The following is a 72089-nucleotide window of genomic DNA, read 5'->3' on the forward strand; positions in this document are numbered from 1 at the left end:
GGTCTGTCCCTGGTGCTGGGCTTCCTCCATGGTGAGATACTGGCAGATGGAAGGGGCCGGTGCTGGTGGGCAGACATACTGTCAAAGGGTGTTGGGTTTGGGAGGTCAGGAATAAGATATAAAACCTGACTACTTTTATTTGTGGACCCCACAGCCTTCATCTCCATATCCTCACCTCTCCTTTCTTCTCTTCCCTCTGTTGTATACAGTACAGGCATCTCCAAATCCTCTTTGTCATGCCTCTGCTTCGAGTGTCCTTACTTCTGGTCCTTCAGTTCACCTCCTCATTTTTAACAAGAAAGCATTCTCAATTCCTCCAGCTTACCTGTGCATAGACATAAATTTGTATTGGAAATGATGCAAGGAAAGTCCTTGGCAGGATGAAGGTAATGAAGTGATGGGAGCACTTGTCTGCTCACAGGCGGCAGGCTCAAGCTCCCCACATCAGAGCTCTGAGCTTCCTCCTCACAGCCCAGTTCATTCACGGTATTTGAACTGCAGAAACTTGGCTCTTCTCAAATCCTTTCCTAGTGTCCAAGGTCATGGGCTACCCTTTAGAGGTCAGCTCAGCATACACCCAGCTCTTTCCATGGTCGTTGTTCCTTACTTATTGATTATAGCCACAGGCTCAGATCCTGTCTGATCCCTGAGGTGGTGCTCCGGTTGACCTCTTATCCTTGATTTTGCCTTTTCAGCTCTGACATGTTTGCAGTGTGACTGGTTAAATGCCGATGGAGTGTGTGTGAAAGGAGAAAGCACCTGTGAGGCTAAAGATGACCAGGAATGTGGCATACTGGTAGTGTCTAAAGGTGCGTCAAGCCTGGGAGATATCGGGGTCACTCTGTTTGCTGCTCAGGAAGAAACCATCCCTCTTTACACTCCTGGGGACAAAGCAGAGACTAGGGAGGTGTGTTTCTGTGTAAATTCAGGAGAAGTCTCTTTTCCATTTGGTACTGGTTGCCTACCACTCTTTGCCAGAAGAAGACATTTTTTTTTTTTAAGCGGGGGTTGGGGGTGTCTCTGCATGCTCTTTATAGCTTTCTGGAAAACATATTCAGGAATGAGAAGATTTGAACTTTAAAACTCCAGTCAGTTGGGGAATGGGAGGCATGCCTGCAGGCCAGATTACAGGTTGATAGATGATAACTACAGTCACCTGAGTATGGCTGGCATACATTTCACCAGGGAGTCTAAGTCACCTTTTTCTGAGACTCTGATTTTACAAATACTTAGGTTTGACCCTTGTTATTTTTCTTGTACAGGTTATAACATCTGGTTTGGGCAGCAGGATTGTTCTTCCGGATGTTTCAATAAGACTTTCACCCATTATAATATAACACTGGATTTTACATGTTGCCATGACCAATCGCTGTGTAATGAGTTTTAGGGGCTGGGACCTTCCTTGCTCAGTCCTGCTGCAGGTGAGTCCTTATTCCTCCCCTGTGCTCTCAAGGCTCACGACACTGAACCTTCTATTCCCTGCACTGCCAAGCCCTGACACCTGCCTGGAATCAGCATCCGCTGCTGATGTTTCAACAGTTAGTTGGGAGTAGAGCAATGCTCTCTGCTTCCCCATATCCTGAGAGCTTCTGCCCCTCAGATTCCTGCTTCCTTCTTCCTCTTCCTCCACCCTTCCACCACTAGCTGACATTTGCCACACTTTCCTTGTTCCTCTCACTTTTACTTTCATCAACACTGGTTTTACACTAGTGAATATGGCAGACCTCACAGCCCCTTTAAGAACCTTCAGATTCATGGCACCTCTTCTGCCAAGGTTCTAGCAAACATTAGTTCAGTATCTCACTTCATTCTTATTGATTGAATGGGAGACAAATGCTATCTGATTTCTCACTGCTGTGACCTGGGTAAAACAGTACAATGGAGCAATGATATAGTTTAGTTTATGATTTTAGAGGTTTTCATTGTGGTGGGAAGGACATAGTGGACCAGAGCTGTTCACATCATGGCATGTAGGACACATAGCTGAGCATGTAGGAAGGGACCAGGACAGGATACACCCTCCAAGACCACGGTCCTTGCTTTCTGCAATTCAGCCTGTAACTCTCTTAATCATCTATCCAAAATTTGAATGTATTAATGAGTTAAGCAGTTTAATTAGGTCCAAGACTTCATATCTGTGTCTAGAAATGTGACAGACACACCCAGAGCAGTGTTTGAGGAATCTCTTAGACATCCTTGACACAATCAAGTTATAGTTAAGATTAGCCATCACATGGGCTGAAGTCATTTCAGCACCACAGCATCCAATTTTATTTTGTGTACACATGGAAAGAAGACTCAGTTTAGCTTTATTTCTAGTAAATTACATACATTTGAAGTTGATGTTGAGTCTTTATTTTTATATTTTTTCTAGCACATTGCATACTCACCTTAGAAAATACAGACAATTCTGTCCAAGAAAACATGGCTAGTAATCCCATCCCACCCTGCAAAGACATGGCTTGTTTATATATTCAGGCATAATTCCAAAGTTTTAAAATCATTAATAAGTTATGATGCATATTTACATGTGTTTACATATGAACATTTATAAACTTACAAATATTAAAAATCATTATAACCTTGTTTTTCAGTACTGTTCATTGAATCCCGGCTCTGGAGCATGAGAGGAAGCATTCTACTACTGACCTTGTCTTGAACCCTATATCTTGGTCTTTCCATCATATGCCTTAGATGTCTTTTGTAGTCTACATGTATCTTACTATATTATATCGGATACTCTGTCATTCTTGTATGTCATTAAAAGTTTAATTCATTAGTTCTGTATAGTTGTCTAAATTACTTTGAATTATAAGATACTTATTTTTATTTGTTTTGTCCGTGTTTCTGTGTTGACATGCCATGACACGTATGTGGAGGTTCAAGGTTGAACTGCAGGAGTCAGTACTCTCCTTCCACCATGTTGGTTATGAAGGTTGAACTCAGTGGTGAGACTTAGTAGTCAACGCACTCACACTCTGTATCTTATTATCTCTCCTCAAGTTTAAAATCATAGAATTAGGGGGCCAGTGAGTAAAGTTATTTGTCTCTAAGCCTGAAGACCAGATTTCAGATCCTGGGACTCTCATGGTAGAAGGAAAAACTGGATCTATACGAGTTCTTCTCTGACCTCCACATGCTGACCATTTCAGGACACACACACACACACACACACACACACACACACACACACACACAGGGCAAAACAGACGAATACACATAAATGCACTGAAAAATAAAACAATCATAGCATTATTTTTTTATCCCTTTCCACATTCCCTCTTCTACCCTACCCTTCCATCCTCCTCCCCATTTAACCCTTTCTGTACCATTATTCCCCTTTAACTCTTGACACCTCATTCCAATTTTCCTTCCTTGAATTCCCTCTCCTATGGCCCTTTACTAATTTCCTGATTTCTGGGTATTCCAAGTGATGCGCACATATCTTAAAAATTAAAGCTAAGACCCAAAATTGAGAGAAATTAAATCAAGGGAATAAAACTGCCAGTCAGCAAATGGGTAACTGAAATGAATAGATAGTTTCCAAAAAGAAGGTAGAGAAAGAAGATGAAAGAAAGAAAGAAACACAAAGGCCAATAACCTTTTAAAAAGTGTACAAGACTAGGGAGCAGGGAGGAATCTCCCTAGGAATGGAAAATAGAATAGTTATGGAATGTGAGGATCAAACAAGGAGTGGGAGGGAAGAGTTGGCATGGGAGGAAATACTGGGAGGGACAGATAAAACTAAGGTTCATTTGAGGGGTCATATGGAATCATAATACAAAAGATACTTCACATATATGAAAGTGAGCTAAATGAAATTGCCAAATAATGGGGGAGACAGAGCCCCAACTTTATATCTCTCATCACCAAATAAAGCTTCCTGTACTGGGAATGGGTTACATCTAATTGAGTTGTTACACAAAGGGGTCCCATGGTGTGGCAATTTGAATGAAAATGGCTCTCATAGGCTCATAGAGTGTGACACTGTTAGGAGGAGTGGCCTTGTTGGAGTAGGTGTGGTCTTGGAGGAAGTGAGTCACTGGCAATGGGCTTTGAGGTTTCAATTGCTCAAGCTAGGCCCAGTGTCACTCTCTCTTCCTGCTGCCTGCCAATCCAAATGCAGAACTCTCAGCTCCTCCAGCACCATGTCTGCCTGCACATGCCATGCTTCCCACCATGATGTTAATGGACTAAACCTTGAAATTGTAAGCCAGTCCCTATGAAATGTTTTCCTTATTAAGAGTTGTCATGGCCATGGTTTCTATCACAGTAATAGAAATCCTAATGAAGACACATAGGAACCCTCAAACAACCCAGCCTATTGCCAAGGCTATTGGTGGTTCTCCACAAACTGAACATAAGGCCCTATTGCTGAAAACAACACCTACATAACTCATTGAACATGGAGAAATAGAGCTAGTGCCTACCGAGAGGCATCACCCCTACGGAGTAGTACGTATGTTACTAGAAGGTAATCTGCATGCTACCAAAGGAGAAAGGTAAACACTCACCCAGCTACAAACCCTTTGATCTACAGAGTGTCCTGTGCTGTGGGATGGTCTGTATGTCAAATGTGTTGCTGATTGGTCAATAAATAAATCACTGATTGGCCAGTGGCCAGGCAGGAAGTATAGGCGGGACTAACAGAGAGGAGAATGGAGAGAACAGAAAGCTGGGTGAGGGAGACACTGCCAGCCGCCATCAGGACAAGGAAGATGTAAAGTACCGGTAAGCCACAAGCCACGTGGCAAGGTATAGATTTATAGAAATGGATTAATTTAAGCTGTAAGAACAGTTAGCAAGAAGCCTGCCCTGGTCATACAGTTTATAACCAATATAAGTCTCTGTGTTTATTTGGTTGGGTCTGAATGGCTGTGGGACTGGCGGGTGTCAGAGATTTGTCCTGACTGTGGGCCAGTCAGGAAAACTCTAGCTACAGTCCTGCCTAGAAGACACACTGCTGCAATAGTGACAGAAAGCTTGTGGGAGTAACCAACCAATATTTGATTAGATTTAAGGCCCACTCCATGAGATGGAACCGTATTCAGTGCTGCTTGGGTGGATCAGATAGACCATGGACCTAGGGGAAAACCAAATACTACCATTCTGCTAAAGCACTGGTTCTTGACCTTCCTAATTCTGCAACCCTTTAATACAGTTCCTCATTTTGTGGTGACCTCCCCAACCATAAAATTATTCTCATTGTTACTTCATAGCTGTTATTTTGCTAACGTTATGAACTGTAATGTAAACATCTGATATGCAACTGCTCTGAAAGGGTCGTCCAACTCCCAAAGGTGTTACAACACCACAGGTTGAGAACCTCTGTGCTAAAGGAACTTAGCAATAAAACTACTCTAATGACATTCTGCTAAATTCATAGGTCTGTGCCTTTCTCCACCATCATCCGAGGTGCTTCCTCCTGTAGCAGAAGAAAACAAATACAGAGACCCACAACCAGACAATACAGAAAGAGTGAAATATCTTGGAATACTCTGCCCTAAATGGGATGTCTCCATCAAATCCACCCTCAGGGCTCAGGGTACTCTGTGGAAGAGGACACAGAAAGAGTGTAAGAGCCAGAAGGGAGGGAAGACACCAAAGAAACAAGGCCTCTTAAACAACAGATTCTACACACATATGAACACACAGAGACTGAGGCAACATGCACAGGGCTTGCATAGGTCTGCCCCTGACTGGGTCCAAGAGAAGAGAGAAGTGGACACATGTCCCCATCCATAACCTAGAAGCTATCTCCAATTGAGAGCCACTAGCAAATGAAAAAAAAGTTTTCTTTAATAGAGAAGCAAAACCTAAGGAAACAAACCACTCTTAAGAGTAGACCCCATGCCCAACTTTAGATAGCCAACAGAAAATAAGCTCTATGGTATCTTTGGAGGTTCCTTTTGTCTCATAATAATGTTATCAGAGCTTTATCTTTGTTGTTGTTGTTTTTAAACAACAGATCTTTTATGTATATAAAACCCAGTTTTGGGTTTCTATCGGATTTCTGTGTGTACCAATATGTGTTTTCCTGTGTTTATATGCATTTCCTTTGTTTTTACTTTTGCTTTCTTTCTCATTTGTTTTGTTATACTCTGATTTTGGGGGCGGGGTTCAAGTGCAAAATCTCTGTGAGGCCCCACTGATTCTGTTCTTAATGCTTAATCTAACTGTATAGAGAAGTTCACTGAGTTGTATAGACTATGGATTTGGTTAATTTTTGATGTGTTTGTTATGTGTTATTTGCAACTTTTTAAATAATAAAAATTTTAAATTAAAAAAACTGCTGAAGACACAGACCCATGTGGCCAAAGCAAAGATAGGAAGACAGAGATTCTGTAGAGGGTAAGGCAGATCTCTGGTAGAGTTTATCAGGGCCAAGAGTAAGGAGCCAGGAAGCATAGATGGAGGATGAAGGAACAGAGGACGAAGATTAGACCCAAAGCATAAGTGCTTAGTTATTACCAGGGCTATGAGGGGACAGAAATAGTAGATACAAAGAGGAACTGAGACTCAGGACGGAACTGAAGCTGTATAGACAGAGTTTTGTCATAAAAGAATAAAGTAAATGGACAAAAGAATGTGGTGTACGTAGCATCTTCCCTAGGACTCTAGGAGGGATTTTCTTAGGGCAGGTACTTGGGAAAATTCCATTACAGGCAGGGAGCAGAGGGTGGCTGGGGGTGAGACCCAGATGGTGTTGCCATTGGATCTTCTGATTGAACTATGGAGATGATTGTGATGAGAATATTGGATCATATAACAATCTGGATTTGCAGGTGAAATGGAATTTGAGGCAGAGGAACAAATTAATAATCGAGGAGAGTGGTGTTGAAACCTTTCTTGATGATCCCAGAGAGAAACACAAGAAAAGCCAGTCCTGTCAACTGAGGCACACAGACCTTCAGAAGCCCTTTCATCTGTTTTGTGTGAGCTTGAGGAAAGTAATGGACTGCTCAGGAAAAAGTGTCCACCCTGCCGTGGCCATGTCATGCAGATTCTTAAGTGAAGAACGGAACGGGGCTGAACAAGAGGCGTGTCTGAGAATACAGATCTTCTCAAAGTCCTGTGCTCATGAGATGAGGCAGGGGCTTGACACAGGGTCTCCACTTCTAGAGGTTTTCCAGCGGGCCACCACACCAGCTTAACGCTTCATGACTCCTCAGAGGGATGCCGGTAGAGGTGCTTTCGGTATCCTTTGCCTTTTTCTCTGCCATGTGCCTATCATAACTCACACACACTTTCCAATGAAGCCAAGGATTCCCAAATGGAAAACCAATTAGAAACACTTGTATTTTTCTAACGCCTTTTGATGTTTCAATAGCTCCTGTGAGTGAGTGTGCAGCGGTGCTATCTACACCACTGTTCACAGGAAAATTAAAGTACTTTGACGTGAAAAAAAAAACCAGCTGAATAATAGTCCATTTTGTATATATACCATAATTTCATTATCCATTCATTAATTGATGGACATCTAGACTGTTTCCATTTCTTGACTATGGTGAATAGAACAGCAATGGACTTGGATGAGCAAGTGTCTCTACAGCAGGGTGTATATGACCAAGAGTGGTTGGCTGGATAATGTGGTAGATCTATTTCTAGCTTTCTGAGGAACTTGCACTCTGATTTCCATAGTGGCCATCCCAGGTTGCATTCCCACAAACAGGAAGTAAGTCTTTCCCTTTCCTACATGCAAGCCAGCTTTTGCTGCCGTTTGTTTATTTGGATCTCGGCCATTCTGATTGGGGTAAGATTAAATCGTAAAGTAGTTTTATCTTGCATTTCCCTGAGGGCTAGGGATGATGAACATGAAAAAGATGTTTCTCAGCATTTGTATTTCATCTTTTGAGAATTCTCTATTTAGTTCCATGCCTTTGTTCTTTTTTTTATTAAGAATTTTTTTTATTCATTTTCCATACCAATCACAGGTCCCCTTCTTCCCTCCTCCCACCCCTGCAGCGTCTGCCCTCTATTCCCTCCTACAAGAAGGTAAGACCTCCCATGGGGAGTCAGCAGAGCCTGCCTCCTTGTTTCATTGGGCTATTTTCCTTAATGTTTATCTTTTTTTGCCTCTTTATATATTCTAGATACTAATCCATTTTCAGATGTATAGCTGGTACATACTTTTCCCAATTCTGTAGACTGCCTCCTCACTTGAATGACAATGTCTTCTGCTGGACATAGGCAGAAAGCAGCCACAAGTTTTGACAAAATATCACAAGAACAATCTCTAGCTTATGACTAGAAACCTCCATGAAAACTCTTGAGCTGGGCCTCAGCAGTCCTTATAGTTTGCAACACTACTGTCTTCCAAGCTCCTCCTAGAATGGCCCATTAAACACTGGTCAGATTATTCAATGGCTTTTCTAGTATAGAGTTACAATGTCTTCAACATTCCTAAAACAAGCAAGCAAGCAAGGAAAACCAGCATGGTCAGATCTGTCATAGCAATATCTCACTTCCTGGGAACTTCTGTATTAGTTACTTTTCTATTCTGTGATAAAACACTATGACCAAAGCATCCTAGAAGGAAGGAGTTTTATTCATGGTTGCAGAGGGAAAAGGGTCCATGATGGCAGGGAAGCATGGCAACAAGCTAGTATGGCGACTGGAGAAGGAAGCTGAGGGCTCACATCTTGTACTGTGATCAAAGGAGAGTGTAAATTGGATACAGTATATGACTTTTGAAACCTCAAATTCTGACCCCAGTGACCGACTTCCTCCAACAAGGCTACTTCTCCCAAACCTCCCCAAACAGTGCCACCAGCTTGGGATCAAGCATTCAACTGCCCAAGACTATGGAAAGTATTTCTTATTCAAACCATCAAAATGTCCATGCCAGCACTTGGTATTGGCAGTCATTGGTGCATTTATCCTCTTGGTTCAACCACTCTCATACATGTTCGGTGGTTTGGAATTGCTCTTTTCTAATGAAGGGGGACATTCAGCACTTTTCACATGCTTGTTATCATCAGGTTCTCTTCAGGTAATTAATTATCTGTTCTGATTCTTCGGATCAGATTTATTGACCTAAGAAAAGTCTTCATGTATTTTGGCTTCATGTTCTTTGTTAATAAAGTGTATTGTGAATGTTTTGTTTCAGTGTGTAACTTTTCAGATGTTTAACAATGTCCTTTCAATAGCAGAAGGTACTAATTTCAATAAAAATTTTCTGTAGTTTCATTCAGCTGCTGTGGTAAAATTCTCTGACCAGGAGTCACTATGTGGAGGACAGGGTTCATTTCACCTTATATGTTACATACACTTCACGTTCCCTTTTCTTAGTAACTATGGGCTGGAGGACTGATGGACTTGAATTTGTTGGCATCTAGTTCCTATCGCAATGATATCTGAAGCAAGACTTTTGAGGTGTCAAGTGGGCCCCTGTATGGGTGGCTGTGAACATTGACTCTTTGAGTGTAGACTTGTGTGGCTTCTTCAAGCTGTACAGGGATGTGCTATGGATATTGCTCTATATAAATAAAACACTGATTGGCCAGTAGCCAGACAGAAAGTATAGGTGAGACTAACAGAGAGGAGAACTGAGGGAACAGGAAGGTAGAGGGATAGACTGCCTGGAGCCGCCGCCAGGACAAGGAAGATATAAGATACCAGTAAGCCACAAGCCACGTGGCAAAGTATAGATTAATAGAAATGGGCTAAATATAAGAGTAAGAGCTAGACAATGATAGACCTGAGCTAATGGCCAAACAGTTTAAATAATATAAGCATCTGTATGTTTATTTTATAAGTGGGCTAAGGGACTGCCAGGACTTGGCAGGACCCAGAGAGAAAACTCCAGCTACAAATGGTGCCCAATGTGTTGGCAAGAGTTTCCACCTAAAACCTGACTAAAAAAGTTCTAAAACGGAGCTAAAAACAGTTCCTAGTTGTCTCTTTCAAGTTAGCGGCAGCCTGTGTGTTTGAGCTACTATCTACTATGGTGGGTTCCTGGTGTGCACACTAGACCTGCAGTATGGTGGGAATGAGGCCTCTGCAAGTGGCACATTAAGCTGTGTGGTGGATTTAGCCTTTGCTAGTACAAAACAAAAAGAGGTCTCTGGGCTACACACTGCTTTGATAGAATCATAGACCCACTATTTCTGAGAGTTGATAGCTCCCAGAGCTGGAGGGAAACATACCACTGCTATGTTGGGAAGCTGAAGTGGGCAGAGCCAGCAGCCACAGTGCCATTTCAGTCTTAGAATGCTGCAGTTTAAAGCAATAGGTTCACAATAAGACTGATTCAGATGAAATAGTTTACAACGTATGTAAAAAAGTATGTAGGCTTGAAAGAGAGAGAAAAAGGAATATATACAGTTATATAAACAAATAGATAGTTTTTAAAAATAAAGTCTTTAAAGAAACAGTAAAGGTAATAAGCCACGTAAAGATGGCTATCACACAGAGAATCTGGATTATGTTGTCTTTGATATTAGTATCTGAAGAAAAACATCTGACTGTAAAAGCTATTGAGTTATGCCAAAATGTATACTTTAAAGGTACCTTGACTTCAAAATTTGGATGTAAGGATGGATATGTTTGTTGCTTTGGAAAGGAGGCTCTGCTTTTGTTTCCACAGAAAGCCAGAGGCTATGGATTTGTTCCAGATTAAGATACATCAGGTTTGACCAGCAAGACCACCTGAAAGGTCTCTGATGACACCATGGCCCAGATGATCCAACATCCAGAAGCGTTTCAAGGCAACTGACTCAGACGATACACCCTCACGAACTACTCCATAATCCTAAAATTTTCTTTGTGTCCCTTTAAGATACAGCGCCCCCTCCAGCAGGAAGTAGTAAGAAAAGCTACGCCCAAATTCCCAAATATACCATGCTGGCTTTGGAGATGGAATTGGCTCATTCCTTCTCTAATACCAAACATATTTCTAAAATAAAAGGTTAAAAGATTCTTTTGTCCCATATCAAAAGAGCCCTCTGGTGTGGGACAGAGAAAAACCAATATTTTTATTTAAAACAGGTTGATTATAAATGCAATCTCTTTCTAAAGAAGAAAGGGGGATATGATATAGATATATAGGATATAGATAGGATAAAAGGGTAGATTAATGAACCTACTATTAAAGAACAACAACTTGTTTAAAATGTTTTACATTTGGTATAGATTTTAGTTTATGTTTAAAATGTTTTACATTGGTATAGATTTTAGTTTATTGATACAAGTTTAAACTTAATTTTGTTATACTGTATATATGTTTCTATTCTCATTTGAGGTATTATGTTTATGTAACTCATTTAGATTAGAATGGATAATTAAATAGATTAATAATTAGTCATCTATGATAATCATACTTATAGCCATGTTAGTTAAGTCTTCTAGGTATACATAGTTATATTTCAGATAGATAAACAATCTTCAAATACTTCAAAGACCTACAGAATATGGCATTTAAAATATTTTTAAAAATTTAGACTTTCTATACAGTGAGATATGTCTGTTCTTGGCAGCACCAGATTTACTTCAGAGAAGAGGATGGGCATCGAAGACACTCCATATGGAGTTTATCTTCTTCTTGGCAAAAATAGCCATTTGGGCAAGAAACTGTTCTTGCCTGGACTGTTTGATCGACTGGACATACAGAACCCATAGAAAGATGACCACTGAACTTTGCTTGACAAAATGGTCCTTCAGGTTCCTGCTTTGCAAAGAAAACTGCCACACATTCTAGAGGACACTAAAAAAAAAAATGACCAAGAGACTCTAGCCCTGTGAGCTAAAGACAGATGCCCCAACTTTACAAAGGAACATGAGGTGACTGTCCAGGCTGTCAGCTGTCTCTGTCTACCCTACAAGACTCCCGAAAGTTGCTTGCATCCTTCTCCCATTTCTCAGGTAATATTATATCCTTCTGAGGTCTTTGATGTAGTTGAAGCTAGATAGTTACAATTTTCCCTAGTTATGATAAAAGATAAGTTAGATATAAAACCTTAAACTCACAAATATAAGATAGATAGGATATCTTCTTTAATATTGTAACTGTAATTCTTGATCGATAACTGTTTTGTTATGTGTAATTTTACTATGTTAAAGTTAAAACCTTGCTTTTTGAAAAAGGAGAAAAGGGGAAGTGCTGTGGATACAGCTCTATATAAATAAAACACTGATTGGCCAGTAGCCAGACAGGAAGTATAGGTGGGACTAACAGAGAGGAGAACTGAGGGAACAGGAAGGCAGAGGGATAGACTGCCTGGAGCCGCCGCCAGGACAAGGAAGATATAAGGTACCAGTAAGCCATGAGCCACGTGGCAAAGTATAGATTAATAGAAATGGGCTAAATATAAGAGTAAGAGCTAGACAATGATAGACCTGAGCTAATGGCCAAACAGTTTAAATAATATAAGCACCTGTATGTTTATTTTATAAGTGGGCTAAGGGACTGCCAGGACTTGGCAGGACCCAGAGAGAAAACTCCAGCTACAGGGATGAAAGGCAAGGAGGCTTGTTCCCTTTTTTCTATGTTTTCAGTAGGGTATAGGTTTTTAGATGGGTGCTGGTACAAGCATGCTCACATCAGAAAGATGTTGTGTACATGTCTTTGAGTAGCATGCTGAACCATGTTCTGGATGAACTGGATCAGTATGCAGATTAGGGAGCTGCCTGTGGATATGAGGTCAAGACACTTACTAGATGGGTAATCACAGATGTAAGACAGGAAATCCATCAAACTTTTTAATACCATCTGCTCCATGACTCTGATGACTCCTATCTGATTCTAGAAGGACTATGAGTCTGTGACGTACTGTGTCTCTGACCAGGCAGGATTGGCTTACACAGAAACAGCATTCTTTAGCTTTTAAAAAAAGGCAAAGTCGGGACCTCCTATCTGGACAAGAGGTGAGTGCCTGGGCTCATACCCAGGGAGGACTGCCCCTAGGTCCCATCCCTGGGCACCAGCCATTCCAGGGAAGACCTGCCCAACTTGGCCCCAGGTTCTGGCCATCTGGCAGGATCCCCTCTACCCCCACCGGGAAGACTCCCCTTCTCCAGACCCCCAGCAGATCCTGCAATCTCCATGTCCTTTCCCCACGCCCATCTGCCTGAGACTCCAGCCACTTCCTGAGACTTAGAGACCAGCCCCCAGCTCCCATCCCACCCCAGAGCTCCCATCTAGACAAGAGAACTTCCATTTGGACCAGAGAGAGGCTTCCTGAATCTGTCAGCTCTGTCTGGATCAAGAGCACTGATAAGACCAAGAACAAATCCACAAGGAGATGGGCAGACGTCAAGGCAAAAGTACATACAACAAAATGAAGAGCAATACAGAATCACTAGAACCTAGCCCTCCTCCAACAGCTAGACCTGAACATCACAAAATGGAAGAAGCAGAAGAAAGCAACCTTATGAATAACATCATGAAGAGGCTAGAGCCTTATATAGAAGAAAATAAAAATGAAATTGAGGAAAACACAAACAAAAAAATGGGAAGAACGCTATAAAATACTAGAGGAACAAACAAATAAAGCAGAAGAAAACAATAAATCCCTGAAAAAAAAAACATGAAAAGCAATTAAACAGATGAAGGAAACAATCCAAGACCTGGAAAGGGAAATAGAAAAAATGAAGAAGACACTAACAGAAGAAATGTTGGAAATAGAAAACCTGAGTAAATGAACGGGAACTTCAGAATCAAGTATAACCAACAGAATGCAAGAAATGGAAGGGAGGATCTCTGGCTTTGAAGATACGGTAGAAGAAATAGATTCATCAGCCAAAGAAAACACTAAAGCCAACAAAGTCATGACCCAAAATGTCCAAGAAATTTGGGACACCATGAAAAGACCAAACCTAGGAATAATAGGGATAGAGGAAGGAGAAGAATATCAACTCAAAGGCACAGAAAATATATTCAACAAGATCATAGAAGAAAACTTTCCCAACTTAAAGAAGGAAATGCCTATGAAGATACAAGAAGCCTATAGAACACCAAACAGACTAGACCCCCAAAAAAACTGCCCTCTCCACATAATAATTAAACAACTAAAAATACAGAAAAAAGAAAGAATATTAAGAGCAGCAAAAAAAAAAAGGCCAAGTGACTTTTAAAGGCAAACTCATCAGAATAACACCCAATTTCTCAATGGAGACTTTGAAAGCCAGAAGGACCTGGACAGATGTAATGCACACACTAAGAGACCGTGGATGTCAGCTTAGAATAATAAACCCAGCAAAACTTTCAATCACCATAGACAGAGTGAACAAGACATTCCAAGACAAAGCCAGATTTAAACAATACTTATCCACAAACCCAGCCCTACAGAAAGCACTAGAAAGAAAATTCTAACCTAAGGAAGTCAGATACACCCTCGAAAACACAAGCAATAGATAATGCCACAGCAGTAAACCCCAAGGAAGAGAAGTACACACACACTACCACCAAAAAATAACAGAAATGAACAACCACTGGTCATTAATATCTGTTAATATCAATGGACTTAATTCACCCATAAAAAGACATAGGCTTACAGAATGGATACGAAAGCAGGACCCATCTTTCTGCTGCATACAAGAAACACACCTCAAATTCAAAAATAGACATTACCTAAGAATAAAAGGCTGGGAAAAGACTTTCCAATCAAATGGTCCTAAGAAACAAGCGGGTATAGCCATCCTAATATCCAACAAAATAGACTTCAAACTAAAATCAATCAAAAGAGATCAAGAAGGGCATTACATACTCATCACAGGAAAGATCCACCAAGATGAAGTTTCAATTCTGAACATTTATGCCCCAAACACAAGGGCACCCACATATGTAAAAAAAAAAAAAATTACTAAAGCTTAACCCATGTTTAAAACCCCACACATTAGTAATGGGAGACTTCAACACCCCACTTTCACCACTGGACAGATCTCCCAAATCGAAACTTAACAGAGAAATAAAGGACTTAATTGATGTTATGACTCAAATGGACTTAATTGATATCTACAGAACATTCCATCTTAAAAAAAAAGAATATACCTTCTTCTCAGCACCCCATGGAACCTTCTCTAAAATCGACCACATACTTGGCCACAAAGCAAATCTCAACAGATACAAAACAATTGGAATAACCTCCTGCATTCTATCAGACCACCATGGTTTAAAGTTAGATTTCAACAACAACAAAAACTACAGAAAACCTACAATCTCATGGAAACTGAATAATGCCCAACTGAATCACCAATGGGTTAAGGAAAAAATAAAGAAAGAAATTAAAAACTTCCTAGAGATCAATGAAAATGAAGACACCACATACCCAAACTTATGGGACACTATGAAAGCAGTGCTAAGAGGGAAATTTATAGCACTAAATGCCCACATAAAGAAGTTGGAGAAATCTCACACTGGTGACTTAACAGCACACCTGAAAGCTCTAGAACAAGAAGAAGCAAAGTCCCCCAGGAAGAATAGACACCAGGAAATTATCAAATTGAGAGCTGAAATCAATAAAATAGAAACAAAGAGAACAATACAAAAAATTAATGAAACAAAGAGTTGGTTCTTTGAGAAAATCAACAAGATAAACAAGTCCTTATCCAAACTAACCAAAACACAGAGAGAGAGCATCCAAATTAACAAAATCAGAAATGAAAAGGGGGATATAACAACAGACAATGAGGAAATCCAGAGAATAATCAGGTTATACTTCAAAAACCTCTACTCCACAAAACTGGAAAATCTAAAAGAAATGGATAATTTTCTGGATAGGTACCACATACCTAAGTTAAATCAAGACCAGATAAACTATTTAAATAGTCCAATAACCCCTAAGGAAATAGAATCAGTCATTAAAAGTCTCCCAACCAAAAAAAAGCCCAGGACCAGATGGTTTCAGTGCAGAATTCTACCAGATCTTCAAAGAAGAGTTAATGCCAGTACTCTTTAAATTGTTCCACACATTAAAAACAGAAGGAAGATTACCAAACTCCTTCTATGAGGCTAAAATTATCCTGATTCCTAAACCAAACAGGGATGCAACAAAGAAAGAGAACTACAGACCAATCTCCCTCATGAACATTGATGCAAAAATACTCAATAAAATACTGGCAAAGAGACTCCAAGAACACATCAAAACAATTATCCACCATGATCAAGTAGGCTTCATCCCAGGGATGCAAGGGTGGTTCAACATACGAAAGTCTGTCAGTGTAATACACCATATAAACAAACTCAAAGAAAAAAACCACATGATCATCTCACTAGATGCTGTAAAGGCCTTTGACAAAATCCAACACCCCTTCATGATAAAGGTCTTGGAGAGATCAGGAATACAGGGAACATACCTAAACACAATAAAGGCAATTTACAGCAAGCCAACAGCCAACATCAAATTAAATGGAGAGAAACTCAAAGCAATTCCACTAAAATCAGGAACAAGGCAAGGCTGTCCCCTCTCTCCATACTTATTCAATATAGTACTTGAAGTTCTAGCCAGAGCAATAAGACAACATAAGGAGATTAAGGGGATACAAATTGGAAAGGAAGAAGTCAAGCTTTCCCTATTTGCAGATGACATGATAGTATACTTGAGTGACCCCAAAGATTCCACCAAGGAACTGATACAACTTATAAACACCTTTAGCAACATAGCAGGATACAAGATCAACTCAAAAAAATCAGTAGCCATCCTATGTACAATTGACAAACAGGCTAAGAAGGAAATCAGAGATACATCACCCTTTACAATAGCCACAAATGACATAAAATACCTTGGGGTAACACTAACCAAGCAAGTGAAGGGCCTATATCACAAGAACTTTAAGTCCCTGAAAAAAGAAATTGAAGAAGATGTCAGAAAATGGAAAGATCTCCCATGCTCATGGATAGGCAGGATTAACATAGTAAAAATGGCAATCTTACCTAAAGCAATCTACAGATTCAATGCAATCCCCATCAAAATATCAACACAATTCTTCACAGACCTGGAAAGAATAATACTCAACTTCATATGGAAAAACAAAAAGCCCAGGGGAGCCAAAAGAATCCTGTACAATAAAACAAGCTCTGGAGGCATCACAAACCCTGATCTCAAGCTCTACTATAGAGCTACAGTAATAAAAACAGCTTGGCACTGGCATAAAAACTGACATGTGGACCAATGGAATGTGGACCAATAGAATCAAATTGAAGACACTGACATTAATCCGCACACCTATAAACATACAATTTTGACAAAGAAGCCAAAAGTGTACAATGGAAAAAAGAAAGCATCTTCAACAAATGGTGCTGGCATAACTGGATATCAACATGTAGAAGGCTGCAAATAGATCCATATCTGTCACTGTGCACAAAACTTAAGTCCAAGTGGATCAAAGACCTCAACATAAATCCAGTTACTCTGAAGCTGATAGAAGAGAAAGCAGGAAGTAGTCTTGAACACACTGGCATAGGAGATCACTTTCTAAATATAATACCAGTAGCACAGACACTGAGAGAAACAATCAATCAATGGGACCTCTTGAAACTGAGAAGCTTTTGTAGAGCAAAGGATACAGTCAACAAGGCAAAGCGACAGCCTACAGAATGAGAAAAGGCCTTCACCAACCCCTCATGTGACAGAGGGCTGATATCCAGAATATATAAAAAACTAAGAAATTAGACATCAAAATGCCCAACAGTCCAATTAAGAAATGGGCTATAGAACTAAACAGAGAATTCTCAACAGAGGAAGCTCAAATGGCTTAAAGACATTTAAGGAATTGCTCAACATCCCTAAGCATCAGGGAAATGCAAATCAAAACGACTCTCAGATACCACCTCAAATACTGAAGACAGCTTATGTGGAGAGGATGTGGAGCTAGGGGAACTCTCCTCCACTGCTGGTGGGAATGCAAGCTTGTACAACCACTTTGGAAATCAATATGGTGCTTTCTTAGAAAATTGGGAATCAATCTCCCCCAAGACCCAGCTATACCACTCTTGGGCATATACCCAAGGAATGCTCAATCATACCACAAGGGCACTTGCTCTCAGCTATGTTCATAGCAGCATTGTTTGTAATAGCCAGAACCTAGAAACAACCTAGATGGCCTTCAACTGAGGAATGGATAAACAAAATGTGGTACATATACACAATGGAATACTACTCAGCAGAGAAAAACAAAGACATCATGAGGTTTGCAGGCAAATGGATAGATCTAGAAAAAATCATCCTGAGTGAGGTAACCCAGACTCAGAAAGACATACATGGTATGTACTCACTCATAGGAGGATACTAGATGTAAAACAAAGATGACTAGATTCCTACTCACAACTTCAGGGAGGCTACCTAGAAAACAGGACCCTAAGAAAGACACAGGGATCTCCCAATGTCAGAGAAATGGATGAGATCTACATAAACAACCTGGACATGAGTGGGGGTAATGAAGGGCAAGGGTCGAGGGAAAGAGAGCTTAGGGGAGCGGGAGATCCCAGCTGGATCAAGAACAGAGAGGGAGAACAAGGAATAAGAAACCATGATAAATGAAGACCACATGAGAATAGGAAGAAGCAAAGTACTAGAGAGGTCCACAGAAATCCACAAAGATACCTCCACAATAGACTACTGGCAATGGTCGAGAGAAAGCCCGAACTGACCTACTCTGGTGATAGGATGGCCAAACACCCTAATTGTCGTGCTAGAAACCTCATCCAATGACTGAGGGAACTGGATGCAGAGATACATGGCCAGGCCCTAGGTGGAGCTCCAGGAGTCCAATTGGCGAGAAAGAGGAGGGTTTGTATGAGTGAGAATTATTGAGACCAAGATTGGGAAAAGCACAGGGACAAATAGCCAAACAAATGGAAACACATGAACTATGAACCAATAGCTGAGGAGCCCCCAACTGAGTCAGGCCCTCTAGATAAGTGAGACAGTTGATTAGCTTGATCTGTTTGGGAGGCATCCAGGCAGTGGGACCGGGACCTGGCCTCAGTGCATGAGCTGGCTGTTTGGAACCTGGGGCTTATACAGGGACACTTAGCTCAGCCTGGGATGAGGGGACTGGACCTGCCTGGACTGAATCTACCAGGTTGAACTGAATCCCCAGGGGAGTCTTTGTCCTGGAGGAGATGGGAATAGGGGTTGGGCTGAGGGGAAAGGGGGCAGGAGGGGGGAGAACAAGGGAATCCATGGCTGATATGTAAAATTAAATTAAATTATAAAATAAAATAAAAAATAATAATTTGTAACCAATCCCCTTAAGTGAAAACAAGTATTTATAACCAATATTTGGGGAATGTGGGCATAGTTTTCTAGACTACTTTCTACTGATTGAGGGGAGGGCACTGGTAATCTTTGAGGGACCCTGAAAAAATCAGGATAATTGTTAAGTCTTGGCTGGAGTATTTTGTGAGGTTGGATCATCTCAGTCAGCAGCATTGAAGATTTTTTTAGATGTTGGATCATCTGGGTCATTTTTATTGTTATCTGGTTCCCTTGTTCTGAAAATACATTAAACTTTTAAAGGTAACATACATATCTGTATTAATAAAAATGTAAACTGTGCATTATATATAAGCCAGCCAAAGATAATATTTTGTTTTATGTTTGAGAAGGTAAAATATACATTGTGTGTCTTGTAATTACTTTAGGTTTATGTTCCCATGTCTGTAGTCAGGATTTCAGGAAGTCTTCCTTGATCAAACCTGATCATCTTTAACTTTGAATGAATCCACAGCCTTTTATTTCCTGTGGAAATAAAAGCAAAACCTCTCCCCTAAAGCAACATACCTTTTGACTTAAATTTTGGAGTCAAGATATTTTTAAAATATATAGGTTGGTTTAATTTAGTAGCTTTTACACTCAAATGTCTGTTAGCAGTTATCATTCACCCGTTAACAGTCAAAAAATCCAGACAAAACAGTAATATATAGAATCCAGACTCTGTGTATTTCCCATCTTTACATGGCTTATTATAATTTTTTATTACTCTATTCCTTTTAAAAGACTTTTTTTCCTTTTTCTTTTCTCTCCCAGCCTACATATATTATATTTTTAACACACTGTAAATTATTTACAGGGTTTTTTTTTTATCTAAATCTGTCTTGATTGCATATATCTATCTTTTTCTGACCACATGAGAGTTTAAACTACTAAATGGCATGGCTAGGACCAAAGTGGTGGATTTGGCACCTGGCTCTTTTCTACTCCCTTGTTCTCTGAGTGTCTAGCTTTATGGCAGAGGTGCCGGCTGGAGCCATGTTTATCACCGCATATCTGGGAAGTTTCTGTGGCCATGCCACCAAGTAGTATGCCACCCACTGCTCATAAACTCTGTTTAAATATTTTGCAGTAGGGCCTCTCAAAAGAGCAATGCAGTTTTTCTGCTAATACTGAGTCAGGAAGCTGTCTCTTAAAGGAGACATGCCTCTGCTTGCCATTGGCAAACATAGCCTACCCAAGAAAAAGTGGTTACCAAAAAGCTGAGTTTGACTCAGTTTTTGTGTGTTTAGAATCCCTTTTAAAGCTTTTTCCAGGCTTTATGTGAAAATTCTTGCTGAAAGTTTGGGCACCATATGTAATATATTTTGATTATATGCTTTTCCTTCTCCCAATTCCTCCTAGATCCTCTCCACCTTCCTACTCAACAAACTTTCTGTTATCTCTCTCTCTCTCTCTCTCTCTCTCTCTCTCTCTCTCTCTCTCTCTCTCGCTCTCTCTCACTCTCGCGCTCTCTCTCTTTCCTAATCTTTCTCCACCCCTCTTTCTCTCCATGTTCCCTCTCAAAAGAAAGAAGAAAAAACAAAAAAAAAATTAAAATCACAAGACAAAAATTACCAAAAGAAAAAGCAAACACATGAAAAAAAAACCCAAAGTCCATTTTTTTGTTGGTCAACTTCTCCCGGGTGGTGGGTCTGTGGTTGATATATATGGTGACACTCCATTAGAAAGAACTGATTTTCCTTTTCCCATCAGGTATTAATTGCAGATAGCTTCTTGGTTAGGGGTAGGATTTTGTTTCTACTTCCTCTTCTCAGTGCTGAATTTTTGTTTGGTTTGAACCTCTATAGGCTTTTTGTATGCTATCCTTGTCCTTGTGAGTGCATATGTGTATCATTCTGTTGTGTCTGGAAGACACTGTTTCCTTAGAGTCATACACTATCACTGCCTCTTGCAATCTTTCTAGCTCTTCTTCCAAATAGATTCCTGAGCCTTGAGGGGAGGTTGGGGTTGAAAGAGATGTTCCATTTAGGGCTGAGTGCTACATAGTCTGTCACTCTCTGCACACTGTTCAGTTGTGGATCTCTTTGTTAATTACCACCTACTGCAAGAAGAAGTTTCTCTAGTGCCTTTGGCTGATGTTCTGGTATATGTGTATAGCATTGCATTATTAGGAAACATTTTGTCGCTATGTTCCTTTGTCAAAATAACAGTATTAGATTTTCTGCTAGGCCAGTGACTCACCTAAACTCAAGTTTTTGGCCACTTTAGCAGTGTCATTTGGTCCTATATCATAAAGTAGGCCTTAAATCCAATCAGAAAGTTGAGGGTTATGCCCATAAAATTTGTGCTACTATTGTACCAGTATATCTTGCAGGCAAGTCACTGTTATAGTTCTCAGGGTTTGTGGCTGGATGATATTGATGATTATGTTTTCTTCCAGTAGCATGCAAAGTACCTTCCAGCACCATGAATGCTAGTTAGATAGGGGTCAAGCTTCTAGTTTTGCCCCAGCTTAATTTATCTATGTTTATTACATAAGTAAGTTGTGTCTACAGGAACAGGAGTTACCCCTGGGTTAAGGAGAGTAAACCATAGCCTTAGCAATAGCCTGTAATGTCTGGAGCAGGACTACAGAACTCCTTGGGCCAATGACTCAACAAGATGGAACCCATTCCTTAGCACTGGAGGTTTTACATGATGGTGTGTGATGTGTAGTTGGTACACTGTCTCCTCCTTTATAAGATAACTCCATTTAAGTTTCTTTCGTGTGTGTGTGTGTGTGTGTGTGTGTGTGTGTGTGTATGTATGCTTCTACAGTATTGGGTTCCCATATTGCTTTTCAAAAGGCCTTCCCCATATTCCCTCTTTTGCCCCATCTCCCTTACCATTTAATACTCTTTTATCTCCTTATAACACTATACTCAATTTTTTCTTCATTGTAAGATCTCTTCCTCCACCTTGGTCCCTTAATAAGTACCTAACCTCTGTAGTTATTTCAATTATAGTACACATATTGAAAATTTAAAAGCCAATTTTCACATATAAGAGAAAACATGCCTCTTCCCACAGTAACTAAGCATAAAGCTGAATTCTTTCTGGACTGGGTTAGATTAATTATCTGTTTAATTGCCTGTTATTCACATAAAATCCAGGACTGAAGGTAAACAGCTAGTAAACTGAGTTTAAAATCTAGGATCATAAACTAAGGTTAGAATGTTCGTACAAGGTGTTGGTTGTTATAAGATCAGAGCGAGTAAATGCTGTGGGTCCCTTTATCAGCTGCCTGTGGGGAAGCGCAGAGCATATTAGGCTGCTTTTATTATCTGAAGGACTTTGATTCAGCAAGGGCAGACACTTGCGATTCTGCTCATGAGTAAAATCTGTGAAAGTTCCACTTGTGATCTATCCACAAAGACACTTCATCTAGCCGTATTGCCCTGTCAGTAAGTGTCTTACAGTCCACATGGAACAATAGATCTAGTTATGAAGCATATTTTAGTATGTTTCTATTCATCAAAATTACACAGCTTAATGAGAAGTCATCATCCTGACCATCCACAAATATATGTGCCCATAAGCCTGAGATGTAATCATGGGATTACATACACACATTACATGAAAATGCATGGTATTGGGAGATATAATAGGTGTTTTGCACATGTAAAACTACAGACAGGAGCAACAGGTCATTCACAGTCAGTGACCCCATGGCCTTACCAAGTGGGGCTCCCCATCAGAGAGTCTGGTGGGTCAACCTGCTGAACACTAGTTGTCACCTGCTGTATACTCCCACAGCCTCTGGTAAAGCCAGTGCTATCAGCAGCTCTCTGCACATTTCCAGCCCTAAACCTGATTTATTGTTACATTAGCACTCTTTTTTAAACATATTTCTGTGGCAATGAATTATGATAAAAAAAATAAACTCTTACATTCTAAGAGATGGGAACTTTGCTGGACCTCACAGCCAGAGCTAATGACACATTTTGAGGTCACTTAAGAGTGCTATTCCATGGTGGGTGGGAGGACTGAGATGAGAGGAGGAAGGGGTATAAAATAAATAAATGGTTTTTTTTTTAAAAGAAAAAGACTGCTACCCTACTGTGTGCTCAGCCTGTTTGTTTAAACTGACTTTAAAGGAACTACATAACAAGCAGTTTTGCCTTATATGCCCCATGGAATCAACCTTTAAAACCTAAACTCTTCTATGCTCATGAGTCAGAGAACAATGCATGTATGTTTCTATATACATTATGATAATAAATAGGGAAATGGCAAATAGGCTGAAAGCCCTTATGAAAGTGAATATCCACCATAAATGTTGGATAAAACATATGGATAGTGCTTGATACACAGTGATGTTTATAAATTGCTTGTTATCTGGATCAGTTGGGTTCAGTTGGAGTCAGTGAATTAAACCTTATAAAACTGTTAAAGGTTCCTGTAAAGTATCCTTCATTCTTTCCTCCATGTGATGTTTTCTGTGTTATTCAATAAAAGAGAGAATAAACCTTTTTATTTAATGGGACACACACAGAGAGAGACACAGGGTGGGATAGACTCACATGACAGCCTGCAGACAGACATAGATTCATACACAACAGACAGAGATGACACAAGACACAAGGACAGAAGTAGAGAATTCAAATCTGGGTGCACTGTTGGTTAAATGACACCAAGGGGAAGTGCTGTGATTTGTTTCCTTAATGTGACAGTGGACAATTATTAATGCATTCGAATCAATGCATATTTCTACATTAAAAATATATATATAGTCTCAATGTTGGCCAGCCACAGCAAATATTGTTGATTATTTTAGAATCAATTATTCTTAGCATAAAGAGGTTTCAACATAAAAATGAAAGGGTAGGGTCCTAGAGAAACATTTCAGTTAGTAGAGCCCTTGATTGGTATATACAAACCACAAAATTCAACCCCCAGAACCACATAATGTTACATATGGTGAGGTGTATTAGTAATCCCAGCACAAAGGAGTGGGATGACAGAGAATCAGAAGTTCAAGGTCATCCTTAGCTACATAGCAAGCTAGAGGGCAACCGGAGAACCTTGAGACATTGTATTACCAACTAAATAAGCACAAATAAATAATTTCACAGTAGAACTTAAAGAGAAAAGCAAGAATAAAGAAGCAGTCAGTATCTAAGAGCTGCGGACACCAAACAACTCTGCATATATGATTCATTGTCTGGAGTAGAAGAAGACATTGACATAAAATGCACTTGTAGACATAGTAGCCATCATTTTTCCAAAAAATAATACAACATATAAAACATAGATCCAGCAAAGAATCCATGATAGGATAAACATTGAACACTAAAATACCACCTTCAGTGTTCTGCAAAATAACCAAGGATAAAAAGAAAGGAGCACTTTGTTACTGATCATCAAAGATGGGAACTAGGATATTCATCAGAAACTTTGTTATACAGGAGACAATGGAGTCACATTTTTCAAATGCTAGTAGAAAACACACACACACACACACACACACACACACACACACACACACACACACACACACACACATACATCCTGGCCTGAATTCTACATCCCGAAATACAGTTTTTAAGCTAAAAGTAAAATTTTTCTAAGCAGATAAAACATCAAATCATTGATTCTTTGGCAATAGAGTACCACAAATGTCTAAAAGTTCTGAACAGATTTTGTCTTGGCCACCAACTCCCACAGGCTCTCCCTAGAAATTTACCGGCCAAGCCAGGAGGGAAAGAAGTTAGACAATCTTCAGACCTTCACTCTCCTGCAAATCCAACACTCCAGTCTCATGGCCAGTTTGGTAGTAGACCACCTGCTGTGACCTCCTCTTACCCCACCCTACCCAGTCTCCATGTGTATCCTTTCCTACAGCCTCCCTCACTACACCATCTTTTGACTCTGCCTTGAACTTTGGTAGGCACTCCCTGGGAATCCACCAGCCATACCGGTGAGGGAAGCAGATAGGTGATCATCAGATCTTCCTCTTCTCCTCCAAACCCAGTCCTCCCCACCTCCTCCACTCCTGTCTCATCCCCAGCTCTGTAGAATATCACTGGCTGTGGCCTCTCCTCCCTCTCCTGCCCTTTTCCCGGGGGTGTAAGCAGATCCTGGTGGCACACCCTGCATTCCTCTCTCTTGTGGACTCCAACAGCACCCTCTCCTCTTCTATCCATTTCATCATTAAGTGTCAGCTCCCAATGCCAAGAAGCACATCTAACCAGAACCCACAGTAGCCACACCTGGCAAGATTTTACAAGCATTTTCCACCAGGCAACCCACAGCCACCACATTCTCCTAAGAACCAGAGAGGGAGGGCAACAGAAACCAAAAAATGAAACACCCACCCAACAAACACAAGACCAGGTATCAGCACCTAGAATTACAATCATCCCAAACCCAGATGCCTAGATGAAACCATAAAAACACAGTAACAGCCAGAACAATATGTGTTCACTAAAACCCAGCCACCCTACCACAGTAGGCCCTGAGAAATGCAACATAGCTGAAGCACCAGATAAGGACTTCAAAATTCCTTTATGAATATGCTAGAGGTCCTTAAAGAGGAAATAAATAAATATCTTAAAAAAATCTGAGAAAACACAAATAAGCAGCAGAAGGAAATGAAGAAAACAGTTCAACTTGCAAATAGAAATAGAATCAACATGCCAGGTGGTGGTGGGGGGCAGATCTTTAATCCCAGAACTCAGGAAGCAGAGACAGGCAGATCTCTGAATTTGAGGACAACCTGGTCTACAGAGTGAGTTCAAGGACTACACAGGAAAACATTGCCTCGAAAAAAGAAAATGAAAAGAAAAGAAAGAAAAAAGAATTATAATCATTTATCACCAGACATACACAAATATTCTCCTAAGAAAACTAGGAACATGTGCCCTATAAAGAACTGCAGGTACTCCTTAGCTTTGATAGAGTATGTGACAATACATTCATTCTTGGTTGAAAATTACCGTTAGTACACCCATCCTACCAAATATTGTAGCTGGGCCTGGCCTAAGTTAAAAGAGCCTGAACTATGCACACCTACAGTTGAGAAAACCATGGACCATAAAGGCCATTTGATGTATAGTTACCTCAAAATAGCACAGCTGACTGGAAGCTGGGGTCACTGCATCTACTCAGCATTCAAAGAGACAAACGGTACTCACTGGTAGCCAGGGAAAAGAACACAGTTTGAATATGGTTTCGGGATGGCTAATCGTCATTGTGAACTTGACACAATTTAGAATTACCTGAGAAATATACTGTTGGGGTGTGTGTAGGAAGGTGTTTCCAGACAGATTCAACTGAGGAGATCCAGTAAGAATGTGAACAGATCCCTGCCATGGGATGGGTTCTTGGTCTGAACAAAAAATGAAAACTAAGGCAGACAAGGCAGCTGGACACTGGCCTCCATCTCTGTGCTTCCTGACTGCAAACACAATGTGACTAACCTTTTCCCACTCCCGCCACCATGCCTGTCCTGCCAGGAAGGACTGTACCCCATCACACTGTAAGCCAAAGTAAACCCTTCCTTCCTAAAGTTGCTTTTGTCTGGTGTTTGGTATCATGACAAGATAGAAAAGATAGAAAAGTAACTGAATCAGGTTTCCACAAGAAGGCAAAAACTCAAATTATACCACTTCAGTTGGGGATTGTCTTATACTCAGAAATGTTTGCAGAAGTTGTTCCCACAATCACAGCAAATTTATAGCAATCTAACTATCCTTCAAATAGGAAATGGATAAATTGTGTAGTAATCACATAATAAAATACTATTAAGCAATAATGAAAAGTGCCCATGCATGCAGTAAGATACATTAATCTAAATAGCATTCTGGAGGTGATACAAATACTCTGAATCTCAATTGTGGCAGTTGGAGAAGGTATATTTTCTAAATTGTAAAAATTGCTTTAAAAAAAAAAACAAAAATGTCACTGCATGTAAGTAATACTGAAATTAACTGATTTTATTTTTATTACAATGAGTGTGTGTGTGTGTGTGTGTGTGTGTCACACTGCAATGGTCATTATGTCATTATGTGGAGGTCAGAGAAAAAAATCTATACTCACCTTCATCAGGCTTGGCAGCCTGGAGCTTTACATACTAAGCTATCCCATCAGCCACCTGATTATCTAATTTTAAAATTTGAAAGCCAGTGAGATGACTCAGAGTACAAGGGCACTGACTGCCAAGCCTGACCACTGAATTCAATTTTCAGAACCAGCATGGTGGAAAGAAAATATGACTCTTAGAAGTTGACTCTGGCATCTGTACACATGCCATTGCATGTGAACATCAACCCAAACCCACAAAATAAATAAATAAAAATAAATGAATAAATAGACATGAAAATTTTTACATTGAAAATATTCTGAACAGCTGGCTATACAGAACTAGTAAAATAGATTTCATAAAGCATATATTACACAGCACCCAACAGCATATGATAATATACATGTAGACAGAAAAAGCATCTGCAATATATGATGTAGAAAGCAAGATGAGAGCTCCAGACATAGTCAGTAGAAAATGCTTTCTGGCATACTCCATGGCCATGACTCAATGAACAACACTGAAAAAAATTAAAGCTATAATGATTTTAATATTTTAATTTTATGTAATTTTTTATATTTCAATCAATACAAACACATATCATGACCTATTCAAAATTCTAAAAGCCTTTAGCCTGTGATGTCTGATCCTAGTTGCTTGATGGTACAAAGGATGTCTAACAGATTCATCAAGCACAAGTCTGAGTGTGCCTGTGAGATCACTTCCAGAGATGATTGGGGTAGATGCCTTTAGCCTAACCATTGGTTTAAGCTACTAATCCATTTGAAATTTTGAATGGATTATCAAGACAGGTATGCCCTGGTTGGAGGAAGAAGAACATTGTTGTGGTATCAACAGCTGGTGTCAAGTACATGCAGGTGTCAGGGCTTGAGCAGTGAGGCTACAGGAGCACAGGGAAGGGGTGAGGGCTCACTTAAAGTAGAATAGTGTAAAGCATCAGGTTTACAGGCTATTGCAGTAAGATTTGCCATTGCAACAGTTCATTTCCATTGTCTTATTTCCATTCTCAACAGTTCCATTGAAGCAAGTGTTAGCACATCTCTGGACTCCAAACTGGACTTTGCCATCTGGAGAGGAAGAAGGGTAAGAGGCAAAATATAAATATTAGTGGAAGAGCCAAAGTCTCAGTAAATGAAAGCCAGGCTCCTAGGTGAAAGGTGCATCTGCCACACAGGCATAATGGAGGTGGGCTCTCTGTGGCCATCATCCCTCAACTCCTAATCTAACTCACAGGTAGAACTTCATTCCCAAAGTGCTGAATGGAATTTCAGAATCCAATTCCTATCATACTAGAGTGCGTTCACCCAGAAAGGCCCTGAGAATCACCCAGACACCTTTCAAAAATATTTTTAACTCATAATCTGTTTGTTGGTCTGACCAACAGGCAGTGGCAGCCATTACCCTTCCCCTATTCTTACAAGCAAATGTATCCTCCTTCTGTCTCTGAGTTTGCCAATAGCATTCTGGAGATGGATTGATCAACTGTAGGGCAAACAAGATGGTCCCTGGAGCTCCCAGACTTTACATACCTTCGAGCACTAGGAGTGAAGCACACTTCTCACCAGGTTTAGCCTTACAGCAACCTTCTCCTTTCTCACAAATCCTCTCAGAATTGAGCCTAGCACACTTGAAACATGTCAAAGCTGAAAAGACAAAAGTGAGTGTTAGGGGCTCATTCAGGGCTCAGCCTTAACCATCAACGATAGCTGAGCCTGTGGCTCTGGTTAATGAAAAATAAACAATAGCCAGAGAAAGAGCTGGTTGTGTGCTGAGCTAACCCCTTCAGGAAGGGTCATGACCATGAACTCTGCAAATGGAAAGTTGGAGGAGGGTTGGAAGATTCCCCAACCCCATATCCTGAGAATGGACCAGGTTATCAGGATGAAAAAATCAAAGCTCTGATGTGGGGTGCCTAACCCACCACACAGTGTTATATTTCTGAGACAGCATAAAGAGACAGGAGGCAGAAAGAGACCAGAGTCTGACCTCCCCAGACAGGGTTGTATTTATTAACATACACAGCAGAGGGAAGCCTCTCTCCTACAAGAAATGGAGGGGACTGCCAGAAGGAAAAGCTGGCTGGAACCCTTTACAGGGGTAGGGTGAGAGGACTGGGGGTGATGAAATTGCTGTGGTCTAGGGGACGATGCTGGGTTGCATCCTGGAAGTGTTTGCCCGGGATAAAAAAGACTGTCTTGGGAAACAGACTGTCTCAACAGCCATTCCTTCCTGTGCTGACTGATGAGGGCTGAGCAAGGTTAACTGTGGTCTCAACCCTGAAAAGGAGAGAAAGAGGTAAGGAGCAAGCCCATACATAGGAGGCTTGTAGCTGAATTTTTTGTCTGATCCCTGTGTCTTTGGGCCCATTTCAGTTAGATGTTCTTGGTGCTGAAGCAACATCATTGGTAGAAGATGGTGCAAATCCCATTCTCAGCAGCAGTCAGATCTAGTGTTTTTTTAACCTAGAAGTGCAGCAGCCAAAGCATAGACTTAGTTCTGAGGAATATTAAGCTGATCTGAAATTCTTTAAGGTTTCTGAGAGCTCTAAAGACAGAGAGGTTAACTGATGCAAAGAAGTCTTCAGTCCAGCTGTTTTAGTTCTGAGTCCTTAAACACACCCAGAGTGGCAAGAAGAGGGATGATTTGGGTGACCTGTGGCCCATTAGTCCCCACTTCAGAGGTTAATGGACTGCTTTCAGGGGCTTATGGTAAAGGGGAGATCCCTTTTTAAGGGATAAGATTTAAGTTTAAGATCCTCTCTTAAACTGCTTCAAGCTGACAAAAGGGGCAATGTAGAAGAGGCATCAGCTAGCATGCCTCAGAGGAGGGCCCATCCAAGGGATCACAATAAAACTTAACAAATGGCAAAGTCCCAGAGCATAAGTCAGGAGGTAATAACTGTACAACTTTGTGGGAACAATAAGAGACAAAGTTAATGAGGAAAATATTTTACATCAAGATTAAGTTAAGTTTTGTTTAGTGGGGTTAAATGCAATTGTAGGACTGTACCAGAGATGTTGGAAGGATAAGAGGTAACTGCAATTAGCTGTTTGTTTAATTAGACTTCTGAATAAGGAACAAGCACCTGGAAGCTTTGTAAAGAAGTCAGTTAAAGTCAGTATTTTAGTTAGGGTTTCTATTGCTGTGATAAAATACCATGACCAAAAGCAAGTTGGGGTAAAAGGCTTAGACTTCCACATAGTAGACCATCATTAAAGAAAGCCGGACAGGAACTCAAATAGAGCAGGAACCTGGAGGCAGGAACTGATGCAGAAGCCATGGAGGGGTGTTGCATACTGGCTTGCTCCCCATGGCTTGCTCAGCCTGCTTTCTTATAGAACCTAGGACCAGAAGCCCAGAAGTGGCATGGCCCACAATGGGCTGGACTCTCCCCCATTAATCACTGATTAAGAAAATGTCCTAGAGGCTTGCCTCTAGCCCAGTCTTGCAGGGGAGGTTTCTCAACTGAGGCCCTCTCCACTCTGATAACTCTAACTTCTATGAAGTTGGCATAAAACTAGCCATCATAGTGAGGCTTATATTAAAGGGGAGATCCCTTTTTAAGGGATAAGATTTAATTTATCAATTATAATCTAGTTGATAATTTAAAATAGAATTCTTTTGAGTCACTTCATAGGATTGCCTAGTAAAATATCCAAAGACACTGTTTGGATATTCTGGATAAGTTTCAAAAACTGTGAGTTTGATGGCAGAGTATCTGACAGCCTTTTTTAATTGGGGAACATGGGGGTAGGGGTTAGAATACACACCCTGGAATTAGCTTTTCTAAGAGAATTGGAAGTCAAGATAAAGAGCATGGCTAACTGAACTAGCATGCTCATCCCATACCAATCAGTGGTGTAATGAAGGCTTTTAAATGCCAGCCTCAAAAACCTTCTTTTCAGGGTTCTAAAAAGATGCTACAACAAGCAAGGAAGAGCTAATATCTGAGGGTGAGGCAATGAATTTGCTCATGCCATGTGCTTTCTACCCATGTCTCTTTATTGTTCTGAATTCAGTTCTCTCCTATTGTTCTCTCTTTGTTCTGACCGGAGTCTCTGAAGTTTCCAGTTTTCATACATATACAATCAGCAATTGTATATGTATACAATCAGATAAGAACTGCACAAGATGATAACTGTCAGGCTTTCTTTATGACTCAAGGTGGGAGAGGTTTGCAGGAAAATGTTTGGAACTAGAAAAAATCATCCTGAGTGAGGTAACCCAGACTCAGAAAGACAAACATGGTATGTACTCATTCATAAGTGCATACTGGATGTAAAGCAAAGGATAACCAGACTGCAACTCATAACTCCAGGGAGGCTACCTAGTAAAGAGGACCCTAAGAAAGACACAGGGATCGCCCAACAACAGAGAAATGGATGAGATCTTCATGAGCAAATTGGACATGAAGTGGGGGGGTAATGGAAGGCAAGGGTCGCGGGAAAGAGAGCTTAGGGGAGTGGGAGGTCCCAGCTGGATCAGGAACAGAGTGGGAAAACAAGGAAATAGATACCATGATAAATGAAGACCCCGTGGGAATAGGAAGAAGCAAAGTGCTAGAGAGGTCCCCAAAATCCACAAAGATACCTCCACAATAGACTGCTGGCAATGGTCAAGAGAGAGCCTGAGCTGACCTACTCTGGTGATCGGATGGCCAATCACCCTAACTGTCATGATAGAACTCTCATCTAGTGACTGATGGAAGCAGATGCAGAGATCCACAGCCAAGCCCCAGGTGGAGCTCCAGGAGTCCAATCAGTGAGAGAGAGAGAGAGAGAGAGAGAGAGAGAGAGAGAGAGAGAGAGAGAGAGAGAGAGAGGAGAGAGAGAGGAGAGAGAGAGAGAGGAGAGAGAGAGAGAGGAGAGAGAGAGAGGAGAGAGAGAGAGGAGAGAGAGAGAGGAGAGAGAGAGAGAGAGAGAGAGAGAGAGAGAGAGAGAGAGAGAGAGAGAGAGAGCAGAGAGAGAGAGAGGAGGAGAGAGGAGGAGGAGAAGGAGAAGGAGGAGGAGGAGGGATTATATGAGCAAGAGATATTGAGACCATGATTGGAAAAAGCACAGGGACAAATAGCCAAACCAGTGGAAACACATGAACTATGAACCAATAGCTGAGGAGCCCCCATGGAACTGGATCAGGCCCTCTGGATAAGTGAGACAGTTGATTAGCTTGAACTATTTAGGAGGCCCCCAGGCAGTGGGACCGGGACATGTCCTTAGTGCATGAGCTGGCTTTTTGGAGCCTGGGGCCTATGCTGATACATTTTGCTCAGCCTTGGTGTAGGGAGGAAGGGACTGGACCTGCTTGGACTGAATCTACCAGGCTGAGCTGAATCCCCAGGGGAGACCTTGCCTTGGAGGACGTGGGAATGAGGGTGGATTGGGGGGGAAGGCTGGGGGGTGGGGGGAGGGAGGACAGGGGAATCCGTGGCTGATATGTAAAATTAAATTAATTATAAAATTTAAAAAGCCTCAGTGAACTCTTAAAGGGAACAGGGTCAAATGAGAGGGAGAGAGACCTTAAACCAATAGGGAAGTCTAAGAAAGGGAGGAGGAAATGAGTGTGTAATACTACATTCTTAAGCATGGTGAAAGTAAGTACAAAGAGTTAAGAATTAATGGAGGTTAGTTTGGGTCAGCATCTTCTTATCTGCTGGCAGGGTGAAACCAGGACATGCTTGTTCCCTATCTATCTGAGTGGCTACGAATCAACAGTTTCAGACATGTAGTAATTCTATGTTCTTGAATGTCAGTGAATATCTCAAATGAGATTCTTTTACCTGGACACTAACACTGACCAAACACCTCCAATAAAGATAATTCAGGAGGACTCGGGAGCATGGAAATGAGGAAAATAGTTGCAGCTATCGGGGGCTATGTGGATCTGCAATCCCTCCTTCCTGACCGTTTTTCCCCAAGACAGACAGACAATCTTGGTAAACAGGCTGTCGGAACAGTCTTCCCTTTCTGTGCTGACTGATAAGGGCTGAGCCGGATCAACTGTAATCTCGCAGGAATCCTTTAATAAAACTGAGGCATTCTATCACACAGGACTGCACAAATCCATGCTTTCATTGTCTGCATCTTGTCAATGACCTTCCTTTCCCGCTTCCAGTCCAAATTTAGGCCCATTCACATTTAAGCTTGAGGAACTGAGGATGCTCGAATGTTCGAGAGAATAGAAGTGAAGGAAGATGGAGAGGCTGGGGAAGAGAGCAGGGTGGTAAGGAGAAGGAGGAAGAGCACCAGGACCATGACAAAGAGAAGGAAGGGGGAGCATCTTTGATTGTGCACAGCAGAGGCCAAGGGACAGACGAGATGTGGACACAGGAATGAAGCAGAGATCAGTTCCAACGTTAGCCAGGTCCTATTCCTTGCTCCTCATGCCCCCTAATGGTCCCTAATCAGTGGCATCGGTATGTCTGCCTGGCCACACCAAACCCTACCGTCTGCCAGAGTCTCACCTTGCAGGGAGCTCACCAGCAAGGAGAGGCCCAGCAGGAGCAGCAAGATGCGTTTTCCCATTGCAGTGAGATCTTCAGACCAGAGAGCAGCAGGAAACAGGACAGCACTCAGGAAGCACCTCAGCAAGACAGGCTGATATTATAAGCCTAGGTTGGGAGGGGCAGCCAGTAGGATCCCAGGAAATGGACTGAGCATATAGCCAGGGGGAAGCCCAGATATCACGAATTTTTACTAACTTGCTGCTGCTGTAACACATGGCCTGTAACGCTTTCATTAAGGACAAAATTAAATTCAAGGTAAACCTGTGACTCCATTAATTCTCCCCTTGGTGCTCTCATGTCTTTTCAGAAAACTTCAGTGCAATCGGATGGCCAGAAGGAAAAATGCCCTCAGGTGCTCCTTTTGGGGGAAGTATGTTCAGGAGGGAGTTCAGAGCCCTGGTGACCTCTAAAACTCTAGATAAGACCTGACACTCCCAATCACCAGGCAACCCTGCTCTCCCCTTTGATATACTAAATTAAAATAAAGTTGTTCTCTTTTGTCCTGCAAGGGTAGCCAGAGAATCTGTATATCTCTCTGTGCTTGGTTATTGCTCTTCTCTTCCAAGAACTCCACATTTTAGCTTTTGCTGTGCTCGTCACAGTACCTTTCAAATGGGGATTTGTGGCTGTGAGACTCAGTTCTAAAAGCTGGTGGCTGTGAGCCTGGAGGGTGTTAAACCCGTGCCCTGACATTCTGTGCAGAAGGAAACTACTTCTCTCAACCTGATACATCCATAAACCTGTGTACATGGAAATGGGATATGTACCTGGATATTTCTTCAGTTGCTCAACAAGACAGGAAAGGCAAAGAGCAAATTCAGTCCTGTCTTCCATGAAGGCCACAGTCATCCTCCTTACATAGGATACAGAGATAGGAAAAGTTAAAGGACTTTGACAGAAGCCTGGGAAGGAAAACCAGCCCTTCATTATGGGTCTGGATCCCTGTCCTGCTGATGAGTCAAGAAACTTCAGGCACCATGGGTAAAGCCATAGAGATTACAGATACTCCTTAATATACATCATACAGATGTCTGATCAGATGTTAATGTCAACTTGACACATTTTGGAAAAGGGAAACTCAGCTGAAGAATTGCCTGAATCAGATTGGCCTGTGAACATGACTGTGAGTCATTGCTGCTGTCCTTGTTGGCTAATTGACATCGGAGTGTACAGTTCAATATGGACAGTGTCAACACAAGGCAGGGGAAATCTAGCTGAGTAGAAATGAGTGAGCCAGCCAGGATGCATTGAGGAGTTGTTTTGTAGGTGTATCTGTTGGGACTGGACTCCATAACTCACTTTGCTTGGTTGTGCTTTTCTGTCTTGAACAGAACTTTTTCTTACATGTCTGAAGGCTGAGAAGTACAACATGGACTTTCAGGCAGATTCAGTAACCTGGTGAGGGCATTTGACCTGGTTCATAACTGACCCTCTGCTGTGTATCAACACATGGGAGAAGAAATAAGGAGTTTCTGGATCTGTATCTTTAACAAGGGTGTGAATCTCATTTGTAAAGGCTTTACATTGGGAAAGTATGTACATATAAGGGAAGACATTGTTCGACATCTGAAAAGCTAGTGACTAGTGGAAAATATTCACAGCATAAGTTACTGACAAAGAGGTTAAATGAGAATATGTGAAGAATTTCCTCAACTCAAGCAGTCTCTAGGGATGAGGATAGTAGGACACAGGCTGTGGAGGAAACAATGGGAGAAGGAATCTATTGGGACTGGGGAAAGGAGAGCAGTAGTGAAGGGGGTGGAGGAAAGCATCAAATACATTATTCCTCCCTTGCGTTATTTCTTGAGACAGTCTCACTAAATAGAACAATCTGTTCTTAAATTTATAAATTTATAATTGTCTCTGCCTCTCTAGTGCTGGGATTTAAAGCAGGTGCCACCATGCCTAGGTATCCCTTCTGTTGCTCTACTCAGACCACAGCCATGCAAAAGTACCCGAGACACACCCTAAGTTCTATGAGTAAGAATGCAGTAAGATGCTGGAGCTATTGTATGGGGATGGTATAGCAGAAAATGCACCACTGCACTGGTCATCAGGGGCAGGTCTGCCACATTCACTGTTGGAGAACCAGTGCCTACCTACAGTACTTACCAGTCTGGACACATTTGTTGGAAAGATTGGAATGAAGAGAGGAGGAGGAAGAGTGTGAGTGTGTCAGTCAGTGCTGAAGGGATAGAGGGAGAGAACGAAGGAAATCAGGGTCTACAGAAGGGAAGAAGCACTGGAGTGGTGGGAGGCAGAGAGCATCTCTCTAGGCCCAGTTGAACTATCTAACTGTCCACATCTGCTGCTGAATACAAGCATGTGTCAGCCTTGGGCAGTGCTGGAGATGAATGGTACAGTGCTGGGAGGGCACAGCTCTCCTTAGAATAGGGCTCTCCTTAGAATAGGGCTCTCCTTATATAGGGCTCTCCTTAGAATAGGGCTCTCCTTATATAGGGCTCTCCTTATATAAGGCTCTCCTTAGAATAGGCTAAGAAAGGGCCAGCTTCTAAAAATTGTTACAGAAAGATTTGTCCTTGCAGCATTTCATTTCCAGTGTCGGATTCCCCCAAGAAGGTTTGATTCCAGCACATGTGAGAACATTCCTGGAGCCCATATAGTATCCTGCCACCTGGAGAAGAAGTAAGGCCAGAGGCAAACATAAGCGTCTGGAGAATCAGTGACTCAGTAAATGAGGAGAGGCAGGCTCCCAGGTGGAAGGTCCATCAGCCCCACTGAGCTGGGCCATCATCCCTCAAGCCCTCATCTGGCTCACAGGAAGGACTTCAATCCCAAAATTGCTGAGTGGAGTTGGAGGGTCCAAATCTTGCCTTCCTGAGTATTTCCACCTAGAATTCTCCTGAAAACCACCCAGGGAGCCCCCCAAAAGCATATTTTTCTCTTAATAGGTTTGATCCTTCAGTAAGAGCCAGCTGCAGTCAGTACAGGAACACTTTTCTTACTTTAACAGGAAAATGCACTCTCCCACAGTCTCTACTTCTATCCCTAGGGCTCTAGAGAGGTATGTAGGCCTCCAGGGAAAGCAGAATCCATCATCCTGAGACTTCCTGCCTTACACACCTGCAGAAGCTGTCCAAAGGACACACATTTGGTCATGTATGGTCTTATAGGAACCTTTCTGGTACAAACATATTCCCTTAGTTAGTGTTGAACACAGTGCACTGGAAACATGTCCGAGCTGAAAAGGAAAAAGCAAGAGTAAGAGGCTCCTTCAGGTCCCAGACTCAAGCGTCAGACAACAGCTGAGTCTGTAGCTATGACAAAAGAATGGAAAACAACAGCTGGAGAAGAAGCTTGCTGCATGAAGAGTGAGAAGGAAGGGCACTTCTGATGAAGAGGTTGGAGCATGTCCCACCATGATAGGACAGCTCTTTCCAGCATCTCATTGTCTTTATCCCATCAACACTATGAGCTGGTGGGAATGGGAACATTGGAATATGAAGACTAATAGAGAAGGAGAAAAAATACAAGGAACTTGGGGAAGGGCATTAGAGGCAGGAGAAGGAAGAGGAAGAGAGCTATAGCATAAGCATCCTTCTGATGGGATGTGGGAACATGGGTATTAGTGACATAAGGCTCAACTCCAAGAGTCAGGTCTTTCCATGGCCCTCATCTCTCCAAAGCACAAGACTCTATGGCAATCAGAATGTCTGATCACAGGTACCAGCCCCTACCGGCTGCCAGGCCCTCACCTTACCGGAAGTCCATCAGCAAGGAGACACTCAGCATGGGCAGCAGGGGATGGTTTCCATTGCAGTGAGATCTAGGACCAGAGTAGGACCGAGCAAGCAAGGTCCAGCCTCAACAAGACCCATACTCTGAGCTAGGATGGGTGACCAGTGGGATTGCAGACCGTGGACTTAGCATATATCCTGGGGAGAGCCCATACCCTACCTACGTGGTCTACTTGTCTTGCCTTCCTTACTCAGTTAGCCAGGTACTTCCAACTTTCAAATGGGAATTCTTGACCCAATGTGCAGTGATATTATAGTCCTGTCAGGCGAACTGTGATAAATTAAAGATGTGCACCCTGAGCCCTCAATAAAGCTAGAGACAGCTTAGAAAGCAGTTATATTCAACTGACCCAATAAAGGAAAATAATAGAATAATAAAAAGTTTATGATTATTATTCTACTTTTAAAAATGGCAAAACGATAGCAAGGAAGAGATTATTTTATTTTTTGAACCTCTTTATCTTATTCTTTGACAATTTTGTGTGTGCATATAATGTGTCTTGATCTTATCCACCCCAGCTCCTCCTTCCCATTCTCCCTGAAGTCCCTCTTCCAACCGAGGTTGCCACAAATAAGCAGAAATGTGAATAAAAATGAAAACACTACATACAAAAATATATAAGACACAGCAAAGCATAGGTCATAGGAAATGTATAGTATAAGTCAAAATGAAAGACTGATAAACTGTTTTTCTTAGCTATCAATCACCTGAACTAAAAACTCTAATATACAGAGAACCTCAAATGCCCAAAAAATAACTTTAAGATGGAATAAAGTTATATGACACACATTGTTTGGCTTCAGGGTTTCTAAATATCTACAGTCATTAGTGTTTGTAGTCAAAGGACGAAAGGACAACTCCGAAATAAAACTAAGTGAATGTGACCAGTAGATAATTGCAATGGCAACAAGAAATTTCCAGATTAACGATGGTGTTTCAAACAATATTCAACAGGAAAAAGAAACTAAACATTCATAGGCTAAAATATTAATTAATAAAAGATCATTGGCTCACCCTTTAAACCACGCATAGAAATTCACTCAAATGTTTCAAAGACAATTATATAACTTGAAAGTGAAATTCTTTGAGGAGTTAATGACCATTGATATTCTTAATAATTGAATTCAGCAAGTGATTCTGAAACTATACACAAAGTCATTGCCTTATTTCACCCTCTAGAGAAGGGTCTGGAAGTTTCCTATGAAGTTAGTCACATACGTATTAGACATGCAACAATAGCCTTCCAAGATAACTGGAAACATGGCCCAGGAAGAAATGTAGCTACTCCTTAACTTCCGATGGAGGATGGAGTCCGTGCCAATAAACCACAGTTAATGCACACAGCCTACCAAACAGCACAGCTGAGCCTAGCTTGAGTGTGCCTGAACTACATCCAGCTACAGTCAGGGAAATCACAGAACATAAAGATCATTTGATGTACAGTAACCATGAGACAGATAGTACAGCTGACTGGGGGTAGAGGCCATCATACCTGCTCTGCCTCCTGAAAGAGTCTCATGGCACTTACTGTCAAAGGGTGATTACAGGGAGACTTGATGGAGGAGATCCACTCAGAATGTTGGAACCATCCCATGGACTGGAGTCTTGGTCTAAATAAAATAAGGTAAACGATGCCAGATGAGCATTCATCTCTCTTTGCTTCCTGACTGTGGTTATAGTTCAACTAGCTTCTTCACACTGCTGTCACTGTGCCTTCCCTGTTTGGTGAAGTATTTCCCTAGAACTATAATCCCAAATAAACCCTTCCTTCTTTAAGTTGCATTTGTCAAGTATTTGATCATGGCAATGAGGAAAGTCACTAACACAGGCTCCCACTGAATGTGAATCAGATTTGCAGAACAGGAAGTTAAAAAAATCAGATTACACCATTGTTATGTTCTGAAATGTCTTAGATATAGAAATCTTCATAGAAGTGTTTTCACATCATAGAACATTTAAAGCCACCTGCCCTGGTTAATGTTTTGTAGATTGCATACAAACCAGAGTTATTTGAGAAGAGGGAATCTCAGTTTAAAAACATCCCATCGTACTGGCCTGGGGGGTATTTTCTTGATTAATGGCTGATGTGAGAGGGCCCAGCTGACAATGGCCACTGTCAGACCTGGGCTGGTGGTCCCTATGGTATAAGAAAACAAACAAAGCAAGCAACTGGGACCAAGCACCAGTAAGCAGTGTTCCTCCATGGCTTCTGCTTCAGTTCCTGCCTCCAGATTCCTGTCTTGCTTCAGGTCCTGATCTGACTTCCTCAGAGGTGGACTGTAACCTGGAAGTGTAAGATGTTTGTTGCCATGGTGTTTCATCACAGCAATAGAAACCCTAAGACACCACCCAAATACCCATCAAATAGTAAATGCTTAAACTGTGTTCTAATCATAGGGTACTACCCAGCTGTAAAAAAAAAAGAAATAAAAATCCACATAAATGCAGCAACACATATATATCAAAATAGAACTGGCCTAAGTGAAATAATGTAGATACAAAACATCATCAATTAATTAGCTCAATGAGAGAGGGCTTGCCTGCCATTAACAGTCCCTGCAAGTGACTCTGGTGCCACATATACACAAGCAAGGAAAGCCCATTCAACTATCTTGGATGTTACCTCTGTGGTAGAGCATATACTCTAGTAAGTATAGAGCCATGTATTTACTCCTTAATATCAAAAAAGCAAATAAAAGGGAGAAAAAGCAGAAGAAAAAATGAAAAAGAAACAAGGAGAAGGCATTTGTTGTATAAATCCAAGAACATAGCAAAATGGAAAGGTAGTGTTTATCAGGGGCTGACATGAGGGTGTGGTTACATGACAGCAAAGAAGGGAAGGGATTTCTGGAAATGATGCAAATGTTCTGAATCTTAAGAGGGGTGATTAGGAGACAGTAAATGTCGGCCAAATTATAGAACAGGGAACACCTAAAAATGGCTAAGTTTACAGCATGTAAATGGTATTGCAATTATCTGATTTCATTTTTATTAATTTCTTTATAGTATGTGCATGTGTATGTGTCTGTGTGTATCGCCACAGGTATATGGAAGTCAGAGGAAAATTGGGCAAGTCAATGTTCTCCTTCCACCACGTGGTGCTTGCCAACAATTGAAAGAGGTCATAAGTCTTGGCAGCAAGCACTTTTACCCACTAACCCATCTCCATGGTTCCCTATTCATCTGATTTTAAAAGCTGAAGACTGAGGCTGGATAGATGGCTCAGCAGTTAAGTGTTGGGGAATATTATTTTAAGGTGTGTTACTTTTGTTTATGTTGCATTTGTTTAACTCTGTGAAGCTGTGTTACTGTGCCTGTCTAAGACACCTGATAGTCTGAAAAAGAACTGAAAGGCCAATAGTGAGGCAGGAGAAAAGATAATCAGGGCTGGCAAGCAGAGAGGATATATAGAAAAAGAAATCTGGGAGGAGAGAGGAGCAAAGAGCCAGAGAAAGAGGTGGACCTCAGAGGCCAGCCATCCAGCTACACAGCAAGCCATGGAGTATGAGTAAGATTTGCAGATGTAAGAGAACAGGAAAGCCCAGAGGCAAAAGGTAGATGGGATAACTTAAAGGAAAGCTAGCTAGAAACTAAGCCAAGCTAAGGCTGGGCATTCATACGTAAGAATTTGTCTCCGTGTGATTTATTTGGGAGCTGGGTGGCAGACCCCCCAAAAAGAGAAATAAACAACAACCTACAACAGTTCAGAATGCTTACTGTTCTTGCGATGACGTTATGGAAACTCACCATCATCAGTGGCTCCAGTTCTAGGGCATCTGTTACCTCTCTGGCCTCTAGGTCCTGCACTCATATGATGAGCAGATAACATGCAGGTAAAACATTCATGTACATAAAAATAAAAATAATAAATAATTTTAAAAGCTGAGGCCAGATGAGATGACTCAACTGTTAGTATACACTTAGAGTAAGCAGGAACTCTAAAATGTATAATGTATAAAAAAGGGTAGGGTTCTGATACAGTCAGTAGAGAATGCTACTGGGCATAAATCAATGAGTGGCACTATAAAAAAAAGGTTATTGTGATTTTTAATATTTATAGGTATATAAATATTTATGTTTAAATATGTACAAACACTTACTATAACATATTCATGATTCTGAAAGCTTTGACAGTAACCTGAAACAGTAAATAGACTTGTGAATCTGCAGCATGGGATATGATCACTAGCAGGTTTTCCTGAGTGCAATGTTGTCTACTTTTTCTAAGAAAATCCATTGGAAAAATATAAAAATAAAAATTCCAGGGGCTGGTGAGGTGGCTCAGAGGTTAAGTGCACTGGCCATTCTTCTAGAGTTTTTTTTTCTTTTTTTTTTTTCAGTATAAGTTAAAGTCATTTATTTAGAAGGTGATCACTTTTTTATCTGAAAGCATGGATTCTCCAATTAAATGTTTAACGACACTTTTTTTCTTTTTTTAACCTTTTTTATTTAAGTTTTTCTTTTTCGTTTACATACCAAACACAGTTACCCCTCTCTCCACTTCTCCAGCTCCCCTCTTCTTCCCCCACTCCCCCATCTACTCCTCTTAGAGGGTAAGGCTTCCCTTGGGTAGTGAACACAAGCTGGCAACCCACATTGGGGCAGGACCAAACCCCTCCCTGCTGCATCTAGGCTGAGCAAGGCATGGCACCATAGAGAATGGGCTCTAAAATGCCAGTTCACATGTTGGCTCACAACCATCTATAATGAGTTCTGGTACCCTCTTCTGGCCTGCAGGCATACGTACAGGAGGAACACTGTATACATAACAAATAAATAAATATTAAAAAAATAAAAATACAAAATAAAAATTCCAGACAACCCTAATAGAACTTATTAGGCCGGGCAGTGGTGGCGCACACCTTTAATCCCAGCACTCGGGAGGCAGAGCCAGGCGGATCTCTGTGAGTTTGAGGCCAGCCTGGACTACCAAGTGAGTCCCAGGAAAGGCACAAAGCTACACAGAGAAACCCTGTCTCGAAAAACCAAAAAAAAAAAAAAAAAAAAGAACTTATTAGGACTAATACTAAACAGTAGAACTTTCCAGAAGGACAATGAAGTCCATGTGCATGTGAGCACAGCATGGAAATGTTCACTGTGGTGCAGGGAAGAGCACCTTCAGCCTATGATATCTAATTCTAGTTACTTGATGGTACTGAGGATGTCTGAGAGATTCATCAAGCTCACCTCTGGGTGTGTCTGTGAGGACATGTCTAGAAATGTTAGGATGTAAAGTCTCTGAACTCTCCAGTGGTCTAAGCCATTGTTGCTTTCACAGTTGGGACAGATTGTTGCCAGGTTGTAGAACTGTGGCAGGTAGAGCCTGGTTGGAGGAAATAGGTGACTGGGGAGTGATAGCTTGTATTGGTCCCTTCCTATTACTACATTCACCTACGTTTCCTGCATTTGAAGATGAATTGAACACTTTGATTATACTATGTTCTTACCATCATGACAAAACAAGTCTCTTGATTCATTAGCTGAAATAAACCCTTCCTTCCTCGCATTTCATTGCTTTCCTCGGGTCACAGCAGTAAGAAACTGTCTAACACAGGCCCTGGAGTCCATGACAGGGAGAAAAGATGCCGAAGCTCTTGTTTGCTGGTCAGCCTGGCAGAAAATGCATCACTAAAGTGAAGGGTGGGTGTTGGGTCTGTCATATGCACTGTTGGAGGACTTAAACCTAGCTTCAGTGTCTGTCAGTCAGGACACATTTGCTGGAAATGGGTAAGAATAAAGAGAGGAGGTGGGAGAACACTTGATACACTAGTCAGTGCTGCAGAGGTGGAGGGAGAGAAGGAAGGAAGCCAGAATCTGAGCAAATGGAGAGCATCGGGATGGAAAGAAGCACAGAGCATCCCTCTATCCCCAGCTGAGACACTGAAGCATCAACACATGCTGAGGATGAGGACAGGCAGGTGTCAAGTGTTAGAAGGCTATGGGAGTACGGGGAGACACTGAAGGCCTACCTAAAGTAGAACAGGACACAGTGACCAGGCCTCTAAAGCCTGTTACAGAAAGATTTGTCTTGGTAATACACACATACATTCCTTTGTCACACTTAGTGACAGTCTCAGTGATCATCCATCGGCACAACTCTGTAATACAAACTGTATCCTGTCACCTAGAGAATTAGAGGAAGAGGCACACAAATACTCATGGGAAGAATGGCTGACTCAGTAAATGTGCAGGGTCACAGCTCCCAGGTGGGAGATCCATCAGCCACACGGAGATGACTAAGGTGACCTCTCTGCACTGCAGTTCCTCAATCCCCTAGTCTTCCCGAGAGACATAACTTGAATTCCAAAAAGGGCTAAGTGAAACTTAGCTAAAAGGGCTAAGTCCACATCCTGTTGTCCTCGAGCACATCCATCCAAAGGTCCCCTGAGGAACACCCAAAGACTCCTCAAAGGGTCTCTGTTCCTTGTCATGTGTTTATTGACCTGACCAAGAGCCAATAGCAACACAGTATAGACACAGAGGAGCTTTTTCCTACTGTTATAGGGAGACACATTCTCTGCTTTCTTGAGAGATTAAGAGGATCACTCTGAGATGTCCCAGGTCTTACAGACCTGCAGAGATTACCCACAACTCACATTCTTAGCCACTTTTAACCTCACAGCAGTTTCCTCCTTTCTCATAAATCCCTTAAGTATTGAAAGGAGCACTGAATACACGTCAGAGGTGAAAATACACGAGCAAGTAAGCACAAGAGGCTCCTTCAGGGCTGAGCTTTTAGCATCAGACAGGAGCTAAGCCAATGGATCTGATCCTCCCATAAGAAACTATGACTAAAGCCTGAGCCACACTAATGTTATGCTGACCCTAGGGAGGCCCATGACCTTACAATCCTAAATCAGAATGTCTGTCCACCAGCACCAGCTCCACTAACTGCCCTAATGACTTGGATATTTCAATGCTTGGTCCTCAGTAGCTAGAACTGTTGGAAATGGATTAGGAGACATGGTCTTGTTTCACTGGGAGTGAGCTCTGGGGTTTACAAAGCCCATGACATTCCAAGTCTTTTTCTTTGTGTGTGTGTGTGTGTGTGTGTGTGTGTGTGCGCGCGCGCGCGCGCATCTCATAAATATACCTCAAGATTTAAGTTCTCAACTACTACTAGACTGTCATGCCTGCCTGTGATGCTGCCATGCTCCCCACAATGATGGTCATGGACTTTTACCCCTCTGGAGCTGTGATCCCACCCAAAATTTAATGCTTTAAAAAATAAGTTTCCTTGGTCATTGTCAGGAACAAGCATAGAATCTCTAGTTAATGGAAAAATACAGACCCCACCCCCAATAAGACAGGGAACTAGAACATCTTGCGATCAGGTTGCCTAGCAACAGGACATTGAGTCAGAACCCTTGGCCTTTTCACCCTGTCAACATCCTGCATAATCATCCTACATAAACATCCTGCAGCTGCGTTAGCTTGCCCCACCCCATGCAGATAACAGCTTTCTGCTCCTCCCACCCTGCAGGAACTATATAAATCCTCTTGGAGAAAAATAAAGTTGCACCTTGATCAGAATCTTGTCTTGGTGTATTCCTTTGTGTCTCCTGTCCCTATCATTCCATCCTTAGGGTGGTCGAGTTCCTGTTGAAGCCCTGCTGGCCAGGGCAGGTCATGGTGTTTTTTCATGGTAATAAAAAGTAATTAAGACAGATTCTAAATAGCAGGGATGTTTGTTATCATAAGATTGATGAATATATCAATACAATGATGGACAGAAGCCTGATTCACTCAAGATATGTCTTAGCTTTAGCACTCTCCAATTGTTGACCCCAGCACAAGGTTCCATATATCACACCTGGATATCTGTTGACTCTTCCCTCAGGTACAATGTCTTAGAGATGGTGGTTTGACTCCTGAAGGAGAAACAGAAATTCTACAGATTATATAGCATATACTTACACTCAAGTGCATACCATGTTCTATGTATCATATGAGTTTCACCAGGTTGTGTAGTGCACATCTGCTTTTCATGAACACATTCCTGATTTTTGTAAGAATGACACAGTACACACCTTAGAGTGAAAACTGAAAAGATAAAGACTCATGACAGGAGGAGTGTATCATTACTGTCCCTTCCCAAAGAGCAGACAGAGGTCATCTGACCTCTGGATACCTTGGCTGCACCAATGTTTTGGCTACAGATATGCTATCAACAATAGCATATTCTAATGCTAGAGACAAAACAGAGTGAAATAAGAGCTGATTTACTTTTCTTCTTTCAGGCAATACTTACCGTTTTCAAAACAGAGAAGAAAGAGACACAGCTTTAGTAGATTTTCCATTTCTCATGGGCAGATTCTTGCAGCAGGCTGTGTTAGTACCAGACAGCTGGTGATCAGAGACCACACACAGAAAAGACTAGACAGCTTCTAGGTGATATATAATGAATGCACCCAGGCAAGGACAATGGAGAGTGGGTACAAGAGAGACCAGTCTAGACTTCAAAGTAAGCCCCTTCCACATAGGCAATATACCAAATCCCTCTTCTGTGACTTATTTATTTCCTTATTCATCTCTGTTTCATTCCTTCCTTGGTGCTAGTAGTATACATAGCCAATCAGGTAATCTTACCACCAGCAACACACAGTGGTCCCTTGTTTCTGTTCCTCTCTCCATGCTAACAGCTCATCCTGCTCTGCTAGCCTTAGAGGTTAAAATTAGACAAGGATCAGAGATAGCCCCTTTTCCTGCTGTTAGGAGTCCCTTAAGAAGACCATGCTACACAATTGTAACATATATGCAGTGTGCCTAGGTCAGTCCCCTGCAGGCTGTCTGGTGGTCAGTTCAATCTCTGCCTGTGAGCCCAGGTTAGTTAATTGTGTAAGTCTTCCCCTGGTTTCCTTGATCCCTCTGATAACTCCACTCCTTTCTCCTCCCTCTCCACGGGACTCCCAAACTCAGCCTAATGTTTGGCTGTGGGTCTCTGTATCTGTTTCCATCAGTTGCTGGATAATGCCTCTCTGAGGACTATTGGGCAAGGCACCAATCTGGTCACCGGAGACAGTTCAAGCTACTTATCCATTATTGCAGAACAGGGGCTATCTCTGACTCTTTTAATGACTTGTGGGACCCTATTTGTAGTACTGGGTCACCTTACCCAGCCTTGATACATGGGGAGGTGTTTAGTCTTACTGCTACTTGATACACCATGTTTTACTGATAATCATAGGAGACCTGCCCTTTGCTGGATGGAGACAAAAAAGGAGGGACTTACAGGGTGGAAAAGGGGTATAAGGGAGAGGGACTGGGAGAAAGGGATGGTGGGGAGAGGCTGCAGCGGGATGTAAAATAAATAGATGAATAAAAATGTAAAAAGTAAAGAAAAAGGAAACAATAGCCATTGTTTCACTGGTGGCACACATGTATAAATTTCTCCATTTATTTCTGCTGTGATCTATGTTATTTCCTCCTATTAATTTTGGACTTAACTTCTTGCTTTCCTAGGTCCTTGAATTGTATTACTTTAATGTTTATGAAAGCTTTCAAATTTTTTGATATAAGTGCTTATTGCTATAAATGTTACTATCTATACTTAAAAAAACTAGACAAGGAAAAACATTTGGAAGAAGATTTTTACCAAGCCTGAGTTGCAGCACCAGGGGGCAGCATAGGAGGGGGTGTCCAGGATGACTGGAAAAATGAACAGAGCAACTTGCTTGTCTAGTCAGAGGATAGTATAGCAAAGGTGTGTGCACATCCCTCATCTAAAGAAAGGACCATGCTGGTACCATTCATAGCCCAGCCCTCAACATCAAACACAAGGCTTCTTCAGGCACACCTAGGGAGGTGCTTCCCATCTGACTGGGGAAGAAGGGATTCCTAAAGTCCACTCTGCTGTGCAAGGACATTCAGAACACTAGAGCACATCCTCAGTCGTGGCTGTAAGTGGTAGTCTGTAGGGACTGGAGAGTTCAAACAGCCAGGTCAGTTGCCTGCAAAAGGGCTACTTAGCTGAGTTTCTGTGCTCAAGGATGCTATGCATAAGCCTAACAGCCCGTCTAACAGCCTGCTCCTAAAGTTTAGATCATGCATAGATCAAGCATTAAAGATGTTAAAAATGAAGACTCACCAGAAGCTCAACATAGAACTAGCTGTTCTAACAGCATCAACAGTTTTTAATAACCTTTTTTTGCTGAGACAGGGTCTCTCTAGGTAGCCCTGTCTGGCCTAGAACTCTACATGTCAACTAGATTGTCCTGGAGCTCACAGAGATTCGCTTTCTGGAAAAATAGAGTGCATAGTAAAACTAATGAGAAAATATTAAGGGCACTTCTTTCTAACCATGGGAACAATTAACTGTGAAGACATTACTAAGATAGTCATGTTTAAGATAAACATACATGCACCAAACGCTGGTGCACTCGGCTTCATGGAAGACATGCTACTAGAGTTAAATCACAGATTAAGTTCCACTTTAATAGTAGGTATGCTGGCTATTTTTATGTCAGTTTAGCACAAATTAGTTATCTGGAAGGAGAGAACCTCTGTTGTGAAAATGCTTACATGAGATCTGGCTGTAGGCAAGTCTGAAGGACATTTTCTTAATGAATGATATATATGGGAGGGCTTGTCCACTCTGTGTGGTGTGACCCATGAGCTGGTGGTGATTATTAGTAGCAGGCTTATACATGCTGAGTTGTAGAAGGTGGTGTAGCTAAAAGTCCATCAATTTTACTGTGTGTAAATGATGTGATTACCTGCTTTCATTGTATTTTTATCATAGTAAGTGATTGAGTGTGCATATGTGCGGAGCGAGCACAGAATTGCTACTTCAGGATTGTGGAAATCAGAGGTAAACTTGCAGAAGTCAGGTCTCCTCTTCCGTCATGTACTGGGAGCCATCCCAAGTAGTAGACAGGTCCCAGCAGAGGATGTAAGAAGTTGGCAAGGGAAGGAGGTGAGCCAGGCCATGTTGGTGTGAAGAATCTTACAGCCTAACTGACTAGCAGCCAGAATGCTTCTTTATTTATACTGAATTTGTAAGCAGAGATACATACATGTTGTTTCAAAACATAGATCGTATCATTTTTGGTTGTGGACATGTGTTTCACTTCCTCTTGCTCACCTTTTAGTCATGATTAGTAAATTATGACAAAACAGTTATCATTTCCAATCATTTCCCCTCAAGTTTTGACATCATTGATGAACAGAGTTATCATTTTTACTCATTAACCCATAACCCAATTTTTAAGAATCTAGAGGCATATGACAGCCTGTTCTCAGGCTGGTAGTTCTGGTTGCATCAAGGATGCTAAAACAAAACAAAATCTTCAAGCCAGCCCAGGCAGACTGCCATGTCCCAAGCAGTGTATTATTAACTCTTAATGGTCAGAGTGCCCAAGAAAAGTCTCAGGACAAAGCTGCTGCAGTTATTATTCAAATTCTGGCATAATATCATGTTTATATTTTATATATATAGAATTTGTTTATATGTCTAATATAAACATTCTGGCATTCTGTTGTTCATTGGTTGTAAGACACCACAGTGACTCTGCATGTGCTAACTTTTCAAAGAGAGGGAGGTCCTGACATCTCAATCTTTATCATCTTTCCACTCCATTCTTTGCTCAGCAATATAAGTCTCTGTGTTGGGCAGAGGTAGCTTCAGCTAATCTAACTTTGTTGTTATATATGCCACATAATTGCCTGAGTATGTATAGTGGGAAGAGACTTGCAATCTGAACTGTGGCAAACTCCTCTAGCCCACTAAATCTTGTTGACCTTTTTAATTAAGTTTACTTTGTTTTGAATATCTTGTTCCTGGTACAAGGACAGATGTTTCAAGAATGTCTCAGAGCCTCATAAAGAGACCTCTGACTTCTTTATGTATGTCAACAACCTCCAAGGTATAAAGAAGACCTTCAAGTAGATAAGGATATCTCCCTAAAAGCAGGAGGATAGTATGTTCAGGACTTTTCTGGGGAATCTTAGAAGCAATACTTCAGGAAGAAGGCATAAATGATTCATAAAAAATTTTCCATCAATCCAATATCCCCAAATTGTACAAATATTAAAAATCCCCCAAGTATGCAACGGGTGGAGATGAAAACCAAAGGTGGCACAGTGACCGTCATGAAGCTCTGCTCTGCTGGATCTTTGTCAAGCAGCTGTGCTGGCTTTATGACTTTTGTCACTCATATCAGATATGGCTGTGCCAATCGTGTAGGACCCGGGGATTGAACTCAGGTTATCAGAACAGATAGCAAGTATCTTTTCCCAATGAACCATCTTATTGGTGATCTCATTATCACTTTAAAAACTGAAGGCTGATGAGATGATTCAATGTGTAAGTGAACTACTTTCTAAGCCTGACCACCTAGTATCAGTTTCTCAGAACTAACATGGTGGAAGGGGTGCATTAGCTCCTAGAAGTTCTCTTTTGAACCCTACACATGGGCAGTTGAATCGGCACATTTACATATATGAATAAATAAGGGTAAAACAATTTTTTCTTTGGTTTTTCGAGACAGGGTTTCTCTGTGTAGCTTTGTGCCTTTCCTGGGACTCACTTGGTAGTCCAGGCTGGCCTCGAACTCACAGAGATCCGCCTGGCTCTGCCTCCCGAGTGCTGGGATTAAAGGCGTGCGCCACCACCGCCCGGCGGGTAAAACAAATTTAATTGAACAGATTCTAAGAAAACATATTGAACAGTGAAATCAGTTTTATAAGGCATACAATGTTTTGCACAACATCCAATGTAAAATAAATGTATACATGTAGAATAGGAACAATATCCAAGGAATGTTATGTAGACACCAGGGTATGAGGCTGGAGGTATCATTCAATAGGAGAAGGCTTGATGACATGTTCCAGGACTATAACTCAATGGACAGCTCTGAAAAAAATGATTGTTCAATATTTGTAATAAATAATTGTGTTTAAATATAAACAAACACATGTCATGACCTATTCATGTTTCTAAGGCTTTGAAATGTCCACTGACAATGTAAGAAGCTCTGTCTTGAGGATGGAATCACTAGCAGTGCTTTGTCTAGACAGCAAGGCCTACATTTTCTAGGCTGAGCATAAAATCTATGGAAATTAGAAAAATAAATATCTCAAACAACCCCAACTTCAAAAACTATGGAATGTACTAAAGTAAAGCTAAGGAGCAGAGCTTTCCAGAAGGACAATGAAGCACATGTGTGAGTGGCCAGACAGCGGAGATGGACACTGTGCTGCAGGAGCTCCTTCACCCAGGATGTCTCCTCCTAGTCACTCGATGGCACTGAGGATGTCTGAGGATTCCACAAGCACACCTCTGAGTGTGTCTGTGAAGACATTTCCTGAGATGATTAGCATGTGAGGTCTCTGATCTAACAATGCATTTTAAGATTTTACAGAATGTTAAAACATGGGAGAATTTTCTTGAGGAGTCTTGTTGGAGGAAGTAGGTAACCAGGGATGTTTCTTTGGGTGCTATTATCTTTTCTTGATTCCTTCCATTTTACTCAGCTGTGCTTCTCACAGGCCATGAGTTTAAAAGCTCTGTTCTACTGCATCCTCCCACCATGATGGAGGAAACCTCTGAAATCAAGAGATAAAATGAATCCTTCCTCCTTTCATTGTTTTACTCAGGTCACAGCAGGGAGAAACTTCATAATATATGCCCTACATTCTCTGAAGAAGAACGAAGTAAGATGCTGGAGGTCTTGTTTGTTGGCCAGTCTGGCAGAAAAGGAAGGCATCACTGAAGTGAAGCTTCACTAAAAGTAGGTGTCAGAGCTGTCACAGTCACAGGGAAATCAACCCTTAATCACAGCATTTATCAGTTACGACACATGTTGTAAGAAGGTAACAATCAAGAGAGGAGCAGGGAGAATGTGCTTTATGTCAGTCAATGCTGAAAGATGGAAGGAAAAGGAAGTAAATCAGAATCCTTGAAATGGAAAGAGAAAATTCAACTGTCAAAATATCAACACCTGATGCTAAGACAGGTGTCAGGGTCATGGCAGCGCTGGACATTAATGGTTCAGTCTTGTGAGGCTACAAGAGTCCAGGGAAGGGATAAGGGCTTACCTAAGTAGAACAGGCCAAGAAAGGACCAAGCCTTATTTATGGCTTGTTACACAAAGAATGTGAATCGCAGCATGCATGTTGGGATTGATTTGGAATAGCATTGCTGCAGTTACTACTACATTTCCGAATTTTAAGATGATGTTCATCTGCAGAGGAAGAAAGGCAAAAGGGAAAAAAATAAGTATTTTGAAATGAATCATAACTTCATCAATGAGAAGATACAGGATCCCTGGAAGATGGTCAATCATTCATCTGTTAATTTTTCACACGGAGAGTACTCTATTCACAAAGGTGCTGACTAGAATTTTAGTGTATAAATCCCTTCATCCATGACTATATTTACCTATAAATACCTGAGGATCATTAAGAACACTCCTCCAAACTTGGTGTCTGGTTATCCTTTGCTTTACATCTAGTATTAACTTGGAGTGAGTACATATCATGTTTGTCTTTCTGAGTCTGGGTTACCTCACCCAGGATAATATTTTCAAATTTCACCATTTGCCTGCAAATTTCTTTTTCTTTTTTTTTATTTTATAGTTTGAAGATTTTGCCTTCAAAATAGTGCAAACTTGTACAGCCACTTTGGAAATCAGTATGGCTGTTTCTCAGAAAATTGGGAATCAATCTACCTCAAGACTCAATGATATCACTCTTGGGCATATACCCAAGGGGTGCTCAATCATACTACAAGGACACATGCTCAACTATGTTCATAGCAGCATTATTTGTAATAGCCAGTACCTGGAAGCAACCTAGATGCCCCTCAACTGAAAAATGGAAAAAGAAAATGTGGTACATATACACAGTGGAGTATTACTCAGGTGTAAAAAAAAAAATGACATCATGAAATTTGCAGGCAAACACTAGTAGAAGCCCATGAACTGTGGACTGGTGGCTGTGGAGCCCCCATGAGACTGGACTAGATCCTCTAGATACGAAAAATGATTGTTTGGCTCGAACTGTTTAGGAGACACTCAGACAGTGGGATCAGGATCTGTCCCTGGTCTGTCCCTGTGCCTTATACAGCCTTGGTGCAGTGGGAAGGAGCTTGGACCTGCCTAGGCTCAGTGTGCTGGGCTCTGCTGACTCCCCATAGGAGACCTCTATTTGGGGGATGTGGGGATGTGAGGTGGCTTTGGAAAGAGGGCTGAGGGTTTGATGAGGGAGGAGGAAACTGTGGATGGTATGTGGAATGAGTAGAAAATTTCTTAATAAAGAAAAATTAAAAAAAGATGGGATGGCCAAACACCCTAATTGTCATGCTAGAAACCCCTTTTTTTATTTTATAGTTTGAAGATTTTGCCTTCAAAATAGTGCAAACTTGTATAGCCATTTTAGAAATCAGTATGGCTGTTTCTCAGAAAATTGGAAATCAATCTACCTCAAGACTCAATGATATCACTCTTGGGCATATACCGAAGAGGGATCTGGATGCAGAGATCCATGGCTAGGCCCCGGGTGGAGCTCTGGGAGTCCAATTAGCGAGAATGAGGAGGGTATATATGAGCGAGAATTGTTGAGACCAAGGTTGGATAAAGCACAGAGACAAATAGCCAAACGAATGGAAACATATGAACTATGAACCAATGGCTGAGGGGTCACCAACTGGATCAGGCCCTCTGAATGGGTGAGACAGTTGATTGGCTTGATCTGTTTGGGAGGCATCCAGGCAGTGGTACCAAGTCCTGTGCTCATTGCATGAGTTGGCTGTTTGAAACCTGGGGCCTATGCAGGATCGCTTGGCTCGGCCTGGGAGGAGGAGACTGGACCTACCTGGACTGAGTCTACCAGGTTGATCTCAGTCCGCAGGGGAGGCTTTGCCCTGGAAGAGGTGGGAATGGGGGGTGGGCTGGGGGGAAGGTGAGGGGGCGGGAGGGGGGAGAACAAGGGAATCCGTGGCTGATATGTAACACTGAATTGTATTGCAAAATAAAAATTAAAAAAATTTAAAAAAAAAGAAATCAGCAAAATCTTCAAACTATAAAATAAAAAAAAAAGAAAAAGAAATTTGCAGGCAAATGGTGAAATTTGAAAATATTATCCTGGGTGAGGTAACCCAGACTCAGAAAGACAAACATGATATGTACTCACTCCAAGTTAATACTAGATGTAAAGCAAAGGATAACCAGACTACAACCTACAATTCCAGAGAATCTAGGAAACAAGGAGGACCCTAAGAGGGATATATGGATCACCTTGGGAAGGGGAAGCAGAGGAGATCCCCATGAGTAAACTGGGGATGGAGGGGGGCATTAGAGGGTAGGGAATCAGGGATGAGAACATGAGGGAACGGGATGGTTGAGCTGGGGGAGGTATGGAGTGGGAAAGCAATGAAAGTGATATCTTGATAGAGGGACACTTTATGGGGTAAGGGAAAAACCTGGTGCTTGGGAGATTCCCAGGAATCCACAAGGACAATCCCAGATTAGACTACTAGCAATAGTGGAGAGGGTGCCTGAACTGGCCTACCCTGGTCATCAGATTGGTGAATACCCTAACTGTCATCATAGAGCCTTCATCCAATAACTGATGAAAGCAGATGCAGAGATCCACAAAAAAGCACCAGGCTGAGCTCTGGGAGTAGTCCAGTCAAAGAGAGAGTGGGAAAAGGGATTATATGAGCAAGGGGTGGGGGATCAAGATCATGACGGGGAAAATCTACAGAAACAACTGAACCAAGCTCATAGGAACTCACAAACTTCAGACCACCAGCTGTGGAACCTGCATGGGACCAAACTAGACCTTCTGCATACAGGAGCAGTTTGAGGGTCTATTTGAGGATCCCCTGGAAGTGTGATCAGGATCTATCCCTGGTGCATGAGCTGGCTCTCTGGATCCCATTATGTATGATCTGACACCTTGCTCACCCCTAATGAAGTGAGGAGGGACTTGATCCTGCCTCAACTGAATGTACCAGGCTTAGCTGTCTCCTCATGGGAGAACTTACCCTGTTGGCAGAGGGCAGGAGGAGTTTGGGGGAGGAAAAGGTAGTGCTGGGGAAAGCAGGAGGAGGGATGAGAGGGGAATTTGTGGTTGGTATGTAAAATGAATTAAAAAATTTAAAGAAAAAGAGAGCCTTCAAACATTATTGTTCATCTTAATTGATTTATGTATTTGAACTATCATTATTGGCAAGCGATACCCAAAGTAGGCTAGCCCTTTCCTACTTTTATACAGAAACACAATCTCCCACACTCTCATTCTCTGCCCATGAATCTGAGAAAGGCTGCATTCCTCGAGTGCAAGCATAATCACTCTGAATACTCCAAATCCTCAATTACCTGTAGAGACTGTCACTAGGAAACACATCTGGTCTATTTTTGATTCACAGGTTTCTTTTGATGACTCACAACTCTTGGTAGATGGAAGTTGTGTACACATGACACATTGCAGAGCTGAAAAGGCAAAAAGAGGTGTAAAAGGTTTATTTGGGGTCAGTTTTAAGCATTGCGCTGTGGCCCAGAAGAAGAAAAAATGATCAGGAGAAGACTGGGTTGTATGTTGTACTGACTGAATGACTCTGGAAAGGGATGCCTTCAGGACAGCAAAAAGGTCTCTCCACTCTAAATCCTGGGAATGGACAGATTAGAATAATGACTATCGAAGATCTGATGTGGGCTGCCTGAGGCAACAACATGGAGTCGGACAGATTCTCCCAGTTTCTTATTGTTATCATTCTATCAAGAACAGTACAATCCAACTTTCAACCTACATTTAGGGCTATGAACAATTACGCTAGAGAAATTGAAAATGTTGCAGTATAAAAAAGGTAAAATGAAGAAGAAAATGATAAGTAACTTTAGGAAGGACCAGGATCTGGTAATCCTGGATGTTGGATGCTAGACGGAGCAGAGTTCTCCGAAGAACACCGCTGGATTGCACTTCACCTCTCCTGGACCCTGAAACCTATCCCTTTACCTGTTGTAAGTTTCCCCTACAAAATAAACCTCCCTTTTAACTACATGGAGTTGCCTTAATAAATCCCCTAATACAGTCCCTCTTGACATCCTTCCGTAACTATTTTTTCTATTTCCCGTTGCTAAGGAGATCTATTGGTCCCTCCTAGTCCCTTACTCTAACTTCTCTTTTTCTACAGATTGTAGCTTGGATAGCATTGTCTTAACAGCTAATATCCACATCTAACCGAACATATACCACATTTATCTTTCTTGGTCCTGGATAACTCACTTAGGATGATTTTTTTCTAGTTCTACTCATTTACCTATGAATTTCATTTTTTAAGATACATTGTATATGTTTTGTACTATATTTTCTATATACACTCTTCTGTTGACATCTAGATTTTTTTCCAATTTCTGGATATTATGAACAGAGTAACAATGAACATGGCTGAGCAGGTGTCTCTGTGGTAGGATGAAGCATCCTTTGAATAAATGCCCAAATGGTGTAGCTAGATCTTGAGGTTGATCAATTCCCATTTTCCTGAGGAACTGCCATACCTGTTCAATATAGTAATTGAAGTCCTTGCTAGAAAAACAAGGAAACTGAAGGAGACCAGAGGGATACAAATAGGAAGGGAAAGACCAAAGCATCTTTATTTGTATCTTTGTTGTGATTGCATACATATAAGAGACCCTAAAATTTCACCAGTAAAATTCTACAACTGATGAACACTTTCAAGTAGTGTTTCATAGTAGCAAGATACAAAATCAATACAGAAAAATCAGTAGCTTTTCTATATACAAATGACAAACGGACTGAGAAAGAAATCAAAGAAACAATATCTTTCACAATAGCCTTAAGAAATATCTTGGGCTGACTGTTTGGAAGCAATTGGAAGACTTCTACAACAAATCTTTAACACATGGAGAAAAAAAACTGAAGAATAATCAGAAATGGGAAGATCTCCAAAGCTCATGGATGAGTAGGCTTAATATATAAAAATGGCCATCTAACCAAAAGCAATCTACATATTCAATGCAAAATCCATCAAAATTCCAGCTCAATTCTTCACAGACCCTGAAAGGATAATTTTCTCCTTCATATGGAAATGCAAAACAAAATAAAACAAAACATAGGATAGCTAAAATAATCCTAAACAATAAAAAACTTCTTGAGGTATCACCATCCCTGGTTTCAAGGTGTACTACACAGGCATACTAATAAAAACATATGGTAGTGGCACAAACGTGTTGATCAATGGAAATGAACTGAAGACTCAAACATACACACACACACACACACACACACACACACACACACACCTATGGACACCTGAATTTTTAGTAAAAAAACCACAAAGGCACACTGGGAAAAAGACAGCATCTTCAACAAATGAAGCTGGTCAAATTGGATGGCTGCATGTAGAAGAACCCAAATAGATCCATAATTATCACCCTATACAAAATTCAACTCCAAATAGATGAAAGACCTCAACCAAAGTCCAAATACCTTGAACCTGATGGAAGAGAAAATGGGGAATAGTCTTGAACTCATTAGCACAGGAAAAGACCTTCTCAACAGGACACTGGTAGCACAGGCACTAAGATCAACAATTAATTAATGGGACCTGCTGAGACTGAAAAGCTTTTACATGACAAAGGACACCATCATTTGGACAAAGCAGTAGCTTACAGAATGGGAAAACGTTTTACCAACTCCACACCCAATAGAGGAGTAACTATATATTCAAAACATACAAAGAACTCTAAAACCTGGACCTCAAGAAAACCAATAACACAATTAAAAACTGGAGTACAGATTAAACAGAGTATTCTCAAAAGAGGAAACTCTTTTTGAGTTTCCTGTGAAAACACTTATAGAAATGTTCAACATCTTTATCGATCTGGGAAACGCAAATCAAAACTACTTTGAGATTTCATCTTACACCCATAAGAATGGCTAAGATCAATAAAACAAGTAACAGCTCGTGTGGTGAGGATTTGGAGTTTTGAGAATACTCGTCCATTCCCAATGAGAGTTCCAATGTGTGTAGTCACTATGGAAATCAGTGTGGCAGTTCCTCAGGAAGATGGGTATCAATCTACCTCAAGATTCAGCTATATCATTTGGGTGGCTATCCAAAGGATGCTTCATCCTACCACAGAGACACCTGCTCAGCCTTATTCATTGTTGCTCTATTCATGATAGCCAGAAGTTGGCAGAAATGTAGATGTCCCTCAATAAAAGAAAGGATAAAGAAAATATGGTACATTCACACAATGGAATATTACTCGTCTGTTAATAAAATGAAATATGCAGGTAAATGGATGGAACTTTAAAAAATCATCCTGAGTTAGGTAACCCAGACCCAGAAAGACAAATATGGCATATATTCACTGATACGTGGATTCTAGATGTTAAATGTTTTATAATAAGGCTGCAATCTGCATAAACAAAGAAGTTAGATATAGAGTAGTAGTTCTCAACCTTCCTAATGCTGTGACCCTTTAATACAGTTTCTCATGTTGTGGTGACCCCAAACCATAAAATTTTTTGTTGCTGCTTTATAACTGTAATTTTGCTACTGTTATGGATCATAATGTTAATATCTGAGATGCAGGTTATCTGATATGAAAGAGTGAAAGAGTGGTTTGACCCCATGTGTCATGACTCACAGGTGTAGAGGAAGGGGAAGGGTGAGAGATTACGGATCTCCCTGTGAAGGGGAAGTAGAATAAATAGTTATGAGTGCATGGGGGGATTAAGAGGGATGGGGGAGGGAGAGAAGAATGGCAGAAGAAAGGAATACAGGAGAACAGGGAGAGGCAGTTAAAACTCAAGGCCATTAGAGGGGTTTATGGAAACCTACCATAACAGATGCTTCTTAAAATACATAACTCATGAAAGTAATCTAAAAGAACCTGCCAAAAATGGGGGAGATGGATCCCCAACTAAACATTTCTCATCACCAATTGAAGCTTCCAGTACCAGAAATGGGTTACATCTAATTGAGCTGTTGGCCAAAGTTGCCCCATGCAAACCCCCAAACAAGCCAGACTGCTCACCACAAACTGATTAAAAAGTCCTATTGCAGAAAAAACGCCAACTACACAACTCACTGAACATGAAGAAGCTGATGCCTACCTAGAACCTTCATCCCCATAGGCTAGCTTTCATGGCACTGGAAGGTATTCTGCATGTTACAAAAATAAACACCAACCCAGCTCCAAACTCTTTGACCAGCAGTGATGATCTGCTTACAAGATTCAACAGTGCAACAGTACAACGGTGACTCAAAGGCTAAACCAGACTAGAACTAAATGGGGCGGGGGATGAAAGGGAGCAGTAAAGGAGAAAATATAGGGAGGGAAAGCTATCACTAAAGGCCTTAGGAAAAACAATATGGAAACCTACTACTGTAGAAGCTTCCTAAAATATATACATATATGAAAGAAATTTAAATGGAGTTGTATGGTGGGAGAGAAGATGACCCAACTATACATTTTATGCCAAGTACAACCTCCATTGCAAGAAATGGGTTACATCTTGTTGAGTCTTTAGACAAAGGTATCCCATGGAATCCCCTCCACCAACGTTATAGACTATTACCAAGGCTGGTGGTTACTCTCCACACCCTAGTGCTAAGGTCCATTGCTGAAGACAACACTTGCTCAGTCATGAACCATGGATAAGTACAGTTGTTACCCAACTAGAAGAATCACCCTTACTGACTAGTGTTCATGGTGCTTGAGGGACTGTGCACATTACTGAAGGAGAAAGGTAGTCACCAATATCACCCACCTACAAACACTGTGACCTACAACTTACCCTCTACAGAGAAGAGAAGAGATATGGTCACGATGAGCAGTATGCTGATTTTTGTCGCTTTAGTCATGTTGGATGACAGACAGTGGCTTGAGGTAAAGGATGGATGGCCACTCACTCCCTTTATACAGCTGGAGAACAGGAAGAAATCTCCAACATCGGTGCAAGGAGGAAATGCCCTTTTCTTTTCAAGAAACCAGATGTATGATAATGTTGGAAGTACAGGCTGCCCAGCTGTCTAGCTGCAGCTGAGTCAGAGAGCTTCCCTCTCTTATCTCATCTTCTCTGTGTGCAAGTGTGTGAGATGTAGTTTTCTGGTCTTTCAGAAACTTCTCTAGGAAATGCCTGCTCATCCTAGGATTAGAAAATGGGAAACAGTAACTGAGAATTCCAAAACTTCCAGAGAAGGGACATGTAACGTAAAGATTTCCTGAACAGCTTATGCTAATGTTGGAAAATTCTCCAGTTTGAGTCATACAAAAGAAGGAGGTTTGAACCTAAAAGTCTACACATGACTCCCTAGTGTGTAGCATCTTCCAGCACTTCCATCTTTCCTCTTTAGGAAGTTCTAGTGCTTATCATGCTGGAAGTCTGGTATATCTGGAAGTCTGTGATATCTCAGGTTCCCAGCAAATGTTATGGTTGGGAAGTTCAGGGATGAGGCAGAAATGAGGTTGCTTCTCAGAGGCATTTTAAGTGAGCTCCTTCTTGAGGTCTGAACACAGTTTCTGAGTATTTCCTGCCCTGGCCCTTTTGGAATTAAAGCTAGGACCATGCCTCCACCACACTCAGCCCTGTCTCACACAATGTCCCTGCTGCGGACTCTAGGAAAATGAAATATCATGGTCCCAACCTCACTCTGAGCCATTCAGCTTCATTCTAGAACAAATCTATAGAAGAAAATTTCTTGCTTGTCCTTGTGGCCTCCCCAACTTCTCAGGGAGATTTGCTTCCTTCATGAAGGATCTCTGGTGGGATGCATTCTCTCCACCCCATTCTAGTTGTTACCAGGTCTCATTACCTTTCTCTTCCAGGTGACCTTGTCTTTGTGTAGCTCCATTGTCTGGGCTTCATTTAAAACCAATAACCATGAAGGTCTTTTCTATTTCCTTTTGGCCTTGTCTTCTGTGGGGATTAGGTTCTAAGACCTTAACAGACAGGGCTCTCTCCCTTTCCTTCTGCACCTTTCACATACTGGATCCTAAAAACAACTCCAGGAAGTATGGATATAGATATATAGATAGATATAGATATAGATATAGATAGATATAGATAGATATAGATATGTGTATGTGTGTATTCATGTTATATATATAAAATTATCATTTCTTGAAATGAAATAATAATCTCAGAAAAGTTCAGTAATGTATCTAAGGTCACACTCCAGCTAGCAAGCTGCAGAGGATGTGACACTGTGATTGTCTGCAACAAAGCTGTATTTGAGATAAAACTGTCCTACTTAGAGGTTATAATATTTTCTGATTAGTGGGATTTTTTATGTATTTCTCAACTCTTGAGAAACAGATTAATTTTTAATTAAATTCCCATAATTCCACCAAATTACAAGAAGTTCAATTCTATTTTCTTAGCACTATATACTTCTTTAGTTTCCTACAGTTATGGAAAACATAAACTACAGACAGTGGCTTATGATGACAGATTACTCTCTTAAGTTGCAGTTGCAGGGGACAGTCATCTATCTCATGGGGCTACAATAAAAAGTCAGCAGCAGGATGGCTCCTTCTACACACACTGAAGGAGAAAATACATTTCCTTGGCTTTTTGTTCAGCTTCCAATGGCCTCTAATATCCCTTGGTTTATGGTAGATTTCTCCATCTTCAATACATATAACATCAAAATATGCTCTAATCATTGTATCACATTCCTCGTTTTATACTCAAATCTCTCCCTCTCCTTCTCCCTCCCCCTCTCTCTCTGTCTCTCTAACGCTTCCCTCTCTCTCTCTCTCCTCTCTTCTCTTCTCTCTCTCTCTCTCTCTCTCTCTCTCTCTCTCTCTCTCTCTCTCTCATTCTCTCTCTCCCATCCTTCCACTCTTTCTCCCCATCTCTCCCCCTCCCTCTCTTGGTACTGGTAAACAAACCCAGAGCTTTGTATATACTAGGTAAGTGCTCTACATTTGAATTCTTGCCCAGCTTTGTTCTTTTATAGGGTTATTTGTGGTTATATTTCAGGGCCCGATAACATAAAACATGATAACATTTCATTCAAGATCTTTAACTTAATCAGATATTAAAACTTCTTTGGGGCATATGCAGTAACATTTCCAGATAGCAGAGATTGGGATATAAAGATATTTAAAGGTTATTATGCCCAAGTTAGTGCTGCCAATGAGACACAGACTACATCATCTGAGACAGTTGTGTTGCTGGGTCTTCTAAAGGGGCAGTGGGATCAGGATCTATCCCTGGTACATGAGCTGGCTTTTTTGAGGCCATTACCTATGGTGGGATGCCTTGCACAGCTTGAATGCAGGGGGAGGGGCTTGGACCTGCCTCAACTGAATGTACCAGGTTCTGCTGACTCCCCATGGGAGGCCTTACCTATTGGAAGAGGGGATGGGGGTGTTGAAGGGGAGGCTGGGAGAGAGCAAGAGGAGGGAAGAGAGGGGGATCTATCATTGGTATGTAAAATGAATTAAAAAAATCTTAATAAAGAAAAAAGATTATATCATATCCAGTGTCAACTGGATAACTGTGGTTATTAGATTAGTCTGTAAGCACGGCTGTGGGAGACTGTCTTGATTATTAATGGGTGCAGGAGGGTCCAGCCCACTGTGAGTGACACCATACTTATGTAGTCGTCCTGGGCTGGATAAGGAAGCTAGCTCAGCATGAGCCTCTGGGCAAGCTAGAGGAGCCTGTGAGTGGGATGGAAAGCAGCATTCTGTACAGAATTTCTTCAGATTCCTGACCTTTCCTCAATAATTGATCATGACCTGGAAGTGTAAGCCACATAAACCTTTCTACCCCAAGTTTATTTTAGTCAGAGTGTTTCATCACAGCAACAGCAGGAAACTAAAACACTGTCCACTACTCACTCTCAGTGCCAAGAGCATGACACCATCTCCATGGGCCCTTCTGTTTGCCCAAATGCTGCTCTCCAACAAGATGTGACACTCTCTGCCTGGCCTTCTTGTATACTCACATATTTATGTCCATTTCATTTATGGAGTAGCAAACACCTGCTTTTTTAACAGCCTGGCCAATTATGTAAAACCTCTTTACTTCGATAATTCTGTCTTTATTAACTGCCTTTTTCACCCAACTACTTCCTTACTTGCTTTCAAATTCCTCTTTTCTCGCTATTTTTAAAAGTTTATTGTAACTTAATTAAAATAATATCGTTCCCCTTCTTTCTTCCCTCCAGCGCCCCCCATGTTCTCTCTATCACTCCATCTTGAACTGATCTACTGTTTTTTAGTGTGTGTGTGTGTGTGTGTGTGTGTGTGTGTGTGTGTATTCAAATATATTCACAAATGCCTTGGCTTTATAAGAAAATGCTAAATTATGTTCCAAAGTGATTGTCCTATTCTGCACATTCACGAGCAATGAGTGAGAGCTCCTGTCTCTCCATATGCTTATGGACATTGAGTATGGCCATGTTCCACATTGGTGTCACTCTAATAGATGTTGAAGTTGTATCATGCTCTTAGTTTGATTTGTGTTTTCTTAATGGAATATGATGTGGCTGTGTTTCACATGATTATTTGCCGTGATTGTGTGTGCGTGTGTGTATGTGTGTGTGTGTGTGTGTGTGTGTGTGTGTGTGTTACTGAGGTGCATGTAGAGCTCATTGGTCCATTTAAAACCACCTTTTTCTAGTCCCTTAGGTGATTTATATTGGATCTTCCTTTTCACACTTGCATTTGATGATATAAATGTCTCAAGTAACAAAACTTTAACTCCATTCTGCAAATTTGGTAAGTTGTATTCTTATTCACTTCAAAACACTTTTGCATTTCTTTTGAAGTTCATCCTTGGTTCATGTGTTACTGGAACACACTTAATTTCCATGTATTTGGGGATTTCTCAGTTGCTATTTTGAGTTTAATTCCATTGTGATCTGAGGGCATTGTGTAGTTTTATTTTTTTAAATTGGCAAACAGTGTTTTGTGTTCTAGCATGCAGTCTGACTGGGTGTATGTTCCATGTGAACTTAAGAAGAATGTGTAGAGCTGGGCGGTGGTGGCGCACACCTTTAATCTCAGCATTCCTGAGGCAGAGGCAGGCAGATCTCTGTGAATTCAAGGCTAGCCTGGTCTACACAGCAAATTCCAGGACAGGAGTCAAAGCTACACAGAGAAACCTTGTCTCAAAAGAAGAAGAAGAAGAAGAAGAAGAAGAAGAAGAAGAAGAAGAAGAAGAAGAAGAAGAAGAATGTGTAATACCTTTGATTTGCATTTTATGATTAGTTGTGAGGTAAGTGTGAGAAGGACAGTTATGTCTCATTGTAAAATTCACCCCTTTATCTTTATATGAAACTCTATTCTGGATGACTTTCCTTGCTTTATTGTTTGCTGGGTCTGAAATTCAAACACATACTCCTGTTTGGTTCTGGTCACTGCTAGCATGACTATATTCTACACACATTAACCCTATATGTCTATGTGATTTCTAGGGTTAGGTAGTGTATCCCAGTGGTAGAGTGTTTGCTTAACATACATGAAGGATTGAACTCTAGCTTAGCAATCAATCAATCAATCAATTAATCAACCAGTAAGATTATAAAGAGATGTCATATAGACAACATACATTTGAGCTTTGTCTTTAGATCCTTTCTGGAAATCTTTCAGTTCACTGACCCTTGATATTTGGGGTGACTGTTGACAGAATTTGATTAATATACATCATATTTGTTGTTATTTTCTATTCATTGCCCTGGGCTTTGTTCTTAGATTTCTTTCATTCTTTTTATGTCTATTGTGGTTGGAGTCAAGCATTTTGTATCATTTTCTTTTCACTCTTGGCGTATCAGCTATAACCCTTCTTACATATTTTAACTTCTAAAATTGGTTGCCTTCCATGCATACTGGGGTGGTAACAAACAGCTTTCTAATTGGACTAAAGACCCACTCATCAAGAGGGAAATCATCCCTAGTTTGGAAAGCTAGCCAACTACCCATTGCTAAGTGAAGTCATGGATCTTCGAGCAGAATTTAAATCTTTTGCTTTACTAAGCCATTATAACCTCTGACTATTCTAAATATTTGTCCTAATAGCCACATATAAGTGCACTCACCCTCCCCCGCTCCCCCAGTTAAGGAAACTTCTCTAAGCAACAGACTGAGACCATTACAGAAAACCATAACCAATCAAACTGCAGAGTTCTGGAGCCCATTGCCAGGGGATACATCTGTAAAACAACTCTGACACCTAAGACTCATGGATAACGGGAAGAGAGGGCTGAAAAATTATAAAGCCAGAGGATAAGGGAGTTTCTGTGAGTTTGTGTCTCCTGTTACTGTCAGGAACTATCCCCATAAAGTTTCACAAACAGGACTGCCTCAGCAAGAGTTGAACAAGGACAACAATAGACATACCAAAGTTGACAGGGAAAGTCCAGGAAAACTCAACTCTAACGAAGATCTACGGGCAGCTAAGGAACGCTGAGAAGGAGAGAAATAGTCTTCCCAGGGAAGAGCACACCAGTGAGTTATACTACACCAAATGCTCAGCCCTGAAAGCATATCCATACAAGAAACATGGTGGTCGGGTTCCCAATGCCTTTCTGAGTTCTCTCTTTCCTCACCTATCCTATGACAATAGAGACTGTGTTTCTGTAGTTTACAGTAACACCTGAAAACACCCTTTCAGGAGGACTCTGAAAGACAAAGCCAGTCATCAAATGGCAACTACTCCAAAGGAAATGAACCCCAAAATGGAAAAACAAAAACAAAGTCTAAAGGCAAACAGGACATCAAAGCCTGGGGTGTACCGATCAGGAAGAGATTTGTCTAGAGTCAGATGTTATCTAAAACAAAGTCCAAACTCATTTTTCTGCTTCACTAAGCTGAGTTAAAAAAAAAAAAAAAAAAAAAAACCCTGATGTTGCTAACATAGAACATAAGGAAATGTCCCTGGAGTAAAATGACTCCAACAGCTGCTGGAAATTTCCATCTTTGCTCTTCATGAGCTCACTGTGAGTGGCATACACCCCCAAAATGTGTCCTTGTCCCATGGTTCCCGCTACTTTGCTGTCAAACTTGGGGATCACAACGTGTTCCCCAAGTCAAGTCAGCCTACCTGTCCTCCATCACCCAATAAAGGAGACAAATTCCAAGTGGAGAGCAGTAAAAGGAGCTGTCAGTGTCTCAGGTCAAGAGCCTCATTCAAGTTTACGTCAGGCTGTCGGCAGCCTCCTTCTTGCCGTTCCTTTTCCCACCTTGTGTCTGACCTTGTGGTTGTCAGGTGAAATGTTCTGAGCTGTATTAACTTAGTAGACTACCAGAAGTACCAATCAAAAAACTGAGTGTCCTTCCACACTATCTGAGGACTACAACACAGACTGCCCTGCTCTGCTGCGACCAAGCTATCTGATGTTCCCACCAATGTGTTTAAAAAGTGTCTTCAATCATGACACTTTCTTTTCTTTCTATAAAAACTTCATAAAATTGCTGCCTCATTGGAACATGATATTCGGGAAAACCAAAAGTTATGCTTGGGGGCTGTGATCACTCATATTTGACACCAGAACAGTCTTTTTATTCTTTTGAGATGAGAGCAGTTTCCTCTCTCAATACATGCTAACCACAGACACACACACACACACACACACACACACACACACACACGCACCCATATACACACCACTACCACTATCACCCCCACCACCACCACTATCACTACCACCACCACCACCACCAGCACCACCACCAAATAACCTATATCTTATCCCTAATACACCTAGCCTTTTACTCTATGAACACCATCTATAAGCAGGGACAACAGAAATATTTCAAAACATTACCAAATAAGTCCTGAACAGGGGAATTAACTCATTTGAAAACCATTCTTAGAATAAAACTCTAAATAATACTTTTATTTTAAAAAATTGTTTGGCATGATATTTAGCACATCTGTAATCACAGCACTTAGGTTGAGGAAGGAGGATGAACTCTTGCAACCTGGCCATTTCATAATGAGAGTGACCTCAAAATTTTGGTAGAAATGTTACATCCTAGAAGTGCAGCAACTCTCTCTCTCTCTCTCTCTCTCTCTCTCTCTCTCTCTCTCTCTCTCTCTCTCTCTTTGAAAGCCCTCAAAGTTGATTCTGGGACCCCTGATGCTATAAGAAGAGGTAAGCAGCCTGTCTTTATTTGTAAGGAAAACTCCCTAGGTATCCCTAGGTCATCCAGGAGAATGACAAGAGCCTAGGGACTTAGAGACCTCAGACATCAAAAGACGAAAGCCCATTCAGAAAACACACCTAAGGAGTCCTTCATTAACACCTCTCTCACACCATCTAGATTCCTCAGTTCCCTACAGTGCAAGGTCAAGTCCTCTGACTCCCCATTTCTAAATCCTTTAAAGTAGGTTTCCTTAGTTTTCTAGGTGGTTCTAAATTCCCCTGTCCCTTTGGATCCTACCACATTTCCTCTGGAGTTAAATGAGTCTTGTGGTCCCCATGAATAATCTTTTTGTCCTCTATCATATCTGAGACTTTCTGTAGTAGTACTCTGTGACTCATACAGAGGTTCCACTAAGATAGATTTCCCTTTGGGGCTTCTCCTTCCTATACCTTCTGCCTTTGACACTATTTCTCGGTACCAACACTGGCCTCCTTTCTGCTCTGTGAGCTTTTCAAATCTGAGGAACATCTGTCCATCTCTGGCACAAGTAAAATCTCAGCCCTGAGTCAGGGGACTCCCCATGGCTGTCCACCCAGATTATACAATATTTCAGGTTTGAGTCCTCCAGTAGACTGATTTAAGGGGTCAAGAGACTCTTGCCCCCCTTACTATCTCCACTTGCTCAACTCAATAGGCCACATAATGAATTCCATTGTAACAGCATCTACCCACAGTATTGATTAGACAATGGCTCTTAGTGGCCTGAAAAAGGTACCTTTGACATTAGAGTTTGAGACCAAAGTAGGGTAAAATGATGAGAAGCTCCTAGTTAGAGTCTTTTTCTGTCTTCAAAATTACCCCTCCCTTTGCCAGTCTTGTAAGGTTTATTAATTCAGTCACTCTGAAAAACCTGCCCTAAACAATCCTCATTCACTAGAGGATGATTCCTGCAAATGTGACCCTGCCAGCTTCTTCCTCCCTCCTCCCTCATACTCCCCTCCCTCAGGCACTAGTTGATCTGATGCTCCATCTCTCTCCAGATGAGCTTCCCTCCCCAGTGTATTGCATTGATCTTAGCTCTCCCCGTCTCCTTCTTTACAGGACTCCACCCAGCCCGTACAATTGCCTTCCTTTGCACTGCAGCAGGAAATTAAACATTTCACCAAAAAATCTTCCCTCTCCCTACCTCAAATGTCCTCTCCCACCACCCCACTTTCCATCTCCAGACTTGTCCCCTCCATCTATATGCTCAAAATTCTAACTGTCTCATATTCTTTCTGCTCAGCTTCCCCTGTTAGAGGAGGCAGGAGGAGAGGGAATTCTTAAAGTTCATATTTCACTTTCCTCTCTGATACTGCCCAAGTAGAAAAACAGGAAGGCTCCTTTTCTGCTGACCCTTCTCAATACGTAAGGAATTCAAACAGATCACCCACTCCTATGATCTAACTCTCCAGGACATCTACATTATCACAGCCACTTTCACTACATTGGGATTCAGTCATATCTTTAAAAATTCAGTCCACACCCAGATTCCCAACCATCTCCCTAGGGGGAATGAGGGGATTCCCCTCTACTGACTCTAAGTGGAGCTATCAACCAGAATCCCCTGACTTAGCACATATGTCCACGTCTTACTCATTAGAGGTATAAATAGATCTTTTCTCAAAGCAGCAAATTACAATAAGATCTGGATATGAGCCAGAGAGCTGATGAAAATCCAGCAACTTGCATGAGCCACCTTATGGTGGTTCTCTATAAGTATGTGAGTCTAGGACTTAATTTCAGAGGCTGGAAAGCTGTATATAAATACACATTTTATCCCCCAGTCTTCCCCCAGATGTTAGAAAAAAGCTCCAAAAATTAAAAGATGGACCTCTAATCCCACAAAAGTATCTTATTCAACTGGCCTTCAAGGTCTTTAATAATAACAGGAAGAGGCAAAACAACATAAATGGAAAACAGATCAGAGCAAATTCCAATCAACAGCAACTGCTACACTAGACAGTCAGAAAAGGTCTCCTCATCCTCACAGAATGCCTCTGGGTCCTTTCTCAAGTGTGATTGAGAGGAACATTGGACAAGAACCTGCCTGGATTCACAGACTCCACTGGAACACTGGCCAGGATGTAAGATTGAGAAATATTAGATATGGAGCTGTCCTCCAGATTCTAAGTAAAGGATAGCTGTCCTAAACCCTAACTCCAGGTCATGATTTCCAACTCCTGGCCTGTCAGTACTGGCCACTGACAATTGAAGATGCCCAGTTCCAGAAATCTCAGCTCTGATGACCAATGTGGATCTCCAGCACTGAACCCAGAGTACAAATCATGGATCTGATTTTAGACTTCAGAGCTGCCTGTTCAGTCTCAACTGAACATATGGGCATCTTCAGTCCCTTCTTCCATCTCAAATTTAGGGAGTTGATGACATTACTTCCAAGTCCCTAAAAACCTAGCATTAATATCAAAATTTATTCAAAGGTTTGTAAGGCTCTCAACAAAAACCTGGAGGCTACATAACCTCTACAGCCCACGGTCATCAGGAAAGGTTGAAAGGATAAATTCCATTATAAAAAGTCATCACACTAAATGATACAAATTCAAATCAGTTGAATTAATCTTTTCCCTATTCCTCTCATGAGAATTCATTCAGTGTGCCATGCCCAATACAGTCATGACCTAAGTCCCTTTGAATTAATGTATTGACAACCCCTTATTTGGGGAAAATTTCCTCTACGTCCCAATCTTTGGCACATTGTGTTCCTGCCATCTCCATCATCAGACACTTCATGTGACACTCTACTGTCAAACTTCTACCAAAGCCTTTTCCTGGCCCACTATCTCTACAAATCCCTCCAGGACACTGGGTCTATGGAAAAGCTAACTTCAAGCCCTTCCTACAGGCTGGGGCCATACTTGTTCCTTCTTACCACCACCACTGCTGCTAGGTTATCAGGTCTTAGCCCTTCAGATCTTTTTTCCAGGTTAAAGCCAACTGCTATGCCATGAGGGCATACTCCCTTCTAAAACTTGGCAGGAGGTCAACTCTCATCCATGTCCTAGAGGAAGGACTCTGGGAGAGCCATTCTCTGTCTAGCCTCTCCTACATCTGTGAATTCCTTGGAGATTCCCAATTCCTATTGAAAAGGCAGCCTAGTGAGATGGCTTCCTCCTCTGTGCCCTCATCTGATGTCTCTGTATCAGAGGGAAAAGGAACTCTTTCCTGTAGTCCTCACTGAGATATATTAATAGCAGTCAGCACCAGGAGATAAAACTGATGGTTGCCTTCAATTTGTAACTGAATACTGGCTCCAGGCATCTTAAAAATTTTACCACAGACAAAATTGACAAGTTTGTAATCACAGCCTTTTCTAACAATGTGGGTCTTTCCTTGCCCTACTTTTTTCTGTATTTCACTTTGCTTGTCTCATGTTAAAGAGTCTCTCACTTCTAATCACTTAAAATGTGCTCTAAATCTTGCTGACCAGTTACTCAATGCTTCTAATACAGAACTAGCAAACAATTGCTGGCTGAGTCTTTTCTTTTCTACGTCAGCATGCATGGCTATCCCAGATCTTGTGCTAATTGAACAGATTCACAAGCATCACTCTGGACCCTAAACCAAAATGGACTTGTTCTTGCTGATAGGACTTGCAAACAGTATGACACATATACCCAGATCATATATCGAAGATCTCCAAGTTCATGAATAGTTAGGTGTCTGTTGTCAGACCCCTCCATTGCCATGCATACTCTCTTAATGGGACAAGACCCTCTTTGCTTTACTATGCAGCCTCCTATAGAAGTATTCCTGCAGGACAGCTAGACTCTTCATTATGTAACCTCACTAACACCACCAAGCCACCTCTGATAATCTCTCTCATTGGGTTGACCACTCTGTCACACCTGCTGCAAATGGGAAGTCTCCCAGCTGCTGCATTTCTCAAGTTCATGTCTACTTCTCTGCTCAATGGCTTAGATCCTATCAGGATCTACTACCGAGGGTACCAAAGTCCCCCCATTGGCCTTTTTCTGTGGCTCCCAACAAAAGGAGACTCCATAAATCTATAAAATGGCATTTCCCTCCACCTCCTGCCTTATCTGAACACACACAAACGTTCTCTTCTATTTTAACCCTTACCCTCTTGTCACACCTCTGACAGGAGAAACTAGCCAGCTCTCTTTTTGGGGGAAGATGAACCCATTCTCTTCAGTCAACTGTCTACCTATTTGAACAGCAGGACATTATCCTCCATGCCACATCAGCCTATCTCTGTCTCTCCACCAACTGGACTGGGACTTATACACTAACATATTTACCAAATGTAGCTGTTGACTCCTAACAGCCAAAGAATCCTGCCACATTAATGGCACACACACACACACACACACACACACACACACACACACACACACATTTCCCATTCCTACCCCACCCATTGTGGCCAAGGGAATAATAGCATGTACTGGCACAGAACTCATAGGCCTAAGCACTTCTGTAACTTACTGTCACTTTTTATCTTGTGACACACAGGAAACAGTTGATGAACTTTTACAAGGCCTACTAAAAATTCAAGATCAGATTCTGTAGCAGGAATCTTAGAGAGTCTTATTAATAAAATCAAACCTGAGCCAGGTATTGGGGTGAACACTGGAAGATCAGAGAGACAGAACAGGCCACAGCCACCTCACCTGGCCAACTTCTCAGCTGATCTTGTTTCCTCAGACTGGAAGCCTCTGTGTCCTCATATCCAAATGGCTCTCAGCTGAACTGTGCTCCAAAGCCTGAAAGCTTAACCAGCCAAATGCTTAACCAGCCAGATGCTTCTAGTTTCTGGTCCTCATGCCTTATATACCTTTCTGCCTTCTACCACCACTCCCTGGGATTAAAGGCTCGCTTTCTGGGATTAAAGGCGTGAGTCACCATGCTTGGCTGTATCCTTGAACAGATGGATTTCTGCCTCTGGAATGTTAGGATTAAAGGCGTGTGCTACCACTGCCTAACCTCTATGTTTAATATTGTGGCTGTTCTGTCTCTGACCCCAGATAAGTTTATTAGGGTGCACAATATTTTGGGGAACACAATACCACCACAAGATTCCTTGGCAGCCTTCAATCCACAAAACTGGAGAGTCTTAGATCTTCTGACAGTGGAAACAAGAGGACTTTGCCTTTTTTAAGAGCTAAGGAATGCTGCTTCCGTGTAAGCCAGTCCTACCTGGTCAGAGACACAGCATGTCACAGGCTCATAGTCTTTCTAGAATCAGACAAGAGGCATCAGAGTCATGGAGCAGATGGTATTAAAAAGCTTCATGGATTTCCTGTCTTACACTAATGGTTACCCATCTAATAAGTGTCTTGACCTCATATCCACAAGCCACTCCCTAATCTGCATGCTGATCCAGTTAATCCAGAGCATGGTTCAGCATGCTACTCAGACACATGTGCACAACATCTTTCTGATGTGAACATGCCTGTACCAGGCCCCATCCCACAAAATACACCCTACTGAGG

The 72089-nt window shown here is 41.4% G+C and overlaps 1 protein-coding gene and 1 pseudogene across 1 annotated transcript; both read right to left on the minus strand.

Annotated features, from left to right (window-relative positions):
• Positions 1-28179: 28179 nt before the first annotated feature.
• LOC131914160 (prostate and testis expressed protein 14-like) lies at positions 28180-33758 on the minus strand. Its single transcript, XM_059266752.1, has 3 exons — positions 33698-33758; positions 28767-28880; positions 28180-28304 (listed from the first exon to the last, which is right to left on the minus strand). Exons 1-3 carry the CDS (start codon positions 33756-33758, stop codon positions 28180-28182), a joined length of 300 nt encoding a protein of 99 aa, XP_059122735.1.
• A 2493-nt stretch (positions 33759-36251) lies between these two features.
• LOC131914658 (prostate and testis expressed protein 14-like) lies at positions 36252-40207 on the minus strand (annotated as a pseudogene).
• Positions 40208-72089: the final 31882 nt, after the last annotated feature.

Source organism: Peromyscus eremicus, chromosome 7 (assembly GCF_949786415.1).
Source record: "Peromyscus eremicus chromosome 7, PerEre_H2_v1, whole genome shotgun sequence".
NCBI lineage: Eukaryota > Metazoa > Chordata > Mammalia > Rodentia > Cricetidae > Peromyscus > Peromyscus eremicus.

Coding starts and splice junctions, on each gene's coding strand:
- LOC131914160 (XM_059266752.1), bottom strand. CDS start 33,758: ATGGGAAAACGCATCTTGCTGCTCCTGCTGGGCCTCTCCTTGCTGGTG. Junction 28,881..33,697: donor GCTGGTGAGCTCCCTGCAAG/GTGAGACTCTGG, acceptor TTGTCTTTTCAG/CTTTGACATGTTTCAAGTGT. Junction 28,305..28,766: donor TTCACTCCTAGTGCTCGAAG/GTATGTAAAGTC, acceptor CTTCCTCTCCAG/ATGGCAAAGTCCAGTTTGGA.